The sequence below is a fragment of the Coregonus clupeaformis genome, unplaced genomic scaffold (assembly GCF_020615455.1).
Source record: "Coregonus clupeaformis isolate EN_2021a unplaced genomic scaffold, ASM2061545v1 scaf1902, whole genome shotgun sequence".
Classification (NCBI taxonomy): domain Eukaryota; kingdom Metazoa; phylum Chordata; class Actinopteri; order Salmoniformes; family Salmonidae; genus Coregonus; species Coregonus clupeaformis.
Genome location: NW_025535356.1, coordinates 28808 through 100896, shown reverse-complemented (window position 1 = coordinate 100896; position 72089 = coordinate 28808). Strand labels below are relative to the sequence as shown.

The 72089-nt window shown below is 44.4% G+C and overlaps 2 protein-coding genes across 3 annotated transcripts; both read left to right on the top strand.

The window, feature by feature from the left end:
* Positions 1-12716: 12716 nt before the first annotated feature.
* LOC123487928 (NACHT, LRR and PYD domains-containing protein 1 homolog) lies at positions 12717-20165 on the top strand. Of its 2 annotated transcripts, none has more exons than XM_045218922.1 (7): positions 12717-12841; positions 16285-16544; positions 16704-16829; positions 16998-17127; positions 17213-17242; positions 19412-19694; positions 20126-20165. In XM_045218922.1, exons 1-7 carry the CDS (start codon positions 12751-12753, stop codon positions 20130-20132), a joined length of 927 nt encoding a protein of 308 aa, XP_045074857.1. In that variant the 5' UTR covers positions 12717-12750; the 3' UTR covers positions 20133-20165. The 2 variants fall into 2 exon arrangements, with proteins under 2 accessions (XP_045074857.1, XP_045074856.1); XM_045218921.1 differs by having other exon boundaries at positions 16995-17127.
* Positions 20166-29915: 9750 nt separating this feature from the next.
* Positions 29916-57214, top strand: LOC121560141 (NACHT, LRR and PYD domains-containing protein 1 homolog). The gene is made up of 11 exons (XM_045218918.1): positions 29916-30001; positions 44819-44910; positions 47050-47087; positions 47565-47629; positions 47762-47976; positions 48164-48423; positions 48583-48708; positions 48881-49013; positions 49099-49128; positions 56443-56725; positions 57124-57214. Exons 4-11 carry the CDS (start codon positions 47622-47624, stop codon positions 57128-57130), a joined length of 1062 nt encoding a protein of 353 aa, XP_045074853.1. The 5' UTR covers positions 29916-30001; positions 44819-44910; positions 47050-47087; positions 47565-47621; the 3' UTR covers positions 57131-57214.
* The last annotated feature ends 14875 nt before the right edge of the window (positions 57215-72089 follow it).

Sequence of the window (72089 nt, the reverse complement as noted above, 5' to 3'; positions counted from 1 at the left end):
CGATCTTTCAGTGGATTTGGACAGCCAGTTGAAGCAAAAAGTAAAGTCATTTATTGCGTTTTGGTTGCAATTGATGAAAGCACGGACATTACAGATGTTGCACAACTGGCCATTTTTTCATCCGCGGAGTTGATGACACATTGACCGTCACCGAGGAGTTCGTGGAGTTGGTGCTGATGACAGATACAACGACAGCAGCTGATTTTTTTACCGCACTCGTCGGGCGCGCTGGACAGGGTCGGAGTGGACTGGTCCCGCGCTGTCAGCCTGGCTACAGATGGTGCGCCCTCAATGATCGGGAAAAAAGCAGGCGTTGTGACAAAGTTCAGAGAGAAAGTGCAATCTGCAAATGGAGGACGTGATTTTTTGACTTTTCACTGTATTTTGCACCAGGAGGCTTTGTGTTGCAAGTCATTAAAGATGGATAACGTCATGAAGGTGGTCATCCAAACTGTTAATTTCATCCGATCCAGAAGCCTGAATCACCGTCAGTTTGACAGCCTTCTCAGAGAGAAAGACCACATCTATGGCCTGCCATACCACACTGAGGTAAGATGGTTAAGCCGAGGTGCTGTGCTGAGGCGTTTTTTGATTTACGAGAAGAAATTGAACAGTTCATGGAAGAAAAGGGCAAACCAGTGTTAGAATTTCATTCCGCAGAATGGATGCCGGACCTTGCATTTATGGTGGATGTTACAGAGCACCTGAATAACTTGAACAAACAGCTGCAAGGGCGCAACAAAGTTGTCACGCAGTATTATGACAGCATACGTTCTTTCAAGTTGAAGCTGTCATTTTGGGAGACGCAACTTGCCGGTGGTGATGCAGCTCACTTCCCCTGTCTGAAAAATGTGTGCGCGACCCAACATGTGGCAGACATGAAGCGGTTCAAAGATAAAATAACTGGACTGTTACGGGAGTTTGAGCAACGCTTTCAGATTTATGTTTATATGTTTTTATGTTGATGTGCTATTGTTTTTAATTGATTTTATTTTATTTGTATATTTAACCTATTCTTGACTCTGTGGTTCTTGCACTTGTTTGGGGAACAGGATTTCATTATTTTTATCTACATTTCTGCCTGAGAAATGACACCCTGATATAGTTCTGTGATCTGTGATATACTTCTGTGAATCACTGAGGCATTGTGTGTTTGTGTGTTCTTTGTCCTCAGAACTTTCAAATAACTTGAGGTGTTTTATGATTAATAGTGATGTTGTGCTTTTGGACACTGTCCTCAGGCTCCAGCTTTATGTTTATATGTTTTTATGTTGATGTGCTATTGTTTTTAATTGATTTTATTTTATTTGTATATTTAACCTATTCTTGACTCTGTGGTTCTTGCACTTGTTTGGGGAACAGGATTTCATTATTTTTATCTACATTTCTGCCTGAGAAATGACACCCTGATATAGTTCTGTGATCTGTGAAACAGTTCTGTTAATCACTGAGGCATTGTGTGTTTGTGTGTTCTTTTTCTTTAGAATTTTCAAATAAACTTGACGTGTTTTATGATTAATAGTGATGTTGTGCTTGTACTATTTTGGACACACTGTCCTCAGGCTCCAGCTTTATGTTGTATGTTGATCATATTAAAACAAAGAAAACAATCTGAAGTTGTTGTTTTTAAGTTATATATACCATGATTTTTCCGGTCCGGCCCACTTGGGAATAGATTTTCCTCCATGTGGCCCCTGAGCTAAAATGAGTTTGACACCCCTGATCTAACGTTTATTGACTTGATTATTCACGTCATTCTTAGCTAAGTGGTATAGTTGTTGTGCGTTCTCAATGGACATAAATTCGCTCTGGCTATCTACTCCGATTTCAAAGCACTCTCGTCTGAGTGTGCCAGAGCGCAGAATAACTGACGAATTTACAAACGCCCAACACCGGTTTAATGTGGCCGGTGTCAGTAAACGTCGGCAAAAATGTAAATTGATAACATGAAAACAGCCTATCCAGCTCTGCTATGGTGAGTAAAATGGTCAGAGTGAGGTGGTCTCTCATTTGTGTCTGGAAGTAGCTAGCCAGTTAGCTTGTGTGCTTGACTGCTGTCATGATGGTCAGAACGCTAGGATCAACCCCTACTCCTCGGCTAGTGTGTGCTCTGAACACTCAGAGAGCGAAAACGCTCAGAATTTACGAATGGACAATATGACAACGCTCTGAATTTAAGAACGCCCAGAGCGCACTCTGGCACTCCAGGTTGAATTTACGAACACAAACATGTCTAGCTAGTGATTTGTTTATGCTAACAAGCTAGCAAGTGGTTGCATAGCAAAATAATCAACTTCCGGTAGACAGGCGTAGTGTTAGTATGCACAACTGAAAGGATACCATTCGTTTACAGTATACTAAAATGAACTAATAGTATATTGTATGTAGTATATACTCATTAAGTATGTAGTATAAAGTAGGTTAGTATGGGTATTCGAACACAGCCCAGGACTTCTAGAAGTTCCATTATACAGTTGTTCAAATGAAGTAGATGAGATATTGATGAGGTGATCGATCTCCCTGTTTTGTTCAGTGTCCAGAAGCCAAGAGCAGAGTCACCTGCCCCCAGCCTGCTATCAATGAAGAGTGATCAGCCACCTGCTTTCAGCCAAGAACCATTACCAGATGACAATAAGGAAGTGGAGAGTTTAGACAGTGAGGATACATTAAAGATCACACACAACCTTCTGGACAGAAGAAGTAAGACTGTGTTTCATACAATATTACAAAGAACGGTACAAAGGCCCCTTTAAACACACACACACACACACACACACACACACACACACACACACACACACACACACGCACACACGAACTTATGAGTCCCAACTCTCATTGTTTTCCTACAGGTCAAACTCTTCTGACAGTCCAACAAGACATTAAGGCTAAACTGAAACACAAGTATCAACACATATCTGAAGGAATTGGACACCATGGAAACCAAAGTCTGTTAAAGGACATCTACACAGAGCTCTACATCACAGAGGGTGGAAGTGGAGGGGTCAATTATGAACATGAGGTGAGAAAAATAGAGATGGCATCCAAGAAACAAACCACACAAGAGACACCAATCAAATGCAACGACATCTTCAAGCCTTTACCTGGACAAGACAAACCTATCAGAACTGTGCTGACAAAAGGAATCGCTGGCGTTGGAAAAACAGTCTCTGTGCAGAAGGTCATCCTTGACTGGTCAGAAGGAAAAGCAAATCAGGACGTTCATTTCATGTTTCCTCTTCCTTTCCGTGATCTGAACCTGAAAAAGGACCAATACAGTCTGATGCAACATCTTTCCCACTACTTCTCAGACCTGAAAGAGATTGAAAGCATTGAAGATGGGGAAACCAAAACTGTTTTCATTTTTGATGGTCTGGATGAGTGTCGACTTCCTCTAGACTTCAAAAACAATGAGAAGTGCTGTGATGTCACGAAGCCAACCTCAGTGGACGTGCTGCTGACAAACCTCATCAAGGGGAATCTGCTTCCCTCTGCTCTCCTCTGGATAACCACACGACCTGCAGCAGCCAATCAGATCCCACCTGAGTGTGTTGACCAGGTGACAGAGGTACGAGGGTTCAATGATCCACAGAAGGAAGAGTATTTCAGGATGAAAATCACTGATCAGAATCTGGCCAATGAAATCATCAAACACATGAAGACATCAAGGAGCCTCCACATCATGTGCCACATACCAGTCTTCTGTTGGATATCAGCCACTGTCCTTGAGATGATACTGAAAGAGGCAGAGAAGGATGAAGTCCCCAAAACTCTGACCCAGATGTACACACACTTCATGCTCATCCAAATCATTGTGAAGAACAAGAAGTACAACAAAGCCACAGAGACAAACCCAAAGGAACTCTCTCAGTCAGACAAAGAGATGATCCTGAAACTGGCAAAGCTGGCTTTCCAACAGCTGCAGAAGGGCAACCTGATCTTCTATGAGGAGGACCTGAGAGAGTGTGGCCTTGATGTCACAGAGGCATCAGAGTACTCAGCATTGTGTACAGAGATCTTTAAAGAAGAATCTGGGCTGAACCAAGAGAAGGTCTACAGCTTTGTGCATTTGAGCATTCAGGAGTTTCTAGCAGCAGTGCATGCTTTAGAATCATGTCTGGACAAGAAGGAAAATGTTTTTTCCACCACTAGTGAGGATGAAGAGGAGGAGTCAATCCAGTTGTCTGACTTACACAGAAGAGCAGTGGACCAGGCCTTGAAGAGTGAGAATGGACACCTGGACCTGTTCCTCCGCTTCCTTCTGGGTCTCTCACTGGAGTCCAATCAGAATATGTTACGAGGCCTTCTGACACAGACAGGAAGTACAACACAGAGCAATGAGGAAACAGTTGAGAGAACAGTCAGGTACCTTTCAGACAACATCAAATGGGAATCCTCACCAGAAAGGATCATCAACTTGTTCCACTGTCTGAATGAACTTGGTGCCAACTCTCTAGTTGAAGACATGCAGACCTCCCTGCGATCAGGAACTCTTTCAGAAACCGAGCTAGAACCTCAACAATGTTCAGCCCTGGCCTACCTGTTACTGATGTCAGAGGAGGTGCTGGAGGAGTTTGACCTGAAGACATACAACACATCAGAGAAAGGTTATCAGAGGTTAATGCCGGTTGTGAAAACCTGCAAGAGAGCACTGTAAGTTCTGCTATTGAGTTGATGTTTACATTATTCTGGAGGATTTGTATATCTAACATATTATCTCCTCTCTTAGACTGGATGGCTGTAAACTCACATATAAATCCTGTGAGACTCTGGCCTCAGTTCAGCAGACACCAAACTGCCCCCTGAGAGAACTGGACCTCAGCTACAATGACCTGGGAGACAGAGGAGTGGAGCTGCTCTGTGTTGGACTAACCAATCCTCTCTGCAACATACAGACACTTGTGTGAGTTAACTATCTTCAGTATCCACTGTTTCTTTATTGTTTATATATTCGTAGTTGTTAGGAATCTTAACATTATTTTAACATATACATAAAATGTGATAAATATTTAATGACTCGCTAGGTGTGGCTGGCAGGATGGAACAAAAACAGTCCAACACACAGGAGCTTAAACCTGCTAGGCTGACATATTTATTCAAAATAAAAGATTAACAAAGATTGTCAAACTATAACTGAAAACAAAACACTCTAATTAACTGAACCGAGAGTATGACTTAGCTGTAATGAAAAACTAGCTGGGCTGCTACACAGATTCACTTGTAGTCCGGTTAGTTTTCCTGTGGAGAACACAATTTCCAGGGGCGTCCAGCCCGGAGCTCTCCCCTGCTGAACTAAAGCAACACCTTAAATGTCCAAGGTGCATTGCAGCCTAAACGAGGCCAAGTGGTCTCAGGTGTGGACGTAGCCCTGCAGCCTACAATGCTGGTTGTGGGGGCGTGGCTGACGCTCAAAACAGTGGCTTTCCCCGGGCCACATTACCGGAGCCACCACACAAAGGTTAAATATCTTGAGTGAGGTGGTATGTTTTTAACATTAGTTATACCACAGCATTGTTGAATACTCATTTCTGATTGGCTAGAAGGGCATTCTAGAATGGATGGCAATTTGAAATCACAGAGATACCGTGACGAGATCCTGAGGCCCATTGTCGTACCATTCATCTGCCGCCATCACCTCATGTTTCAGCATGATAATGCACAGCCCCATGTTGCAAGGATCTGTACAAAATTCCTGGAAGCTGAAAATGTCCCAGTTCTTCCATGTCCTGCATACTCACCAGACATGTCACCCATTGAGCATGTTTGGGATGCTCTGGATAGACGTGTAGTACAGCGTATTCCAGTTCCTGCCAATATCCAGCAACTTCACACAGCCATTGAAGAGGAGTGGGACAACATTCCACAGGCCACAATCAACAGCCTGATGAACTCAATGCGAAAGGAGATTTGTCGTGCTGCATGAGGCAAATGGTGGTCACACCAGATACTGACTGGTTTTCTGATCCATGCCCCTACATTTTTAAAAAAGTATCTGTGATCAACAGATGCATATCTGCATTCTCAGCAATGTGAAATCCATAGATTAGGGCCTAATGAGTGGATTTCAATTAGCTGATTTCCTTATGAACTGTAACTCAGTAAAATCATTGAAATTGTTGCATGTTGAGTTTATATTTTAGTTCATTGTAGTTTGCTGTTATTCTGGCTGCAGAGGTCGTGACTGGGTTAGCAACAGTGTATTGACATATCTCCTCTCTTCAGACTAGCTGGCTGTAAACTCACATATGAATCCTGTGAGACTCTGGCTTCAGCTCTGCAGACACCAAACTCCCCCCTGAGAGAACTGGACCTCAGCTACAATAAGTACAGCTGTTTCAGTCAGGTCGATACTGAGCTGAGTTACACTGCCCTCTGCTGGACTGGAGGATCCAGACTGTAAACTACACACACTGGGCAATGTACAGCTGTTTCAGTCAGGTCGGTACTGAGCTTAGTAAAACAAATACTCTGAAAATCTAATATTTCATGACAATGTTTGTGTCATGGAAAAATGTATGGGTGTCCTACAAGATGATTGACACCAGTACACCAACCTAGACAGCTGTTGTGTCTCTCTGTAGGCTGTCTGGCTGTCTGGTCACAGAGGAGGGCTGTGCTGCTCTGTCTTCAGCTCTGAGGTCAAACCCCTCCCACCTGAAAGAGCTGGACCTGAGCTACAATCACCCAGGAGACTCTGCAGGGGGACTGCTTTCAGCTGCTCTGGTGGATCCCACAGATAAACTGATGAAGCTGAAGTAAGTCAGAATAGATGTCCTAATAGTGTGAGCAGCGGTTGTGTCCTATGAAGTGTAGTAGGTTCAGTAACATGAGGACATGATGATAGAATTAAGGGGAAGTTTACCCAGCAGGCTTAGCACTCCAACACAGCATACATCATCACCACATGAATACTCTCTTCTGCATCTCTGATATCCTGTTGGAATTGTACTCTGTTCTGTATGCAGTAGGTAGGATAGAATACCTGCATGTATCTAGTAATGAATTGTACTCTGTTCTGTATGCAGTAGGTAGGATAGAATACCTGTATGTATCTAGTAATGAATTGTACTCCGTTCTGTATGCAGTAGGTAGGATAGAATACCTGCATGTATCTAGTAATGAATTGTACTCTGTTCTGTATGCAGTATGTAGGATAGAATACCTGTATGTCTCTAGTAATGAATTGTACTCTGTTCTGTATGCAGTAGGTAGGATAGAATACCTGTATGTCTCTAGTAATGAACTTGGATAGTGCACCAGAACACAACAATATGGTTTAAATGTTGACTGCTTTATTAGGTCTCTGTCAGTCAATAACCTGTTTCTCCTACAGTGTGGATCATGGTGGAGAGTTCAGGCTGAAATCTGGGCTGAGGAAATGTAAGTCTCTTCAATCATAATCAACTGCATATTCAGAATTATAGTAACATAGTAACTAATCAATACTAGTTCTGTTCCTACAAAAACAACATTTTATATGAAGATGTGGTTTGATTAAACTCTCCTTTTGTCTACAGATGCCTGTCATCTCACCCTGGACCCAAATACAGCAAACCCACACCTGATACTGTGTGAGGGGAACAGGAAGGTGACACGGGTGGAGGACAAGCAGCATTATGAAGACCATCCAGACAGATTTGACCATCTTTACTTAGTTCTCTGCAGAGAAGGCTTATCTGGATGTCGTTATTTCTGGGAGGTGGAGAGGGATGGTGACATGGCTGACATTGGTGTGGTGTACAGAGGACTGAAGAGGAAGGGACGGGTGGATGAAAGTTGGATTGGAGCCAACAGGAAGTACTGGTGTTTATTCTGCTCTGATAGCCTCTATTTATTTTACCATTCTGGAGTCAGCAGATGCATCCCTGGTCCTGTTTCTAAGAGAGTTGGAGTGTATCTGGACTGGCCAGCTGGTACTTTGTCCTTCTATAGTGTGTCCTCCTCTGGTACACTGACACACCTTTACACAGAACACACCACATTCACTGAACCCCTCTATCCTGGGTTTGGGTTGAGCGTTTTCTCTTCCTCAGTGACCCTGTGTCAGATAGATGATCAACACAATCAAAGGTGAGTCATAGCAATGTTTTATCATGTGTTTTCCTCTGGAATCATTCCTACAATTACATTATTGTTGATGTGTTTAAATAACCCCCTAAAATCGATTGACGCAGCGGTGTGTCAATCTAAGTAACATAATAACAAAATCCCCATCAATCATCCGTCATTTTAGGATAGATATATCTGTTTTTCAATCCAACGCATCGGCGGTGAAAGGTGGCAGAGCTAGGGTGTTTTGTCAGGGGACTCATCTGAAGTCAGTACCGTCGATATGCCAACTTCTGTTTGTAGAATCCGAACCGTTTTGGCTAGAAACTAATCTGACCCCACTGTGGACTAGGGAGATGCTCTACGACCCCCATGAGTGTCAAGGGATACGTCTTACCGGTAACCGGTACCGTTTGGAAAAAAATTATGTAATGAAGGTAGTTTTGTGCCTAACCCAAAATAGGGGTTAAATGTATGTGTGAAATATATTTCCTAAGCTTTCTTTTATCTCCTAGATATAGGACAGACAGTGGTCATTTAGCAGATACTCTTATCCTCAGAGACTTACAGTAGTGGTCATTTAGCAGATACTCTTATCCTCAGAGACTTACAGTAGTGGTCATTTAGCAGATACTCTTATCCACAGAGTCTTACAGTAGTGGTCATTTAGCAGATACTCTTATCCTCAGAGACTTACAGTAGTGGTCATTTAGCAGATACTCTTATCTTTAGAGACTTCCAGTAGTGGTCATTTAGCAGACGCTCTTATCCTCAGAGACTTCCAGTAGTGGTCATTTAGCAGATACTCTTATCCTCAGAGACTTACAGTAGTGGTCATTTAGCAGACGCTCTTATCCTCAGAGACTTACAGTAGTGGTCATTTAGCAGATACTCTTATCCTCAGAGACTTACAGTAGTGGTCATTTAGCAGATACTCTTATCCTCAGAGACTGACAGTAGTGGTCATTTAGCAGATACTCTTATCCTCAGAGACTTACAGTAGTGGTCATTTAGCAGATACTCTTATCCACAGAGACTTACAGTAGTGGTCATTTAGCAGATACTCTTATCTTTAGAGACTTCCAGTAGTGGTCATTTAGCAGACGCTCAAATTCTCAGAGACTTACAGTAGTGGTCATTTAGCAGATACTCTTATCCTCAGAGATTTACAGTAGTGGTCATTTAGCAGATACTCTTATCTTTAGAGACTTCCAGTAATGGTCATTTAGCAGACGCTCTTATCCTCAGAGACTTCCAGTAGTGGTCATTTAGCAGATACTCTTATCCTCAGAGACTTACAGTAGTGGTCATTTAGCAGATACTCTTATCCTCAGAGACTTACAGTAGTGGTCATTTAGCAGATACTCTTATCCTCAGAGACTTCCAGTAGTGGTCATTTAGCAGACACTCTTATCCTCAGAGACTTACAGTAGTGGTCATTTAGCAGATACTCTTATCTTTAGAGACTTCCAGTAGTGGTCATTTAGCAGATACTCTTATCCTCAGAGACTTACAGTAGTGGTCATTTAGCAGATACTCTTATCCTCAGAGACTTACAGTAGTGGTCATTTAGCAGACGCTCTTATCCACAGAGACTTACAGTAGTGGTCATTTAGCAGATACTCTTATCCTCAGAGACTTACAGTAGTGGTCATTTAGCAGATACTCTTATCTTTAGAGACTTCCAGTAGTGGTCATTTAGCAGACGCTCTTATCCTCAGAGACTTACAGTAGTGGTCATTTAGCAGATACTCTTATCCTCAGAGATTTACAGTAGTGGTCATTTAGCAGATACTCTTATCTTTAGAGACTTCCAGTAATGGTCATTTAGCAGACGCTCTTATCCTCAGAGACTTCCAGTAGTGGTCATTTAGCAGATACTCTTATCCTCAGAGACTTACAGTAGTGGTCATTTAGCAGATACTCTTATCCTCAGAGACTTACAGTAGTGGTCATTTAGCAGATACTCTTATCCTCAGAGACTTCCAGTAGTGGTCATTTAGCAGACACTCTTATCCTCAGAGACTTACAGTAGTGGTCATTTAGCAGATACTCTTATCTTTAGAGACTTCCAGTAGTGGTCATTTAGCAGATACTCTTATCCTCAGAGACTTACAGTAGTGGTCATTTAGCAGATACTCTTATCCTCAGAGACTTACAGTAGTGGTCATTTAGCAGACGCTCTTATCCACAGAGACTTACAGTAGTGGTCATTTAGCAGATACTCTTATCCTCAGAGACTTCCAGTAGTGGTCATTTAGCAGATACTCTTATCCTCAGAGACTTACAGTAGTGGTCATTTAGCAGATACTCTTATCCTCAGAGACTTACAGTAGTGGTCATTTAGCAGATACTCTTATCCTCAGAGACTTCCAGTAGTGGTCATTTAGCAGACACTCTTATCCTCAGAGACTTACAGTAGTGGTCATTTAGCAGACGCTCTTATCCTCAGAGACTTACAGTAGTGGTCATTTAGCAGATACTCTTATCCTCAGAGACTTACAGTAGTGGTCATTTAGCAGATACTCTTATCCTCAGAGACTTACAGTAGTGGTCATTTAGCAGATACTCTTATCCTCAGAGACTTACAGTAGTGAGTGCTTCATACATTTTTCGTACCTTTTTTTTTTCTTCTCCTACTGGTCCCCCGTGGAAATTGAACCCAAAACCCTAACATTGCAAGCACCATGCTCTACCAACTGAGCTACACAGGACCACATTCAGAAGTTGACATAGTGTTATGTCACATTTGGCAATGCACCCTACATAGGGAGCTGTTCTGTCACCCTTTATACACCTTTTGTATTGCTTATGAAGACTATATGTATGCTATATAAAGCCTTTTATCAGTTGTATTTAGTTTAATCACAGTCTATCCTTCTGCTTTACCAACAGCAGAGACCATGGTGGAGAGTGTTGTATCAAGCCTGGACCTGAGAAATGTGAGTGTTAAATTATAATTGTTTTAAAATCAAAATACGATTAAAGCGTTCATTATACTTAGGTCCCAGGCAAGGAACACAATCATGATCTATTTGGTCAAAACAAAACTTAAAGGTAGAGTCAGCAATATGATGTAGATGCACAAAGTAAACATCATAGTGGGTACATTTCTACAACAACTAAGAGTGTTGGAGCGCGATGCTAAACTCCTCTGTTTTGGTCCCGTGGCTACCACGCTGTAAGAGAGTGAAGAGAACCCGTGCACATGGGCAGATACTGTGTGAGAGAGAAGTCAGGCATCTTGCTCATCACAATATCTGCGGTGCTGCTCGTACAACATCATTTAGCTGACTCTACCTTTAAGCTCTCATCCTGGGATCTACCAGAAATCAGGCCCCCAACATCTCCAAAACATGGACCAGAACCATGTTGTTTCCTGCTTCCACAAACATTCATTAATATAACACTAATGTGTGCTAATGAGACTGTTGCTCACTTATATACATTTTTATTACAAGTCTATTTAATAATTATTAATTCATTATTACATGAGATTGTCCATTTTAAATAACAACTACTTTTGACTTCAGGGATTCCTCAGAGCTGTAAGACTTGTGACCATGTTGAGGTAAGTCATAATGTCAATTCTTACTTTTACATACCTTCAGGAGTCAGGCACAGTCTGAAAGCCAGGTGTGTACTGACCAACCATTCATACTGGGATATAGACAGCCCTGTGTTCTGCTTTAGTAATATAAACACAGTCTCAAAGCCAGGTGTGTACTGACCAACCATTCATACTGGGATATAGACAGTCCTGTGTTCTGCTTTAGTAATATAAACACAGTCTCAAAGCCAGGTGTGTACTGACCAACCATTCATACTGGGATATAGACAGTCCTGTGTTCTGCTTTAGTAATATAAACACAGTCTCAAAGCCAGGTGTGTACTGACCAACCATTCATACTGGGATATAGACAGTCCTGTGTTCTGCTTTAGTAATATAAACACAGTCTGAAAGCCAGGTGTGTACTGACCAACCATTCATACTGGGATATAGACAGTCCTGTGTTCTGCTTTAGTAATATATACACAGTCTCAAAGCCAGGTGTGTACTGACCAACCATTCATACTGGGATATAGACAGTCCTGTGTTCTGCTTGTAGGCATGCAGGATTTTAGCTGTTGTCATATTTTGTCATTAGACAGTTGAATTGGATCAATCCCCAGCATTCCATGTAACATTTAATAAATACATTAGATTAGTTACTTTGGTTAATGGGCCAGTTTCCCGGACACAGATTAAGTCTAGTCTTGGACCTTAATGGACTTTCTATTGAAACTTCCATTGATCATGCTTTAAGTCAAGCACTAGACTCTATCTGTGTCCAGGAAACTGGCCCCATATGTATAACTGAGATGCTTGCCCTTGTTCAGGACTCCACACACTGGCTTCAGATTGAACCCTTGACTTCCACTGTCCAGGGAGTGACAATCTTCAGGTAAAATAACTACTTTTAACATTTCATTCCGCTTGCTAGTGTATTTCCCTGTTACCTTTGGGAATAGGCTTCTAATCCAACCTCTCCATTTGACGATTGACCCGCTCTACCATATCTTGTTGTTGCCCTCAGGAACAGGACACCCAAAGGACGTTATGAGTGCACAGTGTCTGGGCTCCGCTGGGTGTGTGACAGAGATGTCATTCTGAAGTATCACTTCAGTAACTGGTATCCCTACAGTCACCTTCTGAAAGACATGCAGTACGGACAAGGTGGTCCATTGCTGGACATCACTATGGAGTTAGGTGAACTGGAGGAAGTTCATCTGCCACACTTTGTCTGTTTAGGTAAAACCATTGTGACGTCACGAGAGGCTACACAGCTTTCAGCGGGATTGCTCAAGTAGTGCAAGGAGACCAGGTTCAACCAAAACAAGGATTTTATTAAAGGTCTTGGGAAACTAACGAAAGTATAACACAATTCTGTTCTCTGGTGGCTCTTAAGGGTTAACAGTTCAGGGATGTCTCTTCCACATCCAAAATCATAACTCTCCCTCGCTCAAATAACTTTTCCCCAGTCTTACTGTATTCCACGTTGCAGCTAGTGGCCAACCCAGCAAAACGTCCTTCCAAATGTCCCACACGTATTTCCACAGGTGCATATATCCAAAGGTGAGTATTTCCCAAAGGTAAGTATCTCCAAATCCTTAGATTCCTCATGGAAGTGGACGTGCAGCACTCTTGTCCTCCAGAGAGCCCAGCTTGGAGACCGTGTCTCTTCACTTCAACAAACCTTCAGCTCATCAGCTCCTCATTTGTTTCAGCTGCGTGGGAAGATTGGCCATAGAGGGGTGGAGTTCCCGACCATACCAGCAGATGGAGCCATAGCTGTCTGGGTTTGCAGCCACCTCAGGGGGATGTAACGTCCCTCCAGGACACAGCCTCTCGTGACATCACACATCCCCCTCCTCGGGACCGACGTCCTCGTCGGGGTAAAGGCAGCGAAGAAGGCATCACGCCGGGAGAGGGCGTCCGCATTGCCGTGGTGCTTGCCAGCCTGCTCTCTCTTCAACTCCTCCACCTCTAGGACCAGGGACTCAGCCTCCTGTTGTCTCTCCTTGAGTTTCTTACTGAACGCATCAGCCTTGGTTTTAGCAGAGTTTAGCTTCTGTTGAGCAGCTTTCAGTTCCTTCTCTCTCTCTGCCTCCGCATTCTTCATCTTGTTCTCCAACACCTTGTACTTCTCCTCTGCCTTCTTCTGGACCTCCTTACTACTGCGCAGGGTCTCCTCACACTCCTCGATGGTCCTGCGCAGCCTCTCCAGCTCCTCCTGTTGCTTATGGAAGGAGCTCTGTTGGAGTTTAGCCTGGAGGATATCTAACTCTTCTGTCTTCATGTCTAACTGTTGCTTTAACAAACGATACCTCTCAGTGGTCCCCTTCAGACCAGACAGTTCTTTGTCCAGATTCTGTAGCTCCGTCTCTGTGTCGGTCTGGGCACCTGCCATCCCTATCAAAGCCCGGGCGGGAGTGAGTAACTCGGAGGATTGCACCGGAGCCTTCCCAGGATGAGTCTTGCCTCTCCGTTTCCGAGGTACTCGGGTTATCCTCTCCTGAGACTCTCTCCAGAGTGGGTAAAAGGCTGGGCAGTCTCGTCCAATTAGGACAGGGACGGGGAGGGAATCAACCACCCCCGCCGTCGTGTGTATGGTTCCCCGTGTGCTGGTCATTGTAAGTTCAGTAATGGGGTATTCTCTGGTGTCCCCATGGACACAGGAAACTGGGAGGACTTTCCCCGGGGTCAGACACGTTGGGCCCACCAAATCCTTACGCACCAGGGTGGCCCGGCTACCAGAATCCAGTAAGGCCTCCACATCATGGTGATTCACAGTTACCGGGCAGGTGGGGGGTCGATCTGGGCCGCCATCTACGACTCCCAAGAGCGAGGCAAAACGATGTGTGGGTGCTGAGCTGGAGGACTCCGCAGTGGGCATAGGTTCATCGGCTGGTTTCCCACACTGCCAGGAGATATGTCCCATCTCCCCACACCGGTAACACTGTCGAGTTTCCCCCTCCTGGTGTACTCTTCTTGGACCCGTCTGGTTTCTGGCTCCCCCTGGAGCCGGGATAAGTCCTGACGTGGCTGGGTTCGAGACCTTGGGGTCCTTTGGACGGGTTCTTCCCATTTGTGGTGGGGCCGCACTCCTGGGGTCTTTTCGGGAAGCATTCAGCATCTCCGCTGTGGCCTGGTACTTTTCCACAGCTTCCACGGTCAGATCAGCCGTGGTCAAGGCCTGTTGACTGATGAACCGTTTTGCCTCATAAGGCAGGGCGCGTAGGTAACGATCCACCACAACGGCCTCCACCACCGCTGCTGCTGTATTCCTCTGCGGATCCAGCCATTTCCTTGCGATTCGGACAAGTTCATGCATCTGCGCCCGAGGAGGTTGGTCTGGTTGGAAGGTCCAGCTGTGAAAGCGCTGGGCCATACCAAACTTTGTGAGTCCATATCTGCTGAGGATCTCCGACTTCAGGGCATCATAGTCAGTAACCTGGTCAGGGCCCAGGTCCCGGACAGCATTCAGCGCTTCCCCGGTTAGAAAGGGGGCTAACAGACCCACCCACTGTTGCTTGGGCCAGGCTTCCCTAGTGGCCGTGGCCTCAAATGCATGCAGGTATGCCTCAATGTCATCGGTAGCTCCCATCTTAGATATAAAGTCACTTGCCTTTATTGGGCGGGTATTTTGGACCACCCTCTGTCTCTGCAACTGCAATTCCTCTGCCTTCAGAAGGTTGGCTTTCTTTTGCTCCTCCAAGAGAGCCACGTTTACTTGCATCTGGGCTTGCTGGCCAGCAACAAGGGCTTTCAATATGTCCTCCATTTCAGTCGGCGGGGAGCCTACGGCCAACTTGGAAAACTGGGTGATCAAACCTTCGGTATCCTCCCCTGACATGCACTATTAACGCTTGAGCGTGCCCGTATTCTCCACCATCTGTGACGTCACGAGAGGCTACACAGCTTTCAGCGGGATTGCTCAAGTAGTGCAAGGAGACCAGGTTCAACCAAAACAAGGATTTTATTAAAGGTCTTGGGAAACTAACGAAAGTATAACACAATTCTGTTCTCTGGTGGCTCTTAAGGGTTAACAGTTCAGGGATGTCTCTTCCACATCCAAAATCATAACTCTCCCTCGCTCAAATAACTTTTCCCCAGTCTTACTGTATTCCACGTTGCAGCTAGTGGCCAACCCAGCAAAACGTCCTTCCAAATGTCCCACACGTATTTCCACAGGTGCATATATCCAAAGGTGAGTATTTCCCAAAGGTAAGTATCTCCAAATCCTTAGATTCCTCATGGAAGTGGACGTGCAGCACTCTTGTCCTCCAGAGAGCCCAGCTTGGAGACCGTGTCTCTTCACTTCAACAAACCTTCAGCTCATCAGCTCCTCATTTGTTTCAGCTGCGTGGGAAGATTGGCCATAGAGGGGTGGAGTTCCCGACCATACCAGCAGATGGAGCCATAGCTGTCTGGGTTTGCAGCCACCTCAGGGGGATGTAACGTCCCTCCAGGACACAGCCTCTCGTGAGGCCAGGACACAGCCCCTATCACACCATATAGACATAGTATTCAGAAAGACATTTCCATGTAACTGAGTTTCACTTCCTGAATGAATGAATGAATATTCTGGGAGTTTGAGTTTACTGTGATCTGATACTGCATATTCTTTGTGTTTTAGTTGGATGAATAATAAAATATTTGTCTTTCTGTCTCCTTTTTATTGTGTTGTTCAGGGACCAACCCTTCCCTGAGGAATGAGATGAAGATTCTTCATGTAGAGGAACATGGAGTGTCTGTTGAGGAAGTGCATGAGGTCACCAGATTCCATGCTAAGATTCTCCATCCCAAGTTCTCAGCTATCTCTGTTATACTGAGCTATATCTTTTCGTGGAACATAGATGTCCACTGTGAGCTGATGCTCTATATGACAGTGAAAAAGGAAACACTAATTCCACGCCTATACCTGTTCCCCAGTAACCCCAGCCAAATACAGGTGAGGTACCATTATTTTATAGGTGACCTTAACTAAGCAGTGGTACGGTTTATGTTGACACTCATAACATGAAGATAATAGTGTGTTGCTAGTTTTCTGAATAATGTTTGAATAAGACTATACATTGACTGGCTGTGTATTCCATGCCTCGTTTCGCAGGCTGTGGAACAACAGGAAAAGTCTCAAGGGTCTTCAAGGGTTCTCATCTCAAGACCAGAGCAGGCCTTCAAACTGAATAGTTACTTCAGACTGAACATTCCCTGTTCTACCTACATCAATCCACAGGTACAGTTTTAGTAGACTAAGAACATGAATCTGACATCTAAGTCACATTTCTATCCATTGCTCTCTGTCGCTCGATGGCTCTCAATTCAAATGGCTTTATTGGCATGGGAAACATATGTTTACATTGCAAGCAATCTCTCTCTCGTTCTCTCCATCTCTCTCCAGAAGATTCATCTCATACATAGAGACTCCACACCAAGCTTTTTCAAGGCGGTTGTGAAAATGACAGGGGTTGACATTGAGATGGAGTTATTCGGTGATGATGAGAGGATTGCATGGAAAGAAGTGGTATCACAAGGTAGGAGCATATGTCAATCATAACTTTGTACTTTTGTAACAGATGCTATTTAGAGTGATATAACCTCATTTTATTTATCTTTCAGATGAATACATCACTGCCACCCATTCAACAAGTAAGTAAACATGAGTTACAGTGCATTCGGAAAGTATTCAGACCCCTTGACTTTTTCCACATTTTGTTACGTTACAGCCTTATTATAAAATTGATAAAATCGTTTTTTCCCCTCATCAATCTGCACACAATACCCCATAATGACAAAGCAAAAACAGGTTTTAGAAATTTTTGCAAATGTGTATATATAAAATAAAATCACATTTACATAAGTATTTAGACCCTTTACTCAGTACTTTGTTGAAGCACCTTTGGCAGCGATTACAGCCTCGATTCTTCTTGGGTATGACACTACAAGCTTGGCACACCTGTATTTGGGGAGTTTCTCCCATTCTTCTCTGCAGATCCTCTCAAGCTCTGTCAGGTTGGATGGGGAGCGTCGCTGCACAGCTATTTACAGGTCTCTCTAGAGATATTAGATCGGGTTCAAGTCTGGGCTCTGGCTGGGCCACTCAAGGACAGTCAGAGACTTGTCCCGGAGCCACTTCTGCGTTGTCTTGTCTGTGTGCTTAGGGTCGTTGTCCCGTTGGAAGGTGAACCTTCGCCCCAGTCTGAGGTCCTGAGCGCTCTGGAGCAGGTTTTCATTAAGGCTCTCTCTGTACTTTGCTCCATTCATCTTTCCCTCGATCCTGACTAGTCTCCCAGTCCCTGCCGCTGAAAAACATCCCCACAGCATGATGCTGCCACCACCATGCTTCACCGTAGGGATGGTGCCAGCTTTCCTCCAGACGTGATGCTTGGCATTCAGGCCAAAGAGTTCAATCTTGGTTTCATCAGACCAGAGAATCTTGTTTCTCATGGTCTGAGAGTCTTTTGGTGCCTTTTGGCAAACTCCAAGTGGGCTGTCATGTGCCTTTTACTGAGGAGTGGCTTCCGTCTGGCCACTCTACCATAAACGCCTGATTGGTGGAGTTCTGCAGAGATGGTTGTCCTTCTGGAAGGTTCTCCCATCTCCACAGAGGAGCTCTGGAGCTCTTTCAGAGTGACCATCTGGTTCTTGGTCACCTCCCTGACCAAGGCCCTTCTCCCCCGATTGCTCAGTTTGGCCGGGCGGCCAGCTCTAGGAAGAGTCTTGGTGGTTCCAAACTTCTTCCATTTAAGAATGATGGAGGCCACTGTGTTCTTGGATACCTTCAATGCTGCAGAACTGTTTCGGTACCCTTCCCCAGATCTGTGCCTCGACACAATCCTGTCTCGGAGCTCTACGGACAATTCCTTCGACCTCATGGCTTGGTTTTTGCTCTGACATGCACTGTCAACTGTGGGACCTTATATAGACAGGTGTGTTCCTTCCCAAACATGTCCAATCAATTGAATCTACCACAGGTGGACTCCAATCAAGTTGTAGAAACATCTCAAGGATGATCAATGGAAACAGGATGCACCTGAGCTCAATTTCAAGTCTCATAGCAAAGGGTCTGAATACTTATGTCGATAAGGTATTTCTGTTTTGGAATATTTTTATTCTGTATATTTGTATTCTTCTGTTCACTCTGTCATTTAAGTCATTATTGTGGAGTCACTACAATGTTGTTGATCCATCCTCAGTTTTCTCCCATCACAGACATTGAACTCTGTAGCTGTTTTAATATCATAAATGAACTCATGGTGACATCACTAACAGTTTCCTTCCTGCCCTGCAGCTCAGTTCAGAAGGACGACTGTATCTTTGATGTGTCTGGGTGGTTTAATACATCACCCACAGCATAATTATTAACTTGACCATGCTTAAAGAGATATTCAATGTCTGATTTGTTATTGTTACCCATCTACCAATCACTGCCCTTCTTTATGAGGCTTTCTAAAAGATCCCTGGTCTTTGTAGTTGAATCTGTGCTTGAAATTCAATACTTGACTGAGGGACCTTACAGATGTTGAAGGTATGGGGGACATGTCCACTTTGACATTAGATTATTCTGATTAGATTGTTGATAAAACATTAATAAGGGCATCAATTTTCAATGACTTCTCAATAAACCTAATAGGAAAAATTATTATTTCAATTTTTTATTTTAAATTGACTGACTTTAATTGGAATTGACCACAACCCTGGAGTCGGCTCTATACAATAAATGACTATCAGAGGAATGATAACTGGAGAGACTGGAAGATGTAGAAACAGCTGCTGTTAACCCTAAAGCCATATTAATTTAATTGACCCTCCCTTCAGCATTAACAGTCCCTGACATTCCTGCTGAGGAGTTTCTGAAGAAACACTGGGCTAAACTAATTCAGCGAACCAAAAACTCAATGCCAATAGCAGATGATCTGTGGTCAAAGAACATGATTGGTGAAGAAGAGCACTCCAGAATAACAGCTGAAACAACTGAACAGGACCGAATGAGAAAACTACTGAAAGCAGTCATCCCCAAAGGACCAGAAGTGACGGGAGCTTGTCTCAAAGCTCTCGTTGAACATGAAAACCATCTTGTTAAGGACTTGAGTGAATCTAGGTAAGACAGTTTTCTTTGCTCCCTCCCTTGAATATGTGTAATGATTAAATATAGGTCAAATAAAAACACAGCTACCCAGATCAAAGAGGAAATGTTTTTCAGAATGGAAGCATGTTTTTGTGTTTCTGTCTGTAATAAATGACTGTTATCTTATTGTAGTTACATCATAGGACCATCATCACATCATTATCTCAGGTGGAACTCCTCCTTCTCCTCCATACTTTCTGATCTCTCTCTTCCCTTCTCCTCCATACTTTCTGATCTCTCTCTTCCCTTCTCCTCCATACTTTCTGATCTCTCTCTTCCCTTCTCCTCCATACTTTCTGATCTCTCTCTTCCCTTCTCCTCCATACTTTCTGATCTCTCTCTTCCCTTCTCCTCCATACTTTCTGATCTCTCTCTTCCCTTCTCCTCCATCCTCTTTCTTGTAGAACCTAATCTGAAGACGCTGAGGCCTGTCTCCTAGTCTGTGGACTAAGACACTTCTTCACCTAATCTGAAGACGCTGAGGCCTGTCTCCTAGTCTGTGGACTAAGACACTTCTTCACCTAATCTGAAGACGCTGAGGCCTGTCTCCTAGTCTGTGGACTAAGACACTTCTTCACCTAATCTGAAGACGCTGAGGCTTGTCTCCTAGTCTGTGGACTAAGACACTTTTTCACCTAATCTGAAGACGCTGAGGCCTGTCTCCTAGTCTGTGGACTAAGACACTTCTTCACCTAATCCGAAGACGCTGAGGCCTGTCTCCTAGTCTGTGGACTAAGACACTTCTTCACCTAATCCGAAGACGCTGAGGCCTGTCTCCTAGTCTGTGGACTAAGACACTTCTTCACCTAGGAATGTATTTTGTGTGTGTGTGTCTTTGTATATACTGTGTGTGTGTCTATCTGTGTGTGTCTATCTGTGTGTGTGAGTTGGTCTCTGATTACTGTGATTAGTTCAATGTAACGTCATATACTATACATTATAATCAGTCTGTTTTGGGTTTGCAGAATCATTGTATATCATTGGTTTTCCATCCTATCATGTTACCACACAGATGTGACTGTCTAGCTCAGCGGTTCCCAAACTTTCCCATTCTGGAGACCATCAAATCACCGTCCAAAGTTCTTGAGGACCACCATTCGCGGAGTCGCTGTTTTCTTTTCACATCAAATATATTGCCGGTCAAATTCTATCAATAGATGTGAATGTAACAAAGCCTGTAAAGGTCTATTATTATTATAAACTAGTTGCATTGTGAAAAGGAATGTAAAATTGCTTATAATACCATTAATACTCCCAACTGTTATTATTTTTGAATAATAAAATACTACAATCTAAAAAGTAATTGAGGACCACCTGCACCACCCCCCAAGGACCACAGGTTGGGAACCACTGGTCTGGAGTCCTTCTGCCAAACCTGGTTGTTGTGTCACACTGCCCTCTCCTGGTAATACTGCAAAACATCACCTTTTTAAATTAAAGAATGTAATTTCAGTTTTACTAGATAGAATCTTAATTTATAGGCTGAATACTTGTATTAAGTGTATATAGACTTTACATGAACCTATGGGTGTTGAATCCGCCCACTGTGTTGAAACAGGAAGTCCATTTATAATGAAGTAGAGGAACGGGTCTACCTCTTATTGTAGATCAATGATGATAGTGATTTTTTTTATACTGAAATTCGTAACATTTAATTAGGAAATGTTAGCAGACTTAGAATGTTGCTTAACAATATGAAAAAAGCAATAAAGTCCATCGCCTTTATAGCACAAATAATATTATAGCATCGACATTTGTTAACAGCATTAAAAGTAATGATTACTAGATAGTTGTGAGATGTATCAATATAAATGTTAGCTTGAGAGTGTTCAGCCCCATGACCCCGATCAGTGCCAAGTGGTGGAATAAGGGAACTGCTTGTCAAGCGTAGAACGGGGAAAATATACTGTATGTTGAAAATGGGTTTTATTGTGAGAGTAATAATGACATTATTTTATTTATTTTATTGTATTGACATTGTGAATTCATGCAACATGTCTTGACAGGCTAAATATAATTGACCACATCGGTGCATTGGTAACGATAATAATCCATATAAAGTACAGTCATTTGTTAAATTAGAGGTACGTGTGAAAGTGAAACTATTGTGTAAATCCTATAAAAGATAATGGAAATCCAATGAGAGATGGCTGATCTGCTCTGTTGGAAGATCTGGCACCGCTGCATTTCACAGAGAGCACGTTTTTAGAGACAGGTGGGACTTTTTAGTAGAAAGTACAGATTGGCTCATCAGATATCGTTTCCCAAAACCAATCTTATAGGATCTTTGAGAGGATTTAAGACCTACTTTAGAAAGGCAAACCCATGCCATTCGGGTGCACGTCAAAGTGTTATCCATCCTCGGGTTTTTGGCAACGGGCACTTTTCAACCGGAGCTTGCTGATCGGCCAGCGGCATCTCACATCCCTCGAAGAGCCAATGTTTTGGATGCAATCATCAGCAAAACGTACAGTAACATACAATTTCCACCATCGCGCAACAGGTTAAAAGGGGTTTCTTTGCATCAATGGGTATTTTGGGGGGTTTGCAGAGTCATTGTATATCATTGGTTACCCATCCTATCATGTTACCACACAGATATGACCGTCTAGCGTCCTTCTGCCAAACCTGGGTGTTGTCACAGGGCCCTCTCTTGGTAACACTGCAAAACATCACTAAATCAAATCCTGAAATAAAAGAATAAAAACCCACTTTTACGAGATAAAATATGAATTTATGGGCTGAATACTTGCATTAAGTGTATGAAGACTTTACATTACATACATATATACTATAAACCTATAGGTGGTGAACCCGCCCACTGTGTTGAAATAGGAAGTACATTTATAAGGAAGTAGAGGAAAAAATGGACGCTATCGGTCGAAGAAAAATGTTTCTGAGGTTTGTAGCGTTCTTTTACAATTTGATGTAGAAAAGTGTTTTGTAAAAGTTAGGCCATCGCAGAGAGAGGTGATTTAGGGGGTAAGACATCCGCAGAATTGTTAAGTCATTAAAATACTGATTTCAACGTTCAATGTCGATCATTTTAGGCTTACTTACATTGTCGCTGATTCATATTGATTAGCCTAGTCAATATGAATCAATGTTATATTATAGGCTACAGGGCTATGAGGTAGGGTATGGGCGATTGACTGCACATGATCGTGATTATTATATTTGCGCTCTTTCACTTCCCGGAGAAAGACGTGTTTCAGGTAAACTAGTTTCTATGAAAAAAAGTCAGTCTCGTCAATTCGGCGAAGTAAAAGTGACGTGCAGCAATGGGCATTGAAACGTTTTTTTTCCGAGTACCAAGTTGCACTGAAGTCGAAAGTCGGAGAGTTCCCAGTTGTTTTCAACGCAGTATTAGGTTGAGAAAGATTTGTGGTGACACAGCTCAGAAAGGTGGTCAACTGTTTTGCTCACTTCAGGTGGATGGTCACTAGTTACCACAGACACAAAGTCAGAAGGCCCGCTTACGGGACCAATCATTAGGTTGCGGGCAACGCTGCATTCTCCAACTGGCATATCTCCAGTTCAAGTTTTGAGGACCAAATAACGAAATACATTCGGGAACAAGAATTGGCAACGTCACTAAAATTCAGAACATTAGGAAAATACTAAAGTCTTGGGCAAAAGGGTAAGTTGACGTTTTAATTTTTTAGATAACTAGTATTTAACTTTTGCTATTCTCATCTAACATGAGCTAGCTAGCAAGCATAAGGGTTTGCCAAACAGTGTGGCATGAGATACTTTTGGTAATGTAGTGTATGTGGACACTTCCTTGTCGAACATCTCATTCCAAAATCATGGGCATTAATATGGAGTTGGTCCCCCCTTTGCTTCTATAACAGCATCCACTCTTCTGGGAAGGCTTTCCACTAGATGTTGGAACATTGCTGTGGGGACTTGCTTCCATTCAGCCACAAGAGCTTTAGTGAGGTCGGGCACTGATGTTGGGCGATCAGGCCTGGCTCGCAGTCGCCGTTTCAATTCATCCCAAAGGTGTTCGATGGGGTTGAGGGCAGGGCTATGTGCAGGCCAGTCAAGTTCTTCCACACCGATCTCGACAAACCATTTCGGTATGGACCTCGCTTTGTGCATGGGGCACTGTCATGCTGAAACAGGAAAGGGCCTTCCCCAAACTGTTGCCACAAAGCTGGAAGCACAGAATCATCTAGAATGTCATTATATGCTTTAGCGTTAAGATTTCCCTTCACTGGAACTAAGGGGCCTATCCCGAACCATGAAAAACAGTACGCCAAACCCAAATTTGTCCATCGGACTGCCAGATGGTGAAGCGTGATTCATCACTCCAGAGAACATGTTTCCACTGCTCCAGAGTCCAATGGCGCTGAGCTTTACACCACTCCAGCCGACGCTTGGCATTGCGCATGGTGATCTTTGGCTTGTGTGCAGCTGCTCGGCCATGGAAACCCATTTCATGAAGCTTGTGCTGACGTTGCTTCCAGAGGCAGTTTGGAACTCGGTAGTGAGTGTTGCAACCGAGGACAGACGATTTTTACGTGCTACTCGCTTCAGCACTCGGCGGTCCCGTTCTGTGAGCTTGTGTGGCCTACCACTTCACAATAACAGCACTCACAGTTGACTGCCGCAGCTTTAGCAGGGTGGAAATTTGACGAACTGACTTGTTGGAAAGGTGGCATCCCATGACAGTGCCACGTTGACATGACAGTGCCAAGTCACTGATATCTTCAGTAAGGCCATTCTACTAAAAATGTTTGTCTATGGAGATTGCATGGCTGTGTGCTCGATTTTATACACCTGTCAGCAACGGGTGGGGCTGAAATAGCCAAATCCACTAATTTGAAGGCGTGTCCACATACTTTTGTGTGTGTGCATGTGTGTATGTATGTATGTATGTATGTACAGTTGAAGTCGGAAGTTTACATACACTTAGGTTGGAGTTATTAAAACTTGTTTTTCAACCACTCCACAAATGTCTTGTTAACAAACTGTAGTTTTGGCAAGTCGGTTAGGACATCTACTTTGTGCATGACACAAGTAATTTTTCCAACAATTGTTTACAGACAGATTATTTCACTTATAATTCACTGTATCACAATTCCAGTGGGTCAGAAGTTTACATACACTAAGTTGACTGTGCCTTTAAACAGCTTGGAACATTCCAGAAAATGATGTAATGGCTTTAGAAGCTTCTGATAGGCTAATTGACATCATTTTAGTCAATTGGAGGTGTACCTGTGGATGTATTTCAAGGCCTACCTTCAAACTCAGTGCCTCTGCTTGACATCATGGGAAAATCAAAAGAAATCAGCAAAGACCTCAGAAAATTGTAGTCCTCCACAAGTCTGGTTCATCCTTGGGAGCAATTTCCAAACGCCTGAAGGTACCACGTTCATCTGTACAAACAAAAGTACGCAAGTATAAACACCATGGGACCACGGAGCCGTCATACCGCTCAGGAAGGAGACGCGTTCTGTCTCTTAGAGATGAACGTACTTTGATGCGAAAAGTGCAAATCAATCCCAGAATAACAGCAAAGGACCTTGTGAAGATGCTGGAGGAAACAGGTACAAAAGTATCGATGTCCACAGTAAAACAAGTCCTATATCGACATAACCTGAAAGGCCGCTCAGCAAGGAAGAAGCCACTGCCCCAAAACCGCCATAAAAAAGCCACACTACGGTTTGCCACTGCACATGGGGACAAAGATCGTACTTTCTAGAGAAATGTCCTCTGGTCTGATGAAACAAAAATAGAACTGTTTGGCCATAATGAACATCGTCATGTTTGGAGGAAAAAGGGGGTACTTGCAAGCCGAAGAACACCATCCCAACCGTGAAGCATGGGGGGTGGCAGCATCATGCTGTGGGGGTGCTTTGCTGCAGGAGGGACTGGTGCACTTCACAAAATAGATGGCATCATGAGGAAGGAAAATTATGTGGATATATTGAAGCAACATCTCAAGACATAAGTCAGGAAGTTAAAGCTTGGTCGCAAATGGGTCTTCCAAATGGACAATGACCCCAAGCATACTTCCAAAGTTGTGGCAAAATGGCTTAAGGACAACAAAGTCAAGGTATTGGAGTGGCCATCACAAAGCCCTGTCCTCAATCCTATAGAAAATGTGTGGGCAGAACTGAAAAAGCGTGTGCGAGCAAAGAGGCCTACAAACATGACTCAGTTACACTAGCTCTGTCAGGAGGAATGGGCCAAAATTCACCCAACGTATTGTGGGAAGCTTGTGGAAGGCTACCGGAAACATTTGACCCAAATTAAACAATTTTAAAGGCAATGCTACCAAATACTAATTGAGTGTATGTAAACTTCTGACCCACTGGGAATGTGATGAAATAAATAAAAGCTGAAATAAATCATTCTCTCTACTATTATTCTGACATTACACATTCTTAAAATAAAGTGGTGATCCTAACTGACCTAAGACAGGGAATTTTTACTAGGATTAAATGTCAGGAATTGTGAAAAACTGAGTTTAAATGTATTTGGCTAAGGTGTATGTAAACTTCCGACTTCAACTGTATTCCTGTTTAAGTTATTTTGATTATATTTATATTATTATTATATCATTTATATTATACATCTTCAGTAAGGCCATTCTACTGCCAATGTTTGTCTATGGAGATTGCATGGCTGTGTGCTCGATTTTATACACCTGTCAGCAACGGGTGTGGCTGAAATAGCCGAATCCACTAATTTGAAGGGGTGTCCACATACCGTATTTTCCGCACTATAAGGCGCACCGGATTATAAGGCGCACCTTCAATGAATGGCCTATTTTAGAACTGTTTTCATATATAGGGCGCACCGGATTATAAGGCGCATAGAATAGAAGATACTGTAGTCAAACGAATTGACTGGGGTTGCGTTATGCATCCACTAGATGGAGCTGTGCTAAAAGGAATGTCAACAAAACAGTCAGATAAAGTCAAACTTTATTAAGCGTTCTGACAACTCCGTTCACTCCCATGGTAATGTTGTTCAAACGTTAATGTGCATATTAACAATATCTCCCAGCCTTGCTCACTCTTCTCCCAAACGTGGAGGGGAACCTTTCCCTGATTCAGTAAACACGTAGTAAAAGAAACAGTCTGATACCACTAAATCAAACGTTAGTGCATAACTCAACATTGTTCAGTTACATATAACACGTAAAGCTCACTTTTTCAGTTCATTCCCCATCCACGAACCCCTCGAATTCTTCTTCTTCAGTGTCCGAATTGAACAGTTGGGCGACTACGGCATCCAACCTGCCCGGCTCCCCTCTCGTCATTATCCGAGTCAGTGTCGCTGCTGTTGCCTGGCAGTTCAGATATTATTCCTGCCTTCGTGAAAGCTTTGACCACAGTTGAGACCGATATATCAGCCCAGGCATCCACGATCCATTGGCAGATAGTGGCGTAAGTCGCCCGGCGCTGTCTCCCCGTCTTGGTGAACGTGTGTTCGCCTTCTGTCATCCACTGCTCCCACTTAGCTCGCAGTCTAGCTTTGAACGCCCTGTTGACACCAATATCTAGCGGCTGGAGTTCTTTAGTTAATCCACCCGGAATGACGGCAAGCTCCGAATTAGTTTGCTTCACTTGTTTTTTTGACAGCATCGGTGATATGGGCGCGCATTGAGTCGTAGATCAATAGGGACGGAGCTGTGTGGAAAAAAGCCACCCGGTCTCTTGACGTAAATTTCTCTCAGCCACTCACTCATCTTTTCCTCATCCATCCATCCCTTCGGGCTAGCTTTGATGACGACGCCGGGCTGGAAAGTTATCTTTTGGCAAGGTCTTCCTCTTGAAAATAATCATGGGTGGAAGTTTCTGGCCATTAGCCTGGCAGGCGAGAACTACAGTGAAGGATGACTTCTCATTCCCTGTGGTACGTACAGACACCGTACTGGTCCCCGTTTTCTCCACAGTGCGGTTCACGGGAATATCAAAGGTGAGTGGAACCTCGTCCATGTTGGTGATGTGCTCTGGCCGGATCTTCTTTTCAGTGATCTTATTTTTGCAGTATGCGCGGAAAGTGACCAGCTTTTCTTGGTAATCTTTTGGCAGTTGCTGCGAGACGGTAGTTCGTGTGCGGATGGAGAGATTACGTCTTTTCATAAAACGAAAGCACCAAGAAGGACCGCCTCGAAATTCATCGATTGTCATGTCCCGTGCTAGCGCTGTTGCCTTCATTCGAATAGTGACTGTAGAGACGCTTCTACTTGCTGCTCTCTGTTCAACAACCCACTGTTCGAGTTTGTCCTCTAACTGTGGCCATCTCGCTTTGTTCCCGCGGAAACTCTGTTTAGTCTTCTTTACTTGGCGCAGGTCATCTTCTTGCTTCCTCCATTTCCGTACCATTGATTCATTAATGTTGAATTCTCTCGCTGCTGCTCTATTCCCATATTCTACTGCATGACCGACAGCCTTGAGCTTGAACTCTGCGTCGTAAGCGTGTCTCTTGAAAGGTGCCATTTTGGGGTCTTTATACACACACAAGTGGTGTGGGACTGTGAGTAAGCACAATACCGGTGTGTACTGGCTACCGTAATGCTGCAAGTGGTGCGGCTTTGTAGTTTACCAGTCGTACTGAAACATTTCATTATTATTAAATTGTTTTTATTGGTTTTTCATACTGAAACATTTTGACAGAGCACCTTGAGCGCCGTGTACAACCAGTATGGATCAACCAATTAACCAATTGATCCATACATAAGGCGCTCCGGATTATAAGGCGCACTGTCGTTTTTTGAGAAAATGAAAGGCTTTTAAGTGCGCCTTATAGTGCGGAAAATACGGTACTTTTGTGTGTGTGTGTGTGTGTGTGTGTGTGTGTGTATGTATGTATGTATGTATGTATGTATGTACAAAAAAGTATGTGTGTACCTTGTTGTCAGGGACGCTAGGGAAGAAGGGAGGAGGATAGCGTGTGATGGTTGTTCCACCAATGGAGGACCTTTTTGAGTAGTGTAACCTTTACTCCACCTAATGTTAACATTTTGTCAAAGAGTTCAACTTAATAAAAACATGTTTTCTCAACTCAAGATGTTAAATATGTAAAATGAATAAATTGCTATAGGTAGTGCCAAATAAAGTAACAGTGTTGAAGTTATCATCTTAAATCAGCCAAAAATCAGCCAATTTCTAAACTTGAAATTTCTGTGAAACTGTGTACGTTTTTACTTGTGAATTTTGAAAATAAAACTCATTACCACTTTACATTTAGAACGGTTGGTTCTATTATAGCTAATAAAATCAAATCAATGATGGATCACGGGATAAAAGAAATGCACGTCTCTCGTCTGCCCCTGCAAGTCGGTCCGCATACGCGTCATCACACTCATCTGATTGGAGGCTTTGTGGCTGTGGTAACTAGTGACGACACTTCAGGTGCGCTTGATTTAACTTAGCCGGTGCGCTGTTGCGCATCGCGAGCCACGGCCTCAATGATTGCTCTGCACACACAAACTTGCTAACTAACTAGCTAGCTAGCGCTGGTCGAACATTAGGTAAGCCAACTCTCTGAAGTTCAAAGACCTTCAAAGTTCCTTCACAGGTGGTGAAGTAATTTAAATGTTGAGCTAAATAAAATAAAAATAGAGAGATTTCAGAGGTTTAAAAAAGGAACAGAAAGGAACAATAGAAACTGTTACTTTTTTTTGGGTTTGAACCGGTTCAGAACTTAATTTTGCTGTTCTAAACAGTGGAACAGAACAAAATAAATTATGGTTCTGTTCAGAACGAAACAATTGGAAAATAATTTCAGTTCCAACCCCTGGTTGTTACATTTTAACTGACAAATGCTGTTATCAAGGTCATTTCACTTAGCAGGTGACGTCGTTGTGTGAACTCTGTGACAGTAAAAGTCTTGTCATTGTTTATGGTACTTCCAACAATGTTCAGAAATATTGACTGTTCTGTTATTTCTTATTGTAGCTGAGTGAGCTGTGACTTACATCTAAAATGAGTCTCTCTGGGGAGAGAGAGGAGGGGACCACTGCTCTAAAATGAGTCTCTCTGGGGGAGAGAGAGGAGGGGACCACTGCCTCTAAAATGAGTCTCTCTGGGGAGAGAGAGGAGGGGACCACTGCCTCTAAATGAGTCTCTCGGGGAGAGAGAGGAGGAGACCACTGCCTCTAAAATAGTCTCTCTGGGGAGAGAGAGGAGGGGACCACTCCTCTAAAATGAGTCTCTCTGGGGAGACGAGAATACTGCCTCTAAGAGGAAGTATTCTGAAACAGAGGAGGGGGCCACTGCCTCTAAAAAGAGTCTGCCTCAAGACACCAGTTCTAAGAGGTAAGAGATCAATTGTAAATATATACAGTTATTTTAAAGATGTACAACTAATTTAAGAGAAGTGTTTCCAAGTTACATAACAGGTAGGTAGGGCTGTGGCGGTCATGAAATGTTGTCAGCCGGTGATTGTCAAGCAAATAACTGCCGGTCTCACGGTAATTGGCCGTTAATGAACATAAACACATTTAGCATCTCCTGGCTTCCACCCATAGCCTACAAGCCACTGGTGCAGACCTTTGGAACATCTACATTTTAAAAAAGTCTAATAAATCCATGTAATATAGCCTACACCATCACAATAAATCCATTATTTATTTTAGACAGGTCTAAAGAAACATGATATGAAGAAAATGTAGTCTATTTCAGAAGAACAGAATGGCATACTCTGAGTTGTCCTTATGTTAGGCCCTGATCTGGCTATGCCATATGGCTGTGGGCTACACTAGTTCATTTAGCAGACAAGATTTGCTTAGAATTCCATGGCATTATTTTATAGTATGAAGAATACAATTGAACATAGCTGAATAAAATAGAACATATATTTTCTCCAAACGATTTGAGGGAGTGCGCACATGCGGCTATTCTGTGTTGAGCGGTTAACAAAGAAACAGGTACTCCTATATGCTTAATGTAGAGTTATTTATCTACTTTAGTTGTGATACAAACGTTGGGCCATATGTTTTGATTTTTAATAAATTCTAAGGCTGCATGATGTGACTCTCTAATGATGATTTGAAAAAAAGTATCATGAAATGCATGAGCTCTGCTCTGTTTTTTTGCGCAGGCTGTACACACTTCATCAGTCTCTCATTCACAATTTGACAAACACTTGATATTCCTAGAATTTCCTGGCTGCATCCCCATTGTGTGGCCGTAATGCACCCTAAACAAATCCATGCCTTTTGTGGCCAGTGGCCGTTGTGCCCTTGGCTGATTATAATAATTATAATTCCATTCTCCCGGCTGCGTGCAGAAGCACCTCTCACTCACATGGCCCTCCGTCATGTGATCCGGTCTTTCTCACAGGCTCAAGTGAAGACCGACACATCGGGGACAGAACTGCGCATGTCCAATTCCGAGGCGCATATTGAAGATATTGGAAGAACTGTCCACAATTTATTTTCGTCAGCCAACAAGATGAGTAGGCCTAACGAACAGCAAAAGCACTAGCCTATGTCAATCTACTATCCCCATAGTACAAAAGTTGACCTGTTCTGTGCGAGAAATAAATATTCAAAAAAACGGTCTGGGATCGTTGTGGGATGCGATAGATCCCAAATTAATACAACCACTAGCATCAAAAAACCTGTTTTAAGCAATGAGCCTGACGCAACAGATGAGAACGTTTAGCTTAAAATGTTGAAAAGCTATTAGACTATTTATTCATTTCAGGGTACTAGGAGGTAACTAGCCCCCTGGGGTAACTTCTCCCCCTTAATTCACATTAAGACCATAGGATGTCGCCAAAATATTTTTCCAACACTTTCCCTGGCTGCCACTGCTTTTGTCCTCTATGTCATCACAACTTTTGGAGATATTTCAACAAAACGATTTTGTGGTAAATTGATCACATTTTTTTAAATGGTAGAAGTTGGAGATGTATTCCAATGAAGTTAGATCTATATTTGTTTTTTAAATATACAAGTAGGTAAGCCTTAAGATTAAATAATCCACTTGTTTAGAGAGAAAAATGTAGATAATCTTTGAGTAAAGTAGTAATATGTTGGATAAGTGTGTTGGGGGCAACTCGCCCAGGGGGGCTAGTTACCCCTTTATGGTTATGAATGTGTTTCTACCTGTCATCTAGACATTGACTAGCCCAGTTAGTGCTAGTTTATGCTAACTTGCTAGCTAGCAACTTCACTAGCAGTAAATGCTAGGAGTGCTAGCTAGCAACCTTACTACCAGATCGTCTGAGGTAAAATACATTTAAAAAGAAAACGTAACTTGATTGCAATTGTAAATGTTTCCACTAGGGACTGATAGCTTTACAATTAATGTTACTTTATAACCTTTTAGCTATTTTTACATAGCATTTTATGTCATATAGCTAGATAGCTAGCTACGTTTTTAAGAGAGAGCTTTTCAATTGGCATCTATCCCCCTGTTTTCAGTCACAGGTGGGGACTGGATTAGATGTGAGCAGTGAAGGAGGTGGGCTCATGAGTTGTGTTCCAATTTTACTGCGGATAGTTTTATTTGTGACCTATGTACAAATTAAAAATCGTGCAATAGCAGAGCATAAGCGAGTTGACACATCAATGTTACACTGACTTTAAGTTATTGTTATTAAATGTTATATTCCAATGTTATTAGTTATATTCCATTCCAATATTATATTCCAATGAATTTTTTTTTTTTTTTATGAGTTAAAAACAACTATTGAAAACCTTTTGCTCCTGAATGTAATTTTAAAGACTGCTGGGATTTAAAATCTTGCATTATTCAAATCATATTTAGTTATAATTGTACATAATGGATTGTTTGGAAAAAGGAACAACAAAGAAAATTAAAGGTGAGTTAAAAAGAGGGACTTTACATCAATCTCCCCAGGGCGGATATGAATGCTGACATGTTCAACACCATTTCCCCCATATTTTATTTAAATAATTAAAATAAGACAACTAGACTTAGCTTTGAAGTGTAACTTACTAAAGAATTTCTAAATAAAATGGATTAAATGGATTTTAACACACTTGTGTGATAATCGTCTACCCTCAGACCCCTTGACTTTTTCCACATTTTGTTACGTTACAGCCTTATTCTAAAATTGATTAAATTAGTTTTTCCCCCCCATCAATCTACACACAATACCCCAAAATGACAAAGCAAAAAAACAGGTTTTTAGAAATTGTAGCAAATTTATAAAAAAAATATGCAAATATTCAGACCCTTTACTCAGTACTTTGTTGAAGCACCTTTGGCATATATTACAGCCTTGAGTCTTCTTGGGTATGACACTATTTTTTTATTTATTTTATTTATTTCACCTTTATTTAACCAGGTAAGCCAGTTGAGAACAAGTTCTCATTTACAACTGCGACCTGGCCAAGATAAAGCATAGCAGTGCGATTAAAAACAACAACACAGAGTTACATATGGGGTAAAAATACATAAAGTCAAAAAAAAATACAACAGAAAATATATATATACAGTGTGTGCAAATGTAGCAAGTTATGGAGGTAAGGCAATAAATAGGCTATAGTGCAAAATAATTACAATTAGTATTAACACTGGAATGCTAGATGTGCAAGAGATTATGTGCAAATAGAGATACTGGGGTGCAAAAGAGCAAAATAAATAACAATATAGGGATGAGGTAGTTGGGTGGGCTAATTTCAGATGGGCTGTGTACAGGTGCAGTGATCGGTAAGGTGCTCTGACAACTGATGCTTAAAGTTAGTGAGGGAGATAAGAGTCTCCAGCTTCAGAGATTTTTGCAATTTGTTCCAGTCATTGGCAGCAGAGAACTGGAAGGAATGGCGGCCAAAGGAGGTGTTGGCTTTGGGAATGACCAGTGAGATATACCTACTGGAGCGCAGACTACGGGTGGGTGCTGCTATGGTGACCAATGAGCTAAGATAAGGCAGGGATTTGCCTAGCAGTGATTTATAGATGGCCTGGAGCCAGTGGGTTTGACGACGAACATGTAGTGAGGACCAGCCAACAAGAGCGTACAGGTCACAGTGGTGGGTAGTGTATGGGGCTTTGGAGACAAAACGGATGGCACTGTGATAGACTACATCCAATTTGCTGAGTAGAGTGTTGGAGGCTATTTTGTAAATGACATCGCCGAAGTCAAGGATCGGTAGGATAGTCAGTTTTACGAGGGCATGTTTGGCAGAATGAGTGAAGGAGGCTTTGTTGCAAAATAGGAAGCCGATTCTAGATTTAACTTTGGATTGGAGATTCTTAATGTGAGTCTGGAAGGAGAGTTTACAGTCTACGTAGATGTGGATCTGAGAGTCACCTGCAGCAAGAGCGACATCATTGATATACATGGAGAAAAGAGTCGGCCCAAGAATTGAACCCTGTGGCACCCACATAGAGACTGCCATAGGTCCAGACAACAGGCCCTCCGATTTGACACACTGTACTCTATCTGAGAAGTAGTTGGTGAACCAGGCGAGGCAGTCATTTGAGAAACCAAGGCTATTTAGTCTGCCGATAAGAATGCGGTGGTTGACAGAGTCGAAAGCCTTGGCCAGGTCGATGAAGACGGCTGCACAGTACTGTCTATTATCGATCGCGGTTATAATATCGTTTAGGACCTTGAGCGTGGCTGAAGTGCACCCATGACCAGCTCGGAAACCGGATTGCATAGCGGAGAAGGTACGGTGGGATTCGAAATGGTCGGTGATCTGTTTGTTAACTTGGCTTTCAAATACTTTCGAAAGGCAGGGCAGGATGGATATAGGTCTGTAACAGTTTGGATCTAGAGTGTCACCCCCTTTGAAGAGGGGGATGACCGCGGCAGCTTTCCAATCTCTGGGGATCTCAGACGTTACGAAAGAGAGGTTGAACAGACTAGTAATAGGGGTTGTGACAATTTCGGCGGCTAGTTTTAGAAAGAAAGGGTCCAGATTGTCTAGCCCAGCTGATTTGTAGGGGTCCAGATTTTGCAGCTCTTTCAGAACATCAGCTGTCTGAATTTGTGTGAAGGAGAAGCGGGGGGGGGGCATGGGCAAGTTGCAGCGGAGGGTGCAGAGTTGGTGGCCGGGGTAGTGGTAGCCAGGTGGAAAGCATGGCCAGCCGTAGCAAAATGCATGTTGAAATTCTCGATTATTGTAGATTTATCGGTGGTGATAGTGTTTCCTAGCCTCAGTGCAGTGGGCAGCTGGGAGGAAGTGCTCTTATTCTCCATGGACTTTACAGTGTACCAAAACTTTTTGGAGTTAGTGCTACAGGATGCACATTTCTGTTTGAAAAAAGTTAGCCTTTGCTTTCCTGACTGCTTGTGTATATTGGTTCCTAACTTCCCTGAAAAGTTGCATATCGCGGGGGCTATTTGATGCTAATGCAGTACGCCACAGGATGTTTTTGTGCTGGTCAAGGGCAGTCAAGTCTGAGGAGAACCAGGGGCTATATCTGTTCTTAGTTCTGTATTTTTTGAATGGGGCATGTTTATTTAAGATTGAGAGGAAATTACTTTTAAAGAACAACCAGGCATCCTCTACTGACGGAATGAGATCTATATCCATCCAGGATACCTGGGCCAGGTCAATTAGGAAGGCCTGCTCGCTAAAGTGTTTTAGGGAGCGTTTGACAGTGATGAGGGGTGGTCGTTTGACCGCGGACCCGTTACGGACGCAGGCAATAAGGCAGTGATCGCTGAGATCCTGGTTGAAGACAGCGGAGGTGTATTTAGAGGGTAAGTTAGTCAGGATGATATCTATGAGGGTACCCATGGTTACGGATTTAGGGTTGTACCTGGTAGGTTCGTTGATAATTTGCGTGAGATTGAGGGCATCTAGTTTGGATTGTAGGATGGCCGGGGTATTAAGCATATCCCAATTTAGGTCACCAAGCAGTACGAACTCTGAGGATAAATGGGGGCGATCAATTCACATATGGTGTCCAGGGCACAGCTGGGGGTGAGGGGGGTCTGTAGCAAGCAGCAACAGTGAGAGACTTATTTCTGCAAATACACCTGTATTTGGAGAGTTTCTCCCATTCTTCTCTGCAGATCCTCTCAATCTCTGTCAGGTTGAATGGGGAGCGTCGCTGCACAGGTATTTTCAGGTCTCTCCAGAGATGTTCTATCGGGTTCAATTCCTGGCTCTGGCTGGGCCACTCAAGGATATTCAGAGACTTGTCCCGAAGCCACTCCTGCATTGTCTTGGCTGTGTGCTTAGGGTAGTTGTCCTGTTGGAAAGTGAACCAGTCTGAGGTCCTGAGCACTCTGGAGCAGGTTTTCATCAAAGATCTCTCTGTACTTTGCTCCGTTCATCTTTCCCTCGATCCTAACTAGTCTCCCAGTCCCTGCTGCTGAAAAACTTCCCCACAGCATGATGCTCCCACCACCATGCTTCACTGTAGGGATGGTGCCAGGTTTCCTCCAGGCGTGACGCTTGGCAATCCGGCCAAAGAGTTCAATCTTGGTTTCATCAGACCAGAGAATCTTGTTTCTCATGGTCTGAGAGTCCTTTTGGTGCATTTTGGCAAACGCCAAGCGGGCTGTCATGTGCCTTTTACTGAGGAGTGGCTTCCGTCTGGCCACTCTACCATAAAAGCCTGATTGGTGGAGTGCTGCAAAGATGGTTGTCCTTCTGGAAGGTTCACCCATCTCCACAGAGGAACTCTGGAGCTCTGTCAGAGTGACCATCGGGTTCTTGGTCACCTCCCCTGACCGAGGCCCTTTTCCCCCGATTGCTCAGTTTTGGCCAGGTGGCCAGCTCTAGGAAGAGTCTTGGTGGTTCCAAACTTCTTTCATTTAAGAATGATGGAGGCCACTGTGTTCTTGGAGACCTTCAATGCTGCAGAAATGTTTTGGTACCCTTCCCCAGATCTGTGCCTCGACACAATCCTGTCTCGGAGCTCTACGGACAATTCCTTCGACCTCATGGCTTGGTCTTTGTTGTGACATGATCTGTCAACTGTGGGACCTTATATAGGCAGGTGTGTGCCTTTCCAAATCATGTCCAATCAATTTAATTTACCACAGGTGGACTCCAATCAAGTTGTAGAAACATCTCAAGGATGACCAATGGAAACAGGATGCACCTGAGCTCAATTTTGAGTCTCTTAGCAAAGGGTCTGAATAGTTATGTAAATAAGGTATTTCTGTTTTTTTATTTTTTATACATTTGCAAACATTTTCTAATAACCTGTTTTTGCTTTGTCATTATGGGGAATTGTGTAGATTGAGAAAAATAAGAAGTATTTAATCAATTTTAGAATAATGCTGTAACATAACAAAATGTGGAAAAAGGGAAGGGGTCTGAATACTTTTCCGAATGCACTGTATACTAAATAATGTGTGAAATTCGTTTTGATTTAGAATGGACCATTATCATGCACCTGTCTCAAAGCAGCGGGGAAAAAATACATGTCATCTATGCACTTAAATAAAATAGAATGGAGGACGCTTTTCACATGGTTAATTTTCATGCCAGCCAGGTAGGCTATACTCCCGTTGTAAAGAGAAGCAATGTGCTTAATATTAGGAAAAGTTGATAAATAAATATTGTAGGCCTAGCATATAGAAAGCTGATGGGATCCTCCTCTATTTAATAGAGGCCATCACTCTGTTGCAATTGCATAGCCTATAAGAAATTAGCGAAACATGAGTTCATGGGCTCTCATGAAGTGTTTGACTAGATTTTCGATAACATTTGCATTGATGTCAGAGTGATTAGAGGGACAATAGAGTGCTGAGTACCAGGCAGTTAGCAAGTTTGGTAGGCTACTAATGACCATCAGCAGCATCAGAGCTTGGAGAAGCCTAATTACCATGACTAAATGGTCACGTGGAATTCAACTACCGTCATGACTCATGACCCCCGGTGTGGCGGTAATACGGTCACCGTAATAGCCCTGCGCATAGGCCTATATCATTAAGTCAAACGTTGAAAAAAATCTAATTGCAAACTGTAGCTTTAAAAGAAGGTAACCGCCCTCTTCCGCCCCCCCTGGAAGCCTCTTCCCCAGAGCAAAGAATCTGTATCACAAGCTAGGTTGCTATCCAATTGGCAACACATTTTCATGTGAATATTCTAAAATCAGCATAAAAGGAATATATCCTCACGGTGGCGGTCGGCTTGGTCCTTCTGCCGACGAATGGCCCTCTGGAGATGGATATGGGCGGCGTCCCAGACCTGTCCAGCCCTGCGGAACCACTCGTCGACAGCAGGCGCGTCGGTCTGGCTGGGTGTCCAAGGGGCCAGGGCCGGCTGGTACCCCAGGACGCACTGGAAGGGAGTGAGCCCTGTGGAGGAGTGAACGAGGGAGTTCTGGGCATATTCTGCCCAGGGAAGAAACCTTGCCCACTCACCCTGCCGGTCCTGACAGTGGCAACGAAGAAACCTCCCCAGCTCCTGGTTCATGCGCTCCACCTGCCCATTCGACTGAGGCCTATACCCGGAAGTGAGGCTGGCCGTGGCCCCGATCTTCTTCAGGAAAGCCTTCCACACTCGGGAGGGGAATTGGGGGCCACGGTCCGAGACAATGTCCTCCGGAAGTCCATAATGCTGGAAGACCTGTTGGAACAGGACCTCAGCGACCTGGAGAGCAGAAGGAAGACCAGTTAGTGGCAAAAAAACGCATGATTTGGAGAAACAATCTACGACCACCATGACTGTGGTGAAGCCGTCAGAACGTGGAAGGTCGGTGACAAAGTCTATGGACAGGTGTGACCAAGGTTGCTGAGGCACTGGAAGAGGAACTAGTTTGCCTGCCGGAGCGTTCCGAGGTGTCTTCGTTTGGGCACATACGGAACAGGAGTTGACATAGCGGGAGACATCAGAAGCCAAGGTGGGCCACCATTATTTTTGGGCTAGAGAATGCAGGGTGCGCGTAATACCAGAGTGCCCTGCCGTAAGGGTGGTGTGCGCCCTGATCAGCAGGCGGTCACGGACACTGGTGGGTACATACACGCGACCCGGAGGGGCGTTGGCAGGCGCTGGGTCCTCCTGAGCCGCCAGGCGGATGTCTTCGTCCACATCCCAAACGACAGGAGCAACGATGAGAGACGAGGGCAGGATCCCCCAGATCCTTCCTTTCTCCGGTATGGTGCATCCTGGAGAGTGCGTCGGCCTTCACATTCTGGGATCCTGGGCGGTAGGACAGAATGAATTGGAAGCGAGTGAGAAATTGGGCCCACCTGGGTTGACGAGAGTTCATCCGTTTTTCTGCCCGTATGTGCTCCAAATTCCGGTGGTCAGTAAGAATCCGGAATGGATGGACTGCGCCCTCCAGCCAGTGTCTCCATTCCTCCAGAGCGAGGACCACCGCCAACAGCTCCCTGTCTCCAACTACATAGTTCCTCTCTGCGGGGCTAAGCTTTTTAGAGAAAAAGGCACAGGGATACATTTTCTCTGTCTCACTGTGCCGCTGGGAGAGGACCGTACCCACGCCTTCCTCCGATGCGTCCACCTCCAGGATGAAAGGACGAGATGGATCTGGGTGTTTTAGGATGGGTGCTGTGGTGAACCTCTCCTTCAGCCTCTTGAAGGCAGCGTCAGCCTCAGGGTTCCAGGCCAGCTTCTGAGGCCCACCCTTCAGGAGAGAGGTGAGCGGGGTGGCTATGGAGCTGAAGGACCTGATGAAACGCCGGTAGAAATTAGCGAAGCCCAGGAAGCTCTGTAGGCCCTTGATGGTGGTGGGAACTGGCCATGACCTGACGGCGTCCGTCTTCACTCCTTCCATGAACACCCCCTGAGGACTGATCCGGTATCCCAGGAAGGAGATGGCCTGTTGGTGGAATTCACATTTCTCCCACTTCACCAACAGGCTGTGTTCCCAGAGGCGGAGTAGGACAGCTCGGACGTCCCCTGACGTGCTCCTCGAACGTAGCCGAGTAGATCAGGATATCGTCGATGTACACCACCACCTGTCTACTCAGCATGTCCCGGAACACGTCATTGACGAAGGACAGGAACACAGAAGATGTGTTGCGAGGCCATAGGGCATGACGCAGTATTCATAGTGGCCTGAGGTAGTGCTGAATGCAGTCTTCCACTCGTCTCCTTCCCGGATTCGGATCAGGTTGTAGGCACTCCTCAAGTCCAACTTGGTAAAGTACCGGGCCCCTCGTAGCTGCTCGATGGCCGACGGAACCAGAGGGAGGGGGTACCGGTACTTGATGGTGACTGCGTTCAGCCCCCTGTAGTCAATGCATGGTCTCAGTCTTCCATCTTTCTTGGCCACGAAGAAGAAGCTGGCGGAGGCAGGAGAGGTAGAGCGTCTGATGAACCCCTGTTTCAGGGTTTCCGCCACATACTTCTCCATGGCCTCAGTCTCTGCCATGGAAAGGGGGTAAATGCGACTCTTCAGGGGGTGTTGTCCCTCCAGCAGGTCAATGGCGCAGTCCCAGGGCCTGTGAGGAGGGAGACACGTAGCCTTTAATGAAGAGAAGACATCGGAGAGATCTGCGTACTGAGTATACGAAGAGGCAGGACGCAGACGCAGGAATTAACAAGGTCAAGGTTTACTGAACAATAAGCAAGAAAAATAAGAAAGATAGAGTACACGTACGGGAGTTGCAGCGAGGGGACAAGACTTTAAACTACCAATTGGATATCATGAAATTGGGGAGAAAAAGGGGTCAAAAGTAAAATCAATCATCCATAAGTTTAAGATAGATATATCTGCGTTTCAATCCACCGCATCCACGGTGGCAGAGCTAGGGTGTTTTGTCTCAGGGGACTCATCTGAAGTCAGTACCGTTGATCTGCCAACTTCTGTTTTGTAGCGTCCAAACCGTTTTGGCTACAAACTCATCTGACCCCACGTTGGAAAGGGGAGATTTCCCACACACACTATAGTGTCCTCCATTTTGCGACCTACGACCCCCAAGATAACCGGTACCGGTTGGGAAAAAAAGGAATGTAATGACGGTAGTGTTGTGCCTAACCCCAAAAAAGGGGTTAAATACCGTATGTGTAAAACACATTCCCTAAGCTGTCTTATATCTACTAGATATAGAACAGACATTTCCAAACCTTATCCCTTTTATGATACATTTTTTGACTGTCTTTTTGCCATTTATGAATGAGTTATTCAATGCTTTTCTATGGGCTTAGATTAGTAGTAGTGGTGTGGTTTAATGTGTTCTGTTGGACCTACAGACAGTTAGATTAGTAGTAGTGGTGTGTTTTAATGTGTTCTGTTGGACCTACAGACAGTTAGATTAGTAGTAGTGGTGTGTTTTAATGTGTTCTGTTGGACCTACAGACAGTTAGATTAGTAGTAGTGGTGTGTTTTAATGTGTTCTGTTGGACCTACAGCCAGTTAGATTAGTAGTAGTGGTGTGTTTTAATGTGTTCTGTTGGACCTACAGCCAGTTAGATTAGTAGTGGTGGTGTGTTTTAATGTGTTCTGTTGGACCTGCAGACAGTTAGATTAGTAGTAGTGGTGTGTTTTAATGTGTTCTGTTGGACCTACAGACAGTTAGATTAGTGGTGGTGGTGTGTTTTAATGTGTTCTGTTGGACCTACAGACAGTTAGATTAGTAGTAGTGGTGTGTTTTAATGTGTTCTGTTGGACCTACAGACAGTTAGATTAGTAGTAGTGGTGTGTTTTAATGTGTTCTGTTGGACCTACAGACAGTTAGATTAGTAGTAGTGGTGTGTTTTAATGTGTTCTGTTGGACCTACAGACAGTTAGATTAGTAGTAGTGGTGTGGTTTAATGTGTTCTGTTGGACCTACAGACAGTTAGATTAGTAGTAGTGGTGTGTTTTAATGTGTTCTGTTGGACCTACAGACAGTTAGATTAGTAGTGGTGGTGTGTTTTAATGTGTTCTGTTGGACCTACAGACAGTAACTCATGATACCGGGTGACTTCACATCTCTAAAGGCTTTCCCAAAGATAAGCAATGTCACCTGTAATGTCACCATCAGTGTTGACAGTGTGTTATGTCACATGTCCTCTCCGCACAGGCTACACAAACGCCTCACACCGCGCGGCTGCTGCCTCTCTAACCTGGTGGTCCCTGCACGCTCCACCCACGTGGAGTTCCAGGTCTCAGGCAGCCTCTGGCACTGCCGTTCTGCTGCCAACAAGGCAGAGTTCATCTCAGCCTATGCTACCCTCCAGTCCCTCGACTTCTTGGCGCTGACGGAAACATGGATTACCACTGAAAACACTGCTACTCCTACTGCTCTCTCCTCGTCTGACCATGTGTTCTCGCATACCCCGAGAGCATCTGGTCAGCGGGGTGGTGGCACAGGAATCCTCATCTCTCCCAAGTGGACATTCTCAATTTTTCCCCTGACCCATCTGTCTATCTCCTCATTTGAATTCCATGCTGTCACAGTCACTAGCCCATTTAAGCTTAATATCCTTGTCATCTATCGCCCTCCAGGTTCCCTTGGAGAGTTCATCAATGAGCTTGATGCCTTGATAAATTCCTTTCCTGAGGATGGCTCACCCCTCACAGTTCTGGGGGATTTCAACCTCCCTACGTCTACATTTGACTCATTTCTCTCTGCCTCCTTCTTTCCTCTCCTCTTTTGACCTCACCCTCTCACCGTCCCCCCCTACTCACAAGGCAGGCAATACGCTTGACCTCATCTTTACTAGATGCTGTTCTTCTACTAATCTCACTGCAACTCCCCTCCATGTCTCCGACCACTACTTTGTATCCTTTTCTCTCTCGCTCTCCTCCAACACTACTCACTCTGCCCCTACACAGATGGTAATGCGCCGTCGCAACCTTCGCTCTCTCTCTCCCGCTACTCTCTCTTCTTCCATCCTATCATCTCTTCCCTCTGCTCAATCCTTCTCCCTCCAATCTCCTGATTCTGCCTCCTCAACCCTCCTCTCCTCCCTTTCTGCATCCTTTGACTCTCTATGTCCCCTATCCTCCCGGCCGGCTCGGTCCTCCCCTCCAGCTCTGTGGCTTGATGACTCATTGCGAGCTTACAGAACAGAGCTCCGGGCAGCTGAGCGGAAATGGAAGAAAACTAGACTCCCTGCGGACCTGGCATCTTTTCACTCCCTTTTCTTCATCTGTTTCTGCTGCTAAGGCCACTTTCTACCACTCTAAATTCCAAGCATCTGCCTCTAACCCTAGGAAGCTCTTTGCCACATTCTCCTCCCTGCTGAATCCTCCCCCCCCACCTCCTCCCTCTCTGTGGATGACTTCGTCAACCATTTTGAAAAGAAGGTTGACGACATCCGATCCTCGTTTGTTAAGTCAAATGACACTGCTGGTCCTGCTCACACTGCCCTACCCTATGCTTTGACTTCTTTCTCCCCTCTCTCTCCAGATAAAATCTTGCGACTTGTGACGGCAGGCCGCCCAACAACCTGCCCGCTTGACCCTATCCCCTCCTCCAGAACATCTCTGGTGACCTTCTCCCTTACCTCACCTCGCTGATCAACTCATCCTTGACCGCTGGCTATGTCCCTTCCATCTTCAAGAGAGCGAGAGTTGCACCCCTTCTCAAAAAACCAACACTCGATCCCTCTGATGTCAACAACTACAGACCAGTATCCCTTCTTTCTTTTCTCTCCAAAACTATTGAGCGTGCTGTCTTTAGCCAACTCTCTTGCTATCTCTCTCAGAATGACCTTCTTGATCCAAACCAGTCAGGTTTCAAGACTGGTCATTCAACTGAGACTGCTCTTCTCTGTGTCACGGAGGCTCTCCGCACTGCTAAAGCTAACTCTCTCTCCTCTGCTCTTGTCCTTCTAGACCTGTCTGCTGCCTTTGATACTGTGAACCATCAGATCCTCCTCTCCACCCTCTCCGAGCTGGGCATCTCCGGCGCGGCTCACTCTTGGATTGCGTCCTACCTGACCGGTCGCTCCTACCAAGTGGCGTGGCGAGAAGCTGTCTCCGCACCACATGCTCTCACCACTGGTGTCCCCCAGGGCTCAGTTCTAGGCCCTCTCCTATTCTCCCTATACACCAAGTCACTTGGCTCTGTCATATCCTCACATGGCCTCTCCTATCATTGCTACGCTGACGACACACAACTAATCTTCTCCTTTCCCCCTTCTGATAACCAGGTGGCGAATCGCATCTCTGCATGTCTGGCAGACATATCAGTATGGATGACGGATCACCACCTCAAGCTGAACCTTGGCAAGACGGAGCTGCTCTTCCTCCCGGGGAAGGACTGCCTGTTCCATGATCTCGCCATCACGGTTGACAACTCCGTTGTGTCCTCCTCCCAGAGTGCGAAGAGCCTTGGCGTGACCCTGGACAACACCCTGTCGTTCTCCGCTAACATCAAGGCGGTGACCCGATCCTGTAGGTTCATGCTCTACAACATTCGGAGAGTACGACCCTGCCTTACACAGGAAGCGGCACAGGTCCTAATCCAGGCACTTGTCATCTCCCCGTCTGGATTAGTGCAACTCGCTGTTGGCTGGGCTCCCTGCCTGTGCCATTAAACCCCTACAACTCATCCAGAATGCCGCAGCCCGTCTGGTGTTCAACCTTCCCAAGTTCTCTCACGTCACCCCGCTCCTCCGCACACTCCACTGGCTTCCAGTTGAAGCTCGCATCTGCTACAAGACCATGGTGCTTGCCTACGGAGCTGTGAGGGGAACGGCACCTCCGTACCTTCAGGCTCTGATCAGTCCCTACACCCAAACGAGGGCATTGCGTTCATCCACCTCTGGCCTGCTGGCTCCCTACCTCTGCGGAAGCATAGTTCCCGCTCAGCCCAGTCAAAACTGTTCGCTGCTCTGGCACCCCAATGGTGGAACAAGCTCCCTCACGACGCCAGGACAGCGGAGTCACTCACCACCTTCCGGAGACATTTGAAACCCCACCTCTTTAAGGAATACCTGGGATAGGATAAAGTAATCCTTCTACCCCCCCCCCTTACCCCAACCAAAAAAAAAAAAAAAACATTGTAAAGTGGTGATCCCACTGGCTATAAGGTGAATGCACCTATTTGTAAGTCGCTCTGGATAAGAGCGTCTGCTAAATGACGTAAATGTAAATGTAAATTTAGGCCACCATAGGGAGTGGTTCTATCACCCGTTATACACCCTTTGTATTGCTTATGAAGACTGTATGTATGCTATATAAAGCCTTTATAAGTTGTATTTAGTTTAATCACAGTCTATCCTTCTGCTTTACCAACAGCAGAGACCATGGTGGAGAGTGCTGTATCAAGCCTGGACCTGAGAACACCAGAGACCATGGTGGAGAGTGTTGTATCAAGCCTGGACCTGAGAACACCAGAGACCATGGTGGAGAGTGCTGTATCAAGCCTGGACCTGAGAAATGTGAGTGTTAACTGATTTAATTGTTTTTCAATCAAAATAATTTTAAAGCGTTCATTATACTTGAGTCGCAGGCAAGGAACACAATCATGATCTATTTGGTCAAACTTAAATGTAGAGTCAGCAATATGATGTAGATGCACAAAGTAAATAGCAAAGTGGGTCAATTTCTGCAACAACTACAGTGAGGGAAAAAAATATTTGATCCCCTGCTGATTTTGTACGTTTGCCCACTGACAAAGACATGATCAGTCTATAATTTTAATGGTAGGTTTATTTGAACAGTGAGAGACAGAATAACAACAACAAAAATCCAGAAAAATGCATTTCAAAAATGTTATAAATTGATTTGCATTTTAATGAGGGAAATAAGTATTTGACCCCCTCTCAATCAGAAAGATTTCTGGCTCCCAGGTGCCTTTTATACAGGTAACGAGCTGAGATTAGGAGCACACTCTTAAAGGGAGTGCTCCTAATCTCAGTTTGTTACCTGTATAAAAGACACCTGTCCACAGAAGCAAGCAATCAATCAATCAGATTCCAAACTCTCCACCATGGCCAAGACCAAAGAGCTCTCCAAGGATATCAGGGACAAGATTGTAGACCTACACAAAGCTGGAATGGGCTACAAGACCATCGCCAAGCAGCTTGGTGAGAAGGTGACAACAGTTGGTACGATTATTTGCAAATGGAAGAAACACAAAATAACTGTCAATCTCCTTCGGCCTGGGGCTCCATGCAAGATCTCACCTCGTGGAGTTGCAATGATCATGAGAATGGTGAGGAATCAGCCCAGAACTACACGGGAGGATCTTGTCAATGATCTCAAGGCAGCTGGGACCATAGTCACCAAGAAAACAATTGGTAACACACTACGCCGTGAAGGACTGAAATCCTGCAGCGCCCGCAAGGTCCCCCTGCTCAAGAAAGCACATATACAGGGCCGTCTGAAGTTTGCCAATGAACATCTGAATGGGTGGGTGAAAGTGTTGTGGTCAGATGAGACCAAAATCGAGCTCTTTGGCAATAACTCAACTCGCCGTGTTTGGAGGAGGAGGAATGCTGCCTATGACCCCAAGAACACCATCCCCACTGTCAAGCATGGAGGTGGAAACATTATGCTTTGGGGGTGTTTTTCTGCTAAGGGGACAGGACAACTTCACCGCATCAAAGGGACTTAGGACAGGGCCATGTACCTTTCAATCTTGGGTGAGAACCTCCTTCCCTCAGCCAGGGCATTGAAAATGGGTCGTGGATGGGTATTCCAGCATGACAATGACCCAAAACACATGGCCAAGGCAACAAAGGAGTGACTCAAGAAGAAGCACATTAAGGTCCTGGAGTGGCCTAGCCAGTCTCCAGACCTTAATCCCATAGAAAATCTGTGGAGGGAGCTGAAGGTTCGAGTTGCCAAACGTCAGCCTCGAAACCTTAATGACTTGGAGAAGATCCCTCCTGAGACGTGTGCAAACCTGGTGGCCAACTACAAGAAACGTCTGACCTCTGTGATTGCCAACAAGTCATGTTTTGCAGAGGGGTCAAAATCTTATTTCCCTCATTAAAATGCAAATCAATTTATAACATTTTTGACATGCTTTTTTCTGGATTTTGTTGTTGTTATTCTGTCTCTCACTGTTCAAATAAACCTACCATTAAAATTAGACTGATCATGTTTTGTCAGTGGGCAAACGTACAAAATCAGCAGGGGATCAAATACTTTTTTCCCTCACTGTAAGGGCATTAGAGCGCGATGCTAAACTTCTCAGCTGTTTTGGTCCAGTGACTACCACGCTGTAAGAGAGTGAAGAGAACCCGTGCACATGGGCAGATACTGTGTGAGAGAGAAGTCAGGCATCTTGCTCATCACAATATCTGCGGTGCTGCTCGTACAACATCATTTAGCTGACTCTACCTTTAAGCTCTCATCCTGGGATCTACCAGAAATCAGGCCCCCAACATCTCCAAAACATGGACCAGAACCATGTTGTTTCCTGCTTCCACAAACATTCATTAATATAACACTGTGTGCTAATGAGACTGTTGCTAACATATATAGATTTTTATTACAAGTCTATTTAATAATTATTAATTAGTTATTACATGAGATTGTCCATTTTAAATAACTACTACTTTTGACTTCAGGGATTCCTCAGAGCTGTAAGACTTGTGACCATGTTGAGGTAAGTCATAATGTCAATTCTCACTTTTACATACCTTCAGGAGTCAGGCACAGTCTGAAAGCCAGGTGTGTACTGACCAACCATTCATACTGGGATATAGACAGTCCTGTGTTCTGCTTTAGTAATATAAACACAGTCTGAAAGCCAGGTGTGTACTGACCAACCATTCATACTGGGATATAGACAGTCCTGTGTTCTGCTTGTAGGCATGCAGGATTTTAGCTGTTGTCATATTTTGTCATTAGACAGTTTAATTGGATCAATCCCCAGCATTCCATGTAACATTTAATAAATACATTAGATTAGTTACTTTGGTTAATGGGCCAGTTTCCCGGACACAGATTAAGTCTAGTCTTGGACCTTAAAGGACTTTCTATTGAAGCTTCCATTGATCATGCTTTAAGTCCAGCACTAGACTCTATCTGTGTCCAGGAAACTGGCCCCATATGTATAACTGAGATGCTTGCCCTTGTTCAGGACTCCACACACTGGCTTCAGATTGAACCCTTGACTTCCACTGTCCAGGGAGTGACAATGTTCAGGTAAAATAACTACTTTTAACATTTCATTCCACTTGCTAGTGTATTTCCCCATTACCTTTGGGAATAGGCTTCTAATCAAACCTCTCCATTTGACGATTGACCCGCTCTACCATATCTTGTTGTTGCCCTCAGGCACAGGACACCCAAAGGGCGTTATGAGTGCACAGTGTCTGGGCTCCGCTGGGTGTGTGACAGAGATGTCATTCTGAAGTATCACTTCAGGAACTGGTATCCCTACAGTCAACTTCTGAAAGACATGCAGTACGGACAAGGTGGTCCATTGCTGGACATCACTATGGAGTTAGGTGAACTGGAGGAAGTTCATCTGCCACACTTTGTCTGTTTAGGTAAAACCATATTGACATAGTATTCAGAAAGACATTTCCATGTAACTGAGTTTCACTTCCTGAATGAATGAATGAATATTCTGGGAGTTTGAGTTTACTGTGATCTGATACCGCATATTCTTTGTGTTTTAGTTGGATGAATAATCCAATATTTGTCTTTCTGTCTCCTTTTTATTGTGTTGTTCAGGGACCAACCCTTCCCTGGGGAATGAGATGAAGATTCTTCATGTAGAGGAACATGGAGTGTCTGTTGAGGAAGTGCATGAGGTCACCAGATTCCATGCTAAGATTCTCCATCCCAAGTTCTCAGTTATCTCTGTTATACTGAGCTATATCTTTTCGTGGAACATAGATGTCCACTGTGAGCTGATGCTCTATATGACAGTGAAAAAGGAAACACTAATTCCACGCCTATACCTGTTCCCCAGTAACCCCAGCCAAATACAGGTGAGGTACCATTATTTTATAGGTGACCTTAACTAAGCAGTGGTACGGTTTATGTTGACACTCATAACATGAAGATAATAGTGTGTTGCTAGTTTTCTGAATAATGTTTGAATAAGACTATACATTGACTGGCTGTGTATTCCATGCCTCGTTTCGCAGGCTGTGGAACAACAGGAAAAGTCTCAAGGGTCTTCAAGGGTTCTCATCTCAAGACCAGAGCAGGCCTTCAAACTGAATAGTTACTTCAGACTGAACATTCCCTGTTCTACCTACATCAATCCACCGGTACAGTTTTAGTAGACTAAGAACATGAATCGGACATTTAAGTCATTTAAGTCATATCTATCCATTGCTCTCTGTCGCTCGATGGCTCTCAATTCAAATGGCTTTATTGGCATGGGAAACATATGTTTACATTGCAAGCAATCTCTCTCTCGCTCTTTCCATCTCTCTCCAGAAGATTCATCTCATACATAGAGACTCCACACCAAGCTTTTTCAAGGCGGTTGTGAAAATGACAGGGGTTGACATTGAGATGGAGTTATTCGGTGATGATGAGAGGATTGCATGGAAAGAAGTGGTATCACAAGGTAGGAGCATATGTCAATCATAACTTTGTACTTTTGTAACATATGCTATTTAGAGTGATATAACCTCATTTTGTTTATCTTTCAGATGAATACATCACTGTCACCCATTCAACAAGTAAGTAAACATGAGTTACAGTGCATTCGGAAAGTATTCAGACCCCTTGAATTGTTCCACATTTTGTTACGTTACAGCCTTATTATAAAATTGATTAAATCGTTTTTCCCCCTCATCAATCTGCACACAACACCCCATAATGACAAAGCAAAAACAGGTTTTAGAAATTTTTGCAAATGTGTATATATAAAATAAAATCACATTTACATAAGTATTTAGACCCTTTACTCAGTACTTTGTTGAAGCACCTTTGGCAGCGATAACAGCCTCGATTCTTCTTGGGTATGATGCTAGAAGCTTGGCACACCTGTATTTGGGGAGTTTCTCCCATTCTTCTCTGCAGATCCTCTCAAGCTCTGTCAGGTTGGATGGGGATTGTCGCTGCACAGCTATTTACAGGTCTCTCTAGAGATATTAGATCGGGTTCAAGTCCGGGCTCTGGCTGGGCCACTCAAGGACATTCAGAGACTTGTCCCGGAGCCACTCCTGCGTTGTCTTGTCTGTGTGCTTAGGGTCGTTGTCCTGTTGGAAGGTGAACCTTCGCCCCAGTCTGAGGTCCTGAGCGCTCTGGAGCAGGTTTTCATTAAGGATCTCTCTGTACTGCTCCATTCATCTTTCCCTCGATCCTGACTAGTCTCCCAGTCCCTGCCGCTGAAAAACATCCCCACAGCATGATGCTGACACCACCATGCTTCACCGTAGGAATGGTGCCAGGGTTCTTCCAGATGTGACGCTTGGCATTCAGGCCAAAGAGTTCAATCTTGGTTTCATCAGACCAGATAATCTTGTTTCTCATGGTCTGAGAGTCCTTTAGGTGCCTTTTGGCAAACTCCAAGCGGGCTGTCATGTGTCTTTTACTGAGGAGTAGCTTCCGTCTGGCCACTCTACCATAAAGGCCTGATTGGTGGAGTTCTGCAGAGATGGTTGTCCTTCTGGAAGGTTCTCCCATCTCCACAGAGGAGCTCTGGAGCTCTTTCAGAGTGACCATCAGGTTCTTGGTCACCTCCCTGACCAAGGCCCTTCTCCCCCGATTGCTCAGTTTAGCCGGGCGGCCAGCTCTAGGAAGAGTCTTGGTGGTTCCAAAATTCTTCCATTTAAGAATGATAGAGGCCACTGTGTTCTTGGAGACCTTCAATGCTGCAGAACTGTTTCGGTACCCTTCCCCAGATCTGGGCCTCGACACAATCCTGTCTCGGAGCTCTACGGACAATTCCTTCGACCTCATGGCTTGGTTTTTGCTCTGACATGCACTGTCAACTGTGGGACCTTATATAGACAGGTGTGTGCCTTTCCAAATCATGTCCAATCAATTACATTTACCACAGGTGGACTCCAATCAAGTTGTTCAAACATCTCAAGGATGATCAATGGAAACAGGATGCACCTGAGCTCAATTTCAAATCTAATAGCAAAGGGTCTGAATACTTATGTAAATAAGGTATTTCTGTTTTGGAATATATTTATTCTGTATATTTTGTATTCTTCTTTTCACTCTGTCATTTAAGTCATTATTGTGGAGTCACTACAATGTTGTTGATCCATCCACAGTTTTCTCCCATCACAGCCATTGAACTCGTTAACTGTTTTAAAATCACCAATGCCTCATGGTGACATCATTAAGCAGTTTCCTTCCTGTCCTGCAGCTCAGTTCAGAAGGACGACTGTATCTTTGATGTGTCTGGGTGGTTTAATACATCACCCACAGGATAATTATTAACTTGACCATTCTTAATGTCACGGTTTCGGCCGAGGCTGCTCCTCCTCCTGGTTCGGGCAGGCTTCGGCGGTCGTCGTCCCCGGAGTACTAGCTGCCACCGATCTATGTTTCATGTTCGTTTGGTTTTGTCTGGATGTTGTACACCTGTGTCTTGTTAGTCCTCGTTAGTGTCCTATTTAGTTCTCGTTGTGTGTGCTTGTCGTTGTGTGTGATTGCGCTTCTGTTTCGTGTTTGGAGCTACATTTTCCCTCCAGTGTTTTGGAGAGGTTATTTTGCACATGTTTGTGCGCCGTTTGTTTTGTCGCCTGTGTGCGCCGTGTATTCGCCTTCGGGCTTATTGTGCTTCTGTCTTTTATATATATTGCACTAAAGCATTTGGACTGAGCCTCTGCGTCCTGCGCATGATTCATACACCACACCCACCTTCAGCACGCCTTGACAGAATCACACACCATAATGGAATCAGCAGGATCGGCAGTCGCTCGAGGAGCATCTCCGTGGGCAAGAGGGCCAGATAGGACAACTGGAGACCGCTCTACAGGAGGTAATCAACACCTTGCACCGATGGGAGGCCAGCAGGGTACCCACACCTCCACCTACCCTGCCCACCCCATCGGTCGGTCCACCAGTCCCAGGTTCGGAACCCAGGGGGATTCGGCTCTCGCTCCCGAGGGCGTATGACGGAACAGCTGCCGGGTGTCAGGGGTTCCTCCTGCAGGTGGAGCTCTACCTGGCCACTGTACACCCGGTGCCCTCGGGATACGAGAGCGTTTCCGCCCTCATCTCATGTCTCACGGGCAAGGCGTTGGAGTGGGCTAACGCCGAGTGGAGGAAGATGGACGCCAACACCATCACCTACGCCGAGTTCTCCCGCCGCTTCAAGGCCGTGTTCGACCATCCACCTGAGGGCAAAGCGGCGGGGGAGCGTCTAGTCCATTTGAGACAGGGGAAGAGGAGCACTCAGGTGTTCGCTCTAGAGTACCGGACTCTAGCGGCGGATGCAGGGTGGAATGAACGGGCTCTCATCGACCATTTCCGATGTAGCCTACGAGAGGACGTTCAACGTGAGTTGGCCTGCAGGGATACCCATCTTACCTTCGACCAGTTGGTCGATATGTCCATCCGTCTGGACACCCTGCTGGCCACCCGTGGACTTCCCGAGGGGAGTCCGTCCATTCCGCCCTCCGGCACCTCCGAGCCGAGCCCTATGGAGCTCGGGGGTGCCGGCGCTAGAGAACGGAGGAGGAGGAGCCCGAGGGGGCCTGTCTCCTGCACCAAGTGCGGTCGTGGAGGGCACACTGCGGCCAGGTGCTGGGGAGGGTTCTCCGGGGGAGAAGACAACAGGCCACGCACTGGGGGGCCTCCCAGGTGAGTAGACGTCCCACTTACCCAGAGCTTTCTGTTGCGCACTTTTGTATACCTGTTTGTTTTCCACAGGTCGCACCTCATTCCCAGCATAAGGCGCTAGTAGATTCAGGCGCAGCTGGGAATTTTGTTGATCGAAAGTTTTGTTTTGAGTTAGGGATCCCTCTCCTACCTGTTGACAAACCTTTTCCCGTTCATGCCTTAGATAGCCGCCCGTTGGGGTCGGGGTTGATCAGGGAGATCACAGCGCCACTTCGGATGTGTGCGCAGGGGGGTCATGAGGAGACTATACAGCTGTATCTGATCGACTCTCCTGCGTACCCAGTGGTGCTGGGGATTCCCTGGTTAAGCACCCATAACCCTGCTATTTCGTGGCAACAGAGGGCTCTCGATGGGTGGTCTGCTCAGTGCGAGGGGCGGTGTCTGGGTGTTTCCGTGGGGGCGACTTCGGTGGAAAGTCCAAACCAAGTGCCCGCACTGCACATTCCGCCTGAATATGGGGATTTAGCTCTCGTGTTTAGCAAAACTAGGGCGACGCAGTTGCCTCCTCATAGACAGGGGGATTGTGCGATTGATCTCCAGGCAGGAGCAGCGCTCCCACGGAGCCACGTGTATCCGTTGTCTCAAGAGGAGAGAAAAGCTATGGAAACTTACATAGCCGAATCTTTGAGACAGGGATACATTCGGCCCTCCACTTCTCCCGCCTCCTCGAGCTTCTTTTTTGTGAAAAAGAAAGATGGAGGGTTGCGCCCGTGCATTGATTACCGTGGTCTCAATCAGATTACTGTGAAATACAGTTATCCACTCCCTCTGATTGCGACCATGACGGAGTCATTGCATGGAGCGCGGTTTTTCACAAAACTGGATCTCAGGAGCGCGTATAACTTGGTGCGCATTAGGGAGGGTGACGAATGGAAGACAGCGTTTAGTACCACGTCAGGTCATTTCGAATATCTCGTCATGCCATATGGGTTGATGAATGCTCCATCAGTCTTCCAATCCTTCGTAGATGACATTTTCCGGGATATGCAGGGATAAGGGGTGGTCGTGTACATTGTTGACATTCTGGTGTACTCGTCTACCCGAGCCGAGCATATAACCCTGGTGCGTCGTGTATTGAGGAGGCTGTTGGAGCACGACCTATATGTCAAGGCAGAGAAATGTCTGTTTTTCCAGGAGTCGGTCTCCTTTTTGGGTTATCGGTTGTCCGCGTCAGGGGTGAGAATGGAGGTGGATCGTGTGTCCGCTGTGCGTAATTGGCAAACCCCAACTACTGTAAATGAGGTGCAGCAGTTTTTGGGCTTTGCGAATTACTACCGGAGGTTTATCCGGGGGTTTTGGACAGGTGGCAGCTCCCATCACGTCCCTTCTGAAGGGGGGTCCGGTGCGCCTGCAGTGGTCAGCCGATGCGGACAGGGCCTTTAGGAGACTGAAGGACCTGTTTACGTCGGCTCCTGTGCTGGCGCATCCGGATCCCGCATTACCCTTTTCAGGTCGAGGTAGACGCGTCTGAGGCTGGTATAGGGGCCGTTCTCTCTCAACGGTCCGGCACGCCACCTAAACTCCGCCCCTGTGCTTTTTACTCAAAGAAGCTCAGCCCGGCGGAGCGTAACTATGACGTTGGGGACAGGGAGCTGTTAGCTGTAGTTCAAGCCCTTAAGGTGTGGAGGCATTGGCTTGAGGGGGCTCAACACCCTTTCCTCATTTTGACTGACCATCGGAACCTGGAGTACATCCGGGCAGCGAGGAGACTGAACCCTCGCCAGGCTCGATGGAGTATGTTTCTCACCAGGTTCGTATTTAAAATCACGTACATCCCTGGGTCCCAGTATGGTAAGGCGGATGCGCTGTCCCGGCGGTATGACACGGAGGAGAGGTCCGTTGAGCCCACTCCCATACTACCGGAGTCTTGCCTTGTGGCACCGGTGGTGTGGGAGGTCGATGCCGAAATCGAGCGAGCGTTGCGTACCGACCCCAGCCCTCCACAGTGTCCTGAGGGTCGGAGGTACGTTCCGCGCGAGATTCAGGATCGACTCATTTACTGGGCTCACACGTCACCCTCCTCTGGACATCCGGGAATCGGCCGGACGGTGCATTGCCTTAGCACTAAATACTGGTGGCCCACTTTGGCTAGGGATGTGAGGGTTTATGTCTCCTCCTGCTCGGTGTGTGCCCAGTGTAAGGCGCCCCGACATCTGCCCAGGGGTAAGTTACAACCCCTGCCCGTTCCACAATGACCATGGTCCCACCTCTCGGTGGATTTTGTGACAGACCTTCCCCTCTCTCAGGGGAATACCACCATCCTGGTCGTTGTGGACCGGTTCTCTAAGGCCTGTCGTCTTCTCCCTATGTCGGGTCTTCCTACTGCCCTACAGACCGCTGAGGCCCTATTTACCCACGTCTTCCGGCATTACGGGGTACCCGAGGATATAGTGTCTGATCGAGGCCCCCCAGTTTACCTCTCGTGTTTGGAGAGCGTTCATGGAGCGTTTGGGGGTCTCGGTTAGCCTTACCTCAGGGTACCACCCGGAGAGTAACGGGCAGGTAGAACGTGTCAACCAGGATGTGGGTAGGTTTCTGAGGTCGTATTGCCAGGACCGGCCGGAGAAGTGGGCACGGTACATTCCCTGGGCCGAGATGGCCCAGAACTCTCTCCGCCACTCCTCTACTAACCTAACCCCCCTTCCAATGTGTGTTAGGTTACCAGCCGGTTCTGGCACCTTGGCAGCAGAGCCAGATCGAGGCCCCTGCGGTGGATGATTGGATGAGGCGCTCGGAAGAGACGTGGAACGCTGCCCACGTCCACCTGCAGCGGGCCGTCCTTCGTCACAAGGCGAGCGCCGATCTCCACCGCAGTGAGGGGCCGGTGTACGCACCCGGAGATCGAGTCTGGCTCTCTACCAGAAACCTACCCCTCCGCCTGCCCTGCCGGAAGCTGGGTCGGCGGTTTGTGGGGCCCTTTAAAGTCCTGAGAAGATTGAACGAGGTGTGTTATAGGTTACATCTACCTGTTGAGTATAAGAATATTAACCCCTCGTTCCATGTGTCTCTTCTCAGGCCGGTGGTAGCTGGTCCACTCCAGGACAATGAGATAGGGGAGACTCCTTCGCCCCCACTGGACATCGAGGGGGCTCCGGCGTACACCGTTCGGTCCATCTTGGACTCTAGACGCCGGATGGGGGGTCTCCAGTATCTCGTGGAGTGGGAGGGGTACGGCCAGGAGGAGCGGTGCTGGGTGCCGCGGAGGGACATCCTAGACCCATCTCTCCTGTCGGAGTTCCACCGGGACCATCCCGCGCGCCCTGCTCCGCGTCCTCCTGGTCGTCCCCGAGGCCGGGGTCGGCGCACGGCTGGAGCCGCGCGTCAAGGGGGGGGTACTGTCACGGTTTCGGCCGAGGCTGCTCCTCCTCCTGGTTCGGGCAGGCTTCGGCGGTCGTCGTCCCCGGAGTACTAGCTGCCACCGATCTATGTTTCATGTTCGTTTGGTTTTGTCTGGATGTTGTACACCTGTGTCTTGTTAGTCCTCGTTAGTGTCCTATTTAGTTCTCGTTGTGTGTGCTTGTCGTTGTGTGTGATTGCGCTTCTGTTTCGTGTTTGGAGCTACATTTTCCCTCCAGTGTTTTGGAGAGGTTATTTTGCACATGTTTGTGCGCCGTTTGTTTTGTCGCCTGTGTGCGCCGTGTATTCGCCTTCGGGCTTATTGTGCTTCTGTCTTTTATATATATTGCACTAAAGCCTTTGGACTGAGCCTCTGCGTCCTGCGCATGATTCATACACCACACCCACCTTCAGCACGCCTTGACACTTAAAGAGATAATAAATGTCTGATTTGTTACTGTTACCCATCTACCAATCACTGCCCTTCTTTATGAGGCTTTCAAAAAATATATACTTGAATCTGTGCTTGAAATGCGATACTTGACTGAGGGACCTTCCAGATGTTGAATGTATGGGGGACAGGCCCACTTTGACATTAGATGATTCTGAGTAGATTGTTGATAAAACATTAATCATCTATTTTCAATGACTTCTCAATAAACCTAATACGAAAATGTGTTATTTCAATTTGTTATTTTAAATTGACTGACTTTAATTGGAATTGACCACAACCCTGGAGTCAGTCATTTATTGTATAGAGCTATCAGAGGAATGATAACTGGAGAGACTGGAAGATGTAGAAACAGCTGCTGTTAACCCTAAAGCCATATTAATTTAATTGACCCCCCCTTCAGCATTAACAGTCCCTGACATTCCTGCTGAGGAGTTTCTGAAGAAACACTGGGCTAAACTAATTAAGCGAACCAAAAACTCAATGCCAATAGCAGATGATCTGTGGTCAAAGAACATGATTGGTGAAGAAGAGCACTCCAGAATAACAGCTGAAACAACTGAACAGGACCGAATGAGAAAACTACTGAAAGCAGTCATCCCCAAAGGACCAGAAGTGACGGGAGCTTGTCTCAAAGCTCTCGTTGAACATGAAAACCATCTTGTTAAGGACTTGAGTGAATCTAGGTAAGACAGTTTTCATTGCTCCCTCCCTTGAATATGTGTAATGATTAAAATATAGGTCAAATAAAAACACAGCTACCATAGATCAAAGAGGAACTGTTTTTCCAGAATGGAAGCATGTTTTTGTGTTTCTGTCTGTAATAAATGACTGTTATCTTATTGTAGTTACATCATAGGACCATCATCACATCATTATCTCAGGTGGAACTCCTCCTTCTCCTCCATACTTTCTGATCTCTCTCTTCCCTTCTCCTCCATACTTTCTGATCTCTCTCTTCCCTTCTCCATACATTCTGATCTCTCTCTTCCCTTCTCCTCCATACTTTCTGATCTCTCTCTCCCCTTCTCCTCCATACTTTCTGAGCTCTCTCTTCCCTTCTCCTCCATCCTCTTTCTTGTAGAACCTAATCTGAAGATGCTGAGGCCTGTCTCCTAGTCTGTGGACTAAAACACTTCTTCACCTAATCTGAAGACGCTGAGGCCTGTCTCCTAGTCTGTGGACTAAGACACTTCTTCACCTGATCTGAAGACGCTGACGCCTGTCTCCTAGTCTGTGGACTAAGACACTTCTTCACCTGATCTGAAGACGCTGAGGCCTGTCTCCTAGTCTGTGGACTAACACTTCTTCACCTAATCTGAAGACGCTGAGGCCTGTCTCCTAGTCTGTGGACTAAGACACTTCTTCACCTAATCTGAAGACGCTGAGGCCTGTCTCCTAGTCTGTGGACTAAGACACTTCTTCACCTGATCTGAAGACGCTGAGGCCTGTCTGCACTGCTAGTCTGTGGACCGTAGCAGTGCGGTCGCTTTTATTTCATCGTCCTGTGTAAATATCCCGTTTCTTGTTTTTTTGTGTCTATTTTGTATATATCTCTCAATTTTTACTTTTCATTCTTTAACTAAATATACTTTCCTGCAACCCGCCTCACCCAACGTGGAAAGGATTCTATTATTTCTTTATAACTTTCATCAAGAACCGTAAGCTAATACTAGTGTAGCCGCAACTAAATGGCTACCTGTTATTAGTCACCGTTAGCGTCTTCCCCACTGTCCGTGGCCTACACTATCCACCAGCCAGCTCTAGCTCTAGCCTGGACAATTCGTCGGCCAGTCTGCACAGCGTGCTATCGACCCAGCGTGCTATCGACCCAGAGCTTATTGGACTTTCTGCCGGAATCACTGGACCCTAGCGCCGGATCATCACAACCAGCTAGCTAGCTGCAACCTGTTGTGGCTGATTTACCATTGCCCTATAGCAAGCACCAGTTAGCCCTGAGCTAGCCTCAGGCCCATCTCCCGGCTATCTACCTCTCTGTCAACCGGACGGAACCTCCTAGTGTTGACACTGAGCCCCGCCGATCCAACACGACTGGTTTGCCGACGAAATAGTCTGATGTGGTTTCATCAGGCTTCCAGTTGCGACGACCACGAAGATCCATCTGCCAGCCCCGGCCCGCTAGCACACGCAAACTACAACTGTGCTCCCTGCTAGCTGTGCTGAAGCACCAATTTGAACTGCTCTCGGACTCACATATTGCTGTTCACTGGACCTTATGATCACTCAGCTGCACAGCTGATGCCTGCTGGACTGTTCCTTTACACGGTACCCTGTCCTGTTTATTCTGTTTAGTCTTAGCCCAAACGTTATCGCTATTTCCAGTTGTTGTCTTAGCTCTCTCTAATAACACCTGTGACTGCTTTATGCCTCTCTCCCATGTAAATTATGCCTAGCCTATTGCTGTTTGGGTTAGTTCTTATTATACAATTTCACTGTAGAACCCCTAGTCCCTCTAAAACTGCCTCATATAGTTCCTTTGTTCCACCCCCCATACACGCCGAGACCGGCTCAATCGGTGCCTCCAATGACGCTATCTCTTTCATTGTTACCCAACGCTTAGGGTTACCTGAACTGTACTCATATCCTTCCATATCCTTTTCTGTACATAATGCCCTGAATCTTTTCTACAACGCCCGGAGAACTGCCCCCTTTATTCTATGTACCCAACGCACTAGAAGACCAGTTCTTAAAGCCTTTAGTCGTATCCTTATTCTAGCCCTCCTCTGTTCCTCTGGTGATGTAGAGGCTAACCCAGGCCCTGCAGCCCCCAGTATCACTCCTACTCCCCAGGAGCTATCATTTGTTGACTTCTGTAACCGTAAAAGTCTTGGTTTTCTGCACATAAATATCAGAAGCCTCCTTCCTAAGTTTGAGTTATTCACTGCGTTAGCACACTCCGCCAACCCTGATGTTCTAGCAGTGTCTGAATCCTGGCTTAGGAAGGCCACCAAAAATTCTGACATTTCCATCCCCAACTATAACATTTTCCGTCTAGATAGAACTGCCAAAGGGGGTGGAGTTGCAATCTACTGTAGAGATAGCCTGCAGAGCTCTATCATACTATCCAGGTCTGTGCCCAAACAGTTTGAGCTTCTACTTCTAAAAATCCACCTTTCCAGAAATAAATCTCTCACTGTTGCCGCTTGCTACAGACCCCCCTCAGCCCCCAGCTGTGCCCTGGACACCATATGTGAATTGATTGCCCCCCATCTATCCTCAGAGTTCGTACTGCTTGGTGACCTAAACTGGGATATGCTTAACACCCCGGCCATCCTACAATCTAAACTAGATGCCCTCAATCTCACACAAATTATCAACGAACCTACCAGGTACAACCCTAAATCCGTAAACATGGGTACCCTCATAGATATCATCCTGACTAACTTACCCTCTAAATACACCTCCGCTGTCTTCAACCAGGATCTCAGCGATCACTGCCTTATTGCCTGCGTCCGTAACGGGTCCGCGGTCAAACGACCACCCCTCATCACTGTCAAACGCACCCAAAAACACTTCAGCGAGCAGGCCTTCCTAATTGACCTGGCCCAGGTATCCTGGATGGATATAGATCTCATTCCGTCAGTAGAGGATGCCTGGTTGTTCTTTAAAAGTAATTTCCTCTCAATCTTAAATAGACATGCCCCATTCAAAAAAATACAGAACTAAGAACAGATATAGCCCCTGGTTCTCCTCAGACTTGACTGCCCTTGACCAGCACAAAAACATCCTGTGGCGTACTGCATTAGCATGAAATAGCCCCCGCGATATGCAACTTTTCAGGGAAGTTAGGAACCAATATACACAAGCAGTTAGGAAAGCAAAGGCTAACTTTTTCAAACAGAAATTTGCATCCTGTAGCACTAACTCCAAAAAGTTTTGGGACACTGTAAAGTCCATGGAAAATAAGAGCACTTCCTCCCAGCTGCCCACTGCACTGAGGCTAGGAAACACTATCACCACCGATTAAATCTACAATAATCGAGAATTTCAACAAGCATTTTGCTACGGCTGGCCATGCTTTCCACCTGGCTACCACTACCCCGGCCACCAGCTCTGCACCCTCCGCTGCAACTTGCCCATGCCCCCCCCGCTTCTCCTTCACACAAATCCAGACAGCTGATGTTCTAAAAGAGCTGCAAAATCTGGACCCCTACAAATCATCTGGGCTAGACAATCTGGACCCTTTCTTTCTAAAACTAGCCGCCGAAATTGTCGCAACCCCTATTACTAGCCTGTTCAACCTCTCTTTCGTAACATCTGAGATCCCCAGAGATTGGAAAGCTGCCGCGGTCATCCCCCTCTTCAAAGGGGGTGACACTCTAGATCCAAACTGTTACAGACCCATATCCATCCTGCCCTGCCTTTCAAAAGTTTTTGAAAGCCAAGTCAACAAACAGATCACCGACCATTTCGAATCCCACCGTACCTTCTCCGCTATGCAATCCGGTTTCCGAGCTGGTCATGGGTGCACTTCAGCCACGCTCAAGGTCCTAAACGATATTATAACCGCGATCGATAATAGACAGTACTGTGCAGCCGTTTTCATTGACCTGGCCAAGGCTTTCGACTCTGTCAACCACAGGATTCTTATTGGCAGACTAAATAGCCTTGGTTTCTCAAATGACTGCCTCGCCTGGTTCACCAACTACTTCTCAGATAGAGTTCAATGTGTCAAATCGGCGGGCCTGTTGTCTGGACCTATGGCAGTCTATGGGGGTGCCACAGGGTTCAATTCTTGGGCCGACTCTTTTCTCTGTGTATATCAATGACGTCGCTCTTGCTGCTGGTGACTCTCAGATCCACCTCTACGCAGACGACACCATTTTGTATACATCTGGCCCTTCATTGGACACTGTGTTAACAAACCTCCAAACGAGCTTCAATTCCATACAACACTCCTTCAGTAGCCTCCAACTGCTCTTAAACACTAGTAAAACTAAATGCATGCTCTTCAACCGAACGCTGCTTGCACCCGCCCACCCGACTAGAATCACTACACTCGACGGGTCTGACCTAGAGTATGTGGACAACTACAAATATCTAGGTGTCTGGTTAGACTGTAAACTCTCCTTCCAGACTCACATTAAGAATCTCCAATCCAAAGTTAAATCTAGAATCGGTTTCCTATTTCGCAACAAAGCCTCCTTCACTCATGCTGCCAAACATGCCCTCGTAAAACTGACTATCCTACCGATCCTTGACTTCGGCGATGTCATTTACAAAATAGCCTCCAACACTCTACTCAGCAAATTGGATGTAGTCTATCACAGTGCCATCCGTTTTGTCTCCAAAGCCCCATATAATACCCACCACTGTGACCTGTACGCTCTTGTTGGCTGGTCCTCACTACATATTCGTCGCCAAACCCACTGGCTCCAGGCCATCTATAAATCACTGCTAGGCAAATCCCCGCCTTATCTTAGCTCATTGGTCACCATAGCAACACCCACCCGTAGTCTGCGCTCCAGCGGGTATATCTCACTGGTCATCCCCAAAGCCAACACCTCCTTTGGCCGCAATTCCTTCCAGTTCTCTGCTGCCAATGACTGGAACAAATTGCAAAAATCTCTGAAGCTGGAGACACTTATCTCCCTCACTAACTTTAAGCATCAGTTGTCAGAGCACCTTACCGATCACTGCACCTGTACACAGCCCATCTGAAATTAGCCCGCCCAACTACCTCATCCCTATATTGTTATTTATTTTGCTCATTTGTACCCCAGTATCTCTATTTGCACATCATCTCTTGCACATCTATCATTCCAGTGTTAATACTAATTGTAATTATTTTGCACTATAGCCTATTTTATTGCCTTACCTCCATAACTTGCTAAATTTGCACACACTGTATATATATGTATTTCTGTTGTATTTTTTGACTTTGTTTTGTTTTACCCCATATGTAACTCTGTGTTGTTGTTTTTATCGCACTGCTTTGCTTTATCTTGGCCAGGTCGCAGTTGTAAATGAGAACTTGTTCTCAACTGGTTTACCTGGTTAAATAAAGGTGAAATAAAAAAAATAAAAAAATAAAAATCTGAAGACGCTGAGGCCTGTCTCCTAGTCTGTGGACTAAGACACTTCTTCACCTAATCTGAAGACGCTGAGGCCTGTCTCCTAGTCTGTGGACTAAGACACTTCTTCACCTAATCTGAAGACGCTGTGGCCTGTCTCCTAGTCTGTGGACTAAGACACTTCTTCACCTAGGAATGTATTTTGTGTGTTTGTGTGTGTCTTTGTATATAATGTGTGTGAGTTGGTCTCTGATTACTGTGATTAGTTCAATGTAACGTCATATACTATACATTATAATCAGTCTGTTTTGGGTTAGCAGAATCATTGTATATCATTGGTTTTCCATCCTATCATGTTACCACACAGATGTGACTGTCTAGCTCAGCGGTTCCCAAACTTTCCCATTCTGGAGACCATCAAATCACCGTCCAAAGCTCTTGAGGACCACCATTCGCGGAGTCGCTGTTATTTTTTCACATCAAATATATTGCCGGTCAAATTCTATCAATAGATGTGAATGTAACAAAGCCTGTAAAGGTCTATTATTATTATAAACTAGTTGCATTGTGAAAAGGAATGTAAAATTGATTATAATACCATTAATACTCCCAACTGTTATTATTTTTGAATAATAAAATACTACAATCTAAAAGTAATTGAGGACCACCTGCACCACCCCCCAAGGACCACAGGTTGGGAACCACTGGTCTGGAGTCCTTCTGCCAAACCTGGTTGTTGTGTCACACTGCCCTCTCATGGTACTGTAGTGTATTGAGATTATGACGTTAATGTTTTAAGTGGAACCAGAGAGGACGTTAATTTTAGTATCAAGAGCAGTGGCGGCTCCTGAAAAAATTCTCAGGGGGGGGGGCAATTTTTCTGATGATTTAGGTGACCTACACACATTTTTAAAAAGATATGTCCAGCAACAACATGAAGACAGGGGCAGCATATAAGTCAATACCAGAAGCATTTATTGACTGATCTCAAAAGTGTTGGCTTACAAAATCAAAATAAGTTATCACAGTAAAAATAATCAAGGGTGTTCTTTCACATTCCTCAACACTGCATAAACAATATGCATTTCCATAAACAAATGAAATATCAGCTGAAAATACAGCATCTTGGTATTTGTTCAGATTGCAGGATCAACAAGAGCTTTTACCACATTTTTTGCCTCATGGTTGAATTGGAAATATGTGCACCTGAGCATAATTCACAACAAGCAAGCAGGAGCTTTTGATAGAGGCTACTGAAAACATTGATGCAAGTTATTGGTAATAAGACATCTTTATAGACTTCCATATTCTGCCCTCTTGTATAGATTTGTGAAAATGAACAGTGATAGACATTTTGCCTGAAAACAGAATTTGAAAGTAATTTCTAGAAAAGGTAAACACAGCTATCTGTATGGCTTTGTAAAAATGAACAACCATATTCTGGCCAATTGTATAGATTTGTAAATATGAACAACCATATTCTGGCCAATTGTATAGATTTGTAAAAATGAACATGAACAGATTATTTTATTTTTTTTACTTTTTTTAAAATGAAAAATAACTATTTTAAACAACATCAACTGTGAACTGATTTGGGCGTGTGTGTGTTAAAGAGACAGACAGGGAGGGACAAAGAGAGAGAGAGGCTACATTACTTGTACTGAAACTGTTCTCTTCTCTGTTTCAATACAGCAAAGCGTTCAATGACTTTCTCATTGAAATCAGGCATGCTGAGGACTAGTTCCCTCTCCATGGAAAGCATGGCCAGTGCATTCAGACGTTCCTGGCCCATTGAATTTCGCAGGAATGTCTTAACTCGTGTCAAAGTTGAGAAACATCTCTCAGCTTCAGCTGTTGTCATGGGAGTAGTTATGAGGATGTTCAACAGAGTCACAGTCTCAGAGAACGTCTCCTGGAGGTTGTAGCTCATGAGAACCTGGTACAGTGCCAGTGCACCACAGCATCCCTTGAATTCAGGATTCTCATAGATCAGAGATAGTTCTGTCTTGAGCTTTGCCTTGCTCAGCATGGGGTATGCATTCACAGTGGCATTCAGAGCCTCATCAGGAAATGAATGGCAGTACCTTTCAAACATGTCTGCTTGCAGTAAGGTAGCACTCACAAGGTGGCCAGAGAAAGAGAACCTTTCTTTGGTGTGATCCAGGATGGTGTTGCAGACCTCTTCAGACAGCCTCTGCTTCTCCTCTTCTCTCAAAGCTGTTCTGGGTCTTTTGGCTCCTGTTGCTTCTTGCAGCTGCTGTTGAGAGGAGTCCCTGAAGGCAAACAGACCAATGTGTTTGTTGGCTTTGTACAGTATTGTTGTCTATGTGATGCACAGGTATATGCAATGTATCCATGTATAGTACAAATACTTCAGTTCCACTTAAAATGGGCAGGGATGCATAAAGTCTTTACTGTTTAAGTTAGCCTTTGTGTCTCACATAGCCTGGATGTTCAGCACAGTATACAGTGGTGCTCATAAGCTTATGATCCCATGCTAAAGTTGACTAAAAAGAGGAATAAAAAAGAAAAGAAAATTGGTGTCCTTAAAGGTTGGATTTTCCAACTTTTTTAATTAAGTCATTAAGATCAATTTCCAAAAGATGATTTTTTTATTTTTTTATTCCTCTTTTTAGTCAACTTTAGAATGTGTTCATACACTTATGAGCACCACTGTACAGTACACATAGTATATCAAATAAGCTAGATTACACCACTGGCCATATATAATGAGAATAATGTAATTTCAAACACAAATGCAGTCTCCTTTCATGCATACATTTTCAAATAAAGCTCTGCTTTGAGAAAGATCGAATGATATTGTTTAATCTTACCTTATGGCCTGCACACTGCTTGTGAAGCTGTCGAGGGCACGTTTGATAAAGACAGCATCGATGTCCTTCTTCTGTAGCTTCTGGTACAGAATGTCGACGTGGGGCATGATTTTGTGAAAAAGCCGCAGGAAAAAAATTAAATCTTCATCATGTAGCATCCTCACGTAGCCAGATGCCTCTCACGGTGGGCTGGTCAAATGAACCCAATGAACCCGTCCGAATGGCTTCAAAACATTCTATGAGGTCGTCTCGATTCTCGTAGACAGTGTTCACGACTCTGCTTAGTAGAAACCTGTTGAATTATTAAATTTGGTCTGGGAGGTCCTAATTGTTTCGTTTCCAATTTATCTTGATTTGTTCGCCGACAAAAAGGAACTTCTTTCAAAGAGACAATCGAGTTGCACTGAAGGCTAGCCATTTTGACAGTAGTAGTGAATTGATTGATGAGGCTACCCGCTCTTTTCTTAGTTACGTTCATGGTTATGTTACGTATGACGAAAGCGCGTAAGTGCAAGCCCTCAGAAACCCATAGAGATTGTATTGAAAGCTCTGATATTTGAAAAAAATTGATTTTACATTAGAGGCTATGAGAGACTTCTGGGCGATTTTCAACCTGATTGAAATCGCCCCAAAACGGGCGGGGACATTTGAAGCACGACTTTAGCCTGATTGGACATTTAGTGGCAGATCAGACGTCTAGATTAGAACACTGATAACTACTGTTGCCGTGATATAATTGATTAGAAAAAAAATCCCTTCCTTTTCCCGTTTGGCAGTGCGTCGCCCATATCGCCCTAATGAACACACCGCCCCTGATCAAGAGGGAATGTTTTAGTGTAACGCCACATACAACAGACAGGAAGTGTGTTGTAGACAGGGGAGACTGGTGATTGGCCAGAAGAGGGAGCACCCCTCTTTTTGCATTGTTTATAAGTAGGGGCTAAACGAAGAAGAAGTCAGAGCGGCCATTCTGAGGCGTCGCTCTCCGGGTGGGCATGTCACCTGTCACTTATGCTGAAGCTTGTGATATGAATAAACCTTATGATCCAAGTTCAGTATGAGCGGACTCCTTTGTTCATCAGCAATAATTGCCACCATTCACCCGATACGACAGTACACTGCAAAACATCACTTTTTTAAATTAAAGAATGTAATTGCAGTTTTACTAGATAGAATCTTAATTTATAGGCTGAATACTTGTATTAAGTGTATATAGACTTTACATGAACCTATGGGTGTTGAATCCGCCCACTGTGTTGAAACAGGAAGTCCATTTATAATGAAGTAGAGGAACGGGTCCACCTCTGATTGTAGATCAATGATGATAGTGATTTTTTTTAATACTGAAATTCGTAACATTTAATTAGGAAATGTTAGCAGACTTAGAATGTTGTTTAACAATATGAAAAAAGCAATAAAGTCCATCGCCTTTATAGCACAAATAATATTATAGCATCGACATTTGTTAACAGCATTAAAAGTAATGATTACTAGATAGTTGTGAGATTGATCAATATAAATGTTAGCTTGAGAGTGTTCAGCCCCATGACCATGACCACGATCAGTGCCAAGTGGTGGAATAAGGGAACTGCTTGTCAAGCGTAGAACGGGGAAAATATACTGTATGTTGAAAATGTGTTTAATTGTGAGCGTAATAATAACATTATTTATTTTATTGTATTTACATTGTGAAGTCATGCAACGTCTTGACAGGCTATCTATCATTTGACCACATCGGTGCATTTGTAACGATAATAATCCATATAAAGTACAGTCATTTGTTAAATTAGAGGTACGTGTGAAAGTGAAACTATTGTGTACATACTATAAAAGACTGAGATAATGGAAATCCAATGAGAGATGGCTGATCTGCTCTGTTGGAAGATATGGCATTTCAGGGAGCACGTTTTTAGAGACAGGTGGGACTTTTTAGCAGAAAGTAGAGATTGGCTCATCAGATATCATTTCCCAAAACCAATCTTATAGGATCTTTGAGAGGATTTAAGACCTACTTTAGAAAGGCAAACCCATGCCATTCGGGTGCACGTCAAAGTGTTATCCATCCTCGGGTTTTTGGCAACGGGCACTTTTCAGCCGGAGCTTGCCGATCGGCCAGCGGCGGCATCTCACATCCCTCGATGAGCCAATGTTTTGGATGCAATCATCAGCAAAACGTACTGTAACATACAATTTCCACCATCGCGCAACAGGTTAAGAGGGGTTTCTTTGCCATCAAATACGAACGGAGAAATAGACGGCCCCCACATCGCCATAAAAGCACCATCCCAAAACGAGTTCAACTAGGCTATGTGAACAGAGAAGGCTTCTACTCTTAATGAGCAGGTGATAGGTGATGTTATGTGCAAAAGACGCTATTGAATATAGTGCCCAGGTGGAAAGCACGACTTGTTCATTCTGCAGAAAAGCAATGTTGCCGATCCGCCTACAGGGGGAGCTGTTGAGGATGGATGGCGTATTGGTGAGTATTGCCTACTGCTAGTGTCAGATATTGAATTCAACCAAAAGGTTTTATTTGTCTCACTCAGTTGTGGTTTGATTAGTAAAAATAAAAGCATAGCTACAAAGAGAGGACCATTAGAACACTTCAAAGTATATTTGCCATCGCTAAAGCAACTTGAATTGTTCTAATGGTCTCTTTGTAGCTAGGTTTTTAGTTTTACTCATCAAACCACTAAGGTTTTATTTGTCTCACTCAGTTGTGGTTTGATGAGTAACAATGAGCGTTATAACTCCACGTGAAATACGCCCATCATTCACCCTTCATGGTGATATCGTATCTGAAGATTGTGCCTTTGTTAAATGTTTTTCATGACGAAATGGAATGTTGGTTATGTTAGTATCAAAAGGCAATATTTAGTATAAGGTAACATATAATAGACAGGAAGTGTATTGTAAACTGGCCAGCAGAGGGAGCCCATCTTGTTGCATTGGTTATAAATAGGGGTACACGAAGAAGATAGGACAGAGCAGCCATTAGAATTGGAGGACACTGCTCTCCAGACCCTGCAAGTCTGTTACTCATGCTGAAGCTTGTGGTCTGAATAAACCTTATGATCAATGTTCAGTATGAGCAGACTCCTTTTGTTCATCAGCAATGACGACCACCATTCATCATATACTACATAATGGCGAGCTTGCCAGGAGGGATGATGCAATCCTTCTTTGCTGCATTTGGAGTCGCCAAGCTAACTCAAGCTAACTTCGGTCTGGAGTCATGACCCGACCATACACAGCTAAGTTGTTGGTTTTGTTACTGCTTGTGTACACTGGAGGAGTGTACCCTTATGACCGTGCCTCAGGTGGTGTTTTTGCTGATGACTGGGGTCTGGCTAATCATTATACAAATTTTAAAAATTGTTTATAGAGATGTGTTGCTTGAATAGTAAGTCAAGAACAGTCGGGGCCAAGATATGTATACAATTTTAGAGCATTGCAGGTTTAGATAAGCCCTCGTGACAAGGCGACCAACAGGGTGGGCCAAAATCCTGGCAACGCATTATGAGTTTCAGGTCAGTCTTGGACTGGGGTTTGGTAGAAAATTTATTGGGGATGGCTTGCTCAACTTCTGTTCGACGGGATAGTTGCATTGGGGGGGATCGCTCACTTAAATAGCCTTACCCACGGCAGAATAAATTTAGGGCAAACGAAACAGTACTCAATTAAAGGAACGCAATGCTGGGTTTTGTTACATGTTGTAGGCCGCAGTTAGCGAAAGGCTAATGCTAAAGGCTAATTGTGTTGCGTGCTACATGATAATCTCAACCTTAGAGGTCCACTGCGATGGATTCAAGCCTCTTAAACTTGTTTGTATGTGGTGGAACTGAAAGTTTTACGCGAATGTGAGCTCTGTTATGTGTAATTGTGTGAGTATAACGTATAAAATAGTGACGCTGTAGCGTAATGCTATCGGTCTATTGTGTGGTAAGCATGGGCTTAAGGGGATGTGCGCATGCGTGTGATTTTACAGGGCGAGAGTTACGACATGCGGTCGTGCTGAGTCGACGGAACAAAATGGTGGCGTAAGGTCATATGATTGTTTGGGGTTTCTTTTAGGGGTTTAAGAGCTATCGAGAAGAGAGGTGAACACGACTCTTTTAAAATCGTTAAAGTAACTGTTATGTGAACGTTAAACTATTTGGCGAGATGTAGTACATTTATAGATCAAATATATGTTGACGGAGTATAATTAATTAAAATAAGACGATTAAAATTAAATGAAATGGTTTGGAGCGATCTATGTAGTAAATGTATGGGGATGCGTTTAATTTTAAAATGATATTTGCGCATGCGTGGAATTCTGTAAAACAACACATTGGTTAAACTGCAGGGGGAGACAGAGGAACACAGACGACAGAACAAATAGGCATAAGGAGAAATTTTAACACGATGATTCTAGTTTAAACGGTGGTGGGTTAAGATGAAACTTGTTTGGTATCTATTGAATTTATAAATTAAATATATGGTAACGGATTATAATAGAGTGAATTAAATAATTAAATAACGAATAAAAATAAATGTTTTTGAGTGTTCTATTGAGTTCTGAGTTTAGTCTTAGAGTGAATAAGGTAGAACGAATGAATATTGAATGGTTGGAAATACTCAGTGATGGCATTAACTATTAAAAGCTGTTTCTGTGTCTTTGTCCCTTGTCATGAGAGACAGGAGAGAGGGGGGCGAGGAGATACAGGAAGTGATCACGTGACGCGGTGGAGGGATCAAGTCATCAAACAGGTTACTGTTACAAGATATGTGAGCTTATGACGATTTTGCATGGGCTTGGCAAATACTATTTCATTAAAAATTGCATTTTGGATGCTCTGTGTATCACTGGCATTTGATGGGAATTGTATCATTCATTGAAGGGTTAAAAGCTTTGTGTTGGGATTGCTTTGGAGTTGACTAATTTATTTGCATTTGATGGGTTGTGGTAATATAGTCAACACTAATGGATAAATTGGGGACATAGGATATAGGAATAAAAATTGGTTTTAATTATTCATGATTTTTAATGGACTTATTGGGATTTATTTGGAGTTGTTAGGTTATATTAAGAATTACAGGGAAGAAGGCTACATAACCTATATAGTTTAAAATAGGATAGTTCACAATAAAGGAATAGAAAGGCTTGTTACAAGTGGGTAAAAAATTATCAGGACTATGAAAGTCAGTACATTGGTTGATATAGTGCATAGTGGTAATCCTTTAACTAAAGTGTTGCTAGGGTATCCGGCAAGTGAAACAAAAGTTGCCCTTCATTCTCAAACAGAAATTGATAAAATATGTCAGCGATAAGATAGGTTTAAAAAGTAGAGTTTAGGGAGGTTTATTCTCAGTTTACAATAATCATCCAGGAGTGATTATTGCATCAGAAATATAGATTAATAATAGATAGGGTACCAGCAGAAACAACGATGAAGATGAATTCAAAACTCCAGAAGTAAGAAGAACCGACATGTCTGGAAACGAAGAGAAGGAGGTTTAGAAAGATGAAGGAGAAGAGGATGATGGAGAATGAGAGTGATTGATGAGAGGTCATGGGTGGAGGTGACTCTGTGATCAGAGGGAAGTGGCAAGAGAGGAAAGAAGAAATGGATACTAGAGATTTGATCTCTGATGGAAGTTGAAGATGAAGAAAGCGATGAAGATTTGGAGATTAAAGGTGCTTTATTTTCAAGAGGAGTTTGTCCTACAAGGACTGGCACAGAAGATGATGGAAGATGATATTTCAAGAACAGAACTTAGAAGATAACCTTTTGAAGAATACTGATAGGTCCACAACGAGAAGAACTGGACGAAGAAAACTCAATCAAATACAACTTATAACTGGTGGTGGAGAAGAAGAAAAGTATGAAGAATCAGAGTGAACCAAGTCAACAATCACTGTCACAGTTTCAACTGAACAATATCAAATGCAATTGTACCAGCCAAAGGGGGGTACCAGATGTTCCTTATCCACAGCAACAAGTCAGGAGGAAACAAGAGAACATTTTTAAGGAAGATACAGGGGCAATTCAAGATCACCTGTTCTCCAGGTGAACACTAAATATTCTAGAGTGCCTAGAATATCCAGAAGGGGGGTATCAGCTGATAGCATCGATTAGAGAAGAAGAGAAAATAGCCAACAATTGAAGTAAAAACAACCGACCATTAGAAGTGATAGTGAATAGGGGAAAAACTTATCTGGGTTTAGGCCTAAAGAGGTTAAACATATCACTAATTGATAACGAATTAGGATAGGGATTTGAGGTAGTAAAACAGTTAATCAAAATAGACATACTAATATTAGAAGATACTGTTATTGCAGTGTTGGGAAGAGAATTGAATTGTACAATAAGATGTACACTAGACTGTCTAAGACAATCTGTCTGAAAAGTTAAAAGGGGTGATTATTTTTCTGGGTTACATTCTTACATTAAGGGATTTCAGGCTAGGCTAGGCTAAAAGGGGGTTAGTCGTTTTGCCAGGTCTGTGTGTAATGAGTCAGAAGCAGGTGGGGAACTTTCCCAATCACATATTCTAAAAATTTGGTGGTAAGAGATTTTGTCAATAAATCAGGGGAAAAGGTTTTAAATGTTATGAGAGAAAAGATTAGATTAAAATAAGTTAGGAGAACTAGGGGTGAAGGAACTCTGAGACAGTAAGCTAAGTTTCAAAGTTAGTAGTAAGACAGAGAGAGAACAGTGAGGAAGGACATTTTAAAGTTTAGTGGGAAGATATGGTAGGAGTTTAAATCGATTAGGAGCAGATGCATTGAGAAAGTATGTGTTGCTGAATGATTTGAGGGTGATTGAGTATCTATATTTACAGTTTCCAGCAGGGAGATCAAGGTCATTATAGGTGTACTTTGTGTAATCAAAAGTTTGAAAGTCAGGGATTTAGAGATAGGACTGAGATTTGGGGAAAAAGTGACACTAGTGGTGATGGATGGAAGTACAAGGAAAGAGTTCAAAGTTTTAGGGGAAAACTGGGGGGAAACTAGGAGTAAATAAGGACATTAACACTTCAGTCTATTAGAACAACAGTGAGAAGTAATTTAACTCTTTCAACATTGATAGTTATTAAAGCCATAAATATAGCGCATTTGATTGTAAGGGTTCAGCATCAATTATAGGGGGAAAATACTGTTATGAGGGTTAGGAGAATAATAATTATAATATGCC

Bases quoted from the DNA above. Each gene is read 5' to 3' on its own strand.
- LOC123487928 (XM_045218921.1), top strand. From the start codon at position 12,751: ATGCAGTACGGACAAGGTGGTCCATTGCTGGACATCACTATGGAGTTA. The intron at 12,842-16,284 runs GTAAAACCATTG...TGTGTTGTTCAG, and splicing joins GCCACACTTTGTCTGTTTAG to GGACCAACCCTTCCCTGAGG. The intron at 17,128-17,212 runs GTAGGAGCATAT...TTTATCTTTCAG, and splicing joins GAAAGAAGTGGTATCACAAG to ATGAATACATCACTGCCACC.
- LOC121560141 (XM_045218918.1), top strand. The intron at 48,424-48,582 runs GTGAGGTACCAT...CTCGTTTCGCAG, and splicing joins GTAACCCCAGCCAAATACAG to GCTGTGGAACAACAGGAAAA. The intron at 49,129-56,442 runs GTAAGTAAACAT...CCCCCCCTTCAG, and splicing joins CACTGTCACCCATTCAACAA to CATTAACAGTCCCTGACATT.